This window comes from Arachis hypogaea, chromosome 5 (assembly GCF_003086295.3).
Source record: "Arachis hypogaea cultivar Tifrunner chromosome 5, arahy.Tifrunner.gnm2.J5K5, whole genome shotgun sequence".
In the NCBI taxonomy this organism is placed as follows: domain Eukaryota; kingdom Viridiplantae; phylum Streptophyta; class Magnoliopsida; order Fabales; family Fabaceae; genus Arachis; species Arachis hypogaea.
The window spans coordinates 9,334,555-9,406,643 of record NC_092040.1 but is presented as its reverse complement, the minus strand read 5'-3'; the positions used below and the strand labels follow the sequence as shown (position 1 = coordinate 9,406,643).

At 31.4% G+C, this 72,089-nt stretch overlaps 4 protein-coding genes across 8 annotated transcripts; 3 read left to right on the top strand and 1 right to left on the bottom strand.

The window, feature by feature from the left end:
* The first annotated feature begins 14,402 nt into the window (after positions 1 to 14,402).
* LOC112800639 (protein DA1-related 1) lies at positions 14,403 to 18,815 on the top strand. Of its 4 annotated transcripts, none has more exons than XM_025842986.3 (12): positions 14,403 to 14,891; positions 15,464 to 15,599; positions 15,685 to 15,775; positions 16,027 to 16,303; positions 16,395 to 16,515; positions 16,597 to 16,680; positions 16,794 to 16,913; positions 17,035 to 17,247; positions 17,366 to 17,428; positions 17,532 to 17,650; positions 17,990 to 18,048; positions 18,130 to 18,815. In XM_025842986.3, exons 2-12 carry the CDS (start codon positions 15,489 to 15,491, stop codon positions 18,474 to 18,476), a joined length of 1,605 nt encoding a protein of 534 aa, XP_025698771.1. In that variant the 5' UTR covers positions 14,403 to 14,891; positions 15,464 to 15,488; the 3' UTR covers positions 18,477 to 18,815. The 4 variants fall into 4 exon arrangements, with proteins under 4 accessions (XP_025698771.1, XP_072092768.1, XP_025698770.1 ...); XM_072236667.1 differs by having other exon boundaries at positions 14,465 to 14,891; positions 18,113 to 18,815; XM_025842985.3 differs by having other exon boundaries at positions 14,474 to 14,891; positions 16,012 to 16,303.
* Positions 18,816 to 32,712: 13,897 nt separating this feature from the next.
* LOC112800638 (V-type proton ATPase subunit H) lies at positions 32,713 to 38,268 on the top strand. Of its 2 annotated transcripts, XM_025842984.3 has the most exons (12): positions 32,713 to 32,772; positions 32,845 to 32,908; positions 33,006 to 33,131; positions 33,350 to 33,452; positions 33,530 to 33,602; positions 34,280 to 34,345; positions 34,449 to 34,563; positions 35,009 to 35,170; positions 35,463 to 35,588; positions 35,779 to 35,904; positions 36,463 to 36,642; positions 37,682 to 38,268. In XM_025842984.3, the coding sequence occupies exons 2-12, from the start codon at positions 32,879 to 32,881 to the stop codon at positions 37,928 to 37,930; spliced, it is 1,356 nt and encodes a 451-aa protein (XP_025698769.1). In that variant the 5' UTR covers positions 32,713 to 32,772; positions 32,845 to 32,878; the 3' UTR covers positions 37,931 to 38,268. The 2 variants fall into 2 exon arrangements, with proteins under 2 accessions (XP_025698769.1, XP_025698768.1); XM_025842983.3 differs by having other exon boundaries at positions 32,732 to 32,908.
* Positions 38,269 to 51,349: 13,081 nt separating this feature from the next.
* On the top strand, positions 51,350 to 54,137 carry LOC112800637 (cytochrome P450 71D8). Its single transcript, XM_025842982.3, has 2 exons — positions 51,350 to 52,378; positions 53,367 to 54,137. The coding sequence occupies exons 1-2, from the start codon at positions 51,491 to 51,493 to the stop codon at positions 53,976 to 53,978; spliced, it is 1,500 nt and encodes a 499-aa protein (XP_025698767.1). The 5' UTR covers positions 51,350 to 51,490; the 3' UTR covers positions 53,979 to 54,137.
* A 70-nt stretch (positions 54,138 to 54,207) lies between these two features.
* On the bottom strand, positions 54,208 to 57,781 carry LOC112800636 (TATA box-binding protein-associated factor RNA polymerase I subunit B). The gene is made up of 4 exons (XM_025842981.3): positions 57,037 to 57,781; positions 55,541 to 56,335; positions 55,287 to 55,420; positions 54,208 to 54,955 (listed from the first exon to the last, which is right to left on the bottom strand). Exons 1-4 carry the CDS (start codon positions 57,677 to 57,679, stop codon positions 54,302 to 54,304), a joined length of 2,226 nt encoding a protein of 741 aa, XP_025698766.1. The 5' UTR covers positions 57,680 to 57,781; the 3' UTR covers positions 54,208 to 54,301.
* Positions 57,782 to 72,089: the final 14,308 nt, after the last annotated feature.

Genomic DNA, 72,089 nt, shown 5'->3' with positions numbered 1-72,089 from the left:
ATGTCTCGTGCCAAGTGACGAGACAAAAGTAAAAAGTCTCGTGGTTAGGGACGAGACAAAAACATAAAAGTCTCGTCAAAGACCAAAAAGTGTAATCAAGAAAAAAGGGGGCTAAGATTCAACCCCCCTTCTCTTAGCCACTGAAACCATCACCGTCGAATTTTTCCGACAATAAATCATTGCGGTTTACCAAAACACAGTGTTTCACTAATTAGAATTATCATCAGAAAAATCTGACGGTAAACCCAACGATAAAGGATGTGCCAATTTAATTTACTTTTCCTCCAAATAATACCGGCAGATTACCGTCTGAATATAGAATTCGTCGGTAATTACTTAACCTTACAAATTCGACGTCGTTTCCGCCAATAAATTTGATGGTAAATCCACCACTACTCTACGACACTAAATTCAACGATAAATTTGACAGTATTCAGTATTTTTCTTTTAGTGCATGACCAGAGCAGTCAGTTCAACTAGTAATTCAATAGTTGAACCAATAATCCTGTAATTTAATAATATAATTGAGTCAATTGTTGGTTTGGTTTTGATCATTATAGAATGATTTGGTTAAACTTAATTACATAAAAAATTTGATTATCTAAAATTAATAAAAGAAAAAAAATTAGTGGTTCAAATGTAAAGCAAAATCACAGAAAAATTATTAGTCACTTATAATTTTTCTATGTAATCATACATATATAAATGATCAATGTAAAAATTATACTAAGATTACTTATTAATTAAATAGTCGTCTTACGTGCTAATTGTAATTAACAAGTAAAAAAATTTATAAGTAAAAAATTTAAAATTCAATTTTTTTGTTATCTACAAAAGAGAAAAAAAACATAAGACAAATAAAAAAAATCATTACCTATACAAAAATTCATATAAATTTAAAAAGGCTCTCTTATATAAAAATACGTGTTACAAATTTAATTATTTATATATCTCCTTCTATCAGATTAAATTTTTGGACATAGTATAAAATTTATAGGACTCGTTAATTTTGATTTTTATGTGTATTTCAACTAATAATTATAAAAATAAATTATTTTTATTCATGAATTTTGCGAACATTTACAAAAGTACCCATCAAACAAGAAAACTAATGTTATAATACCCATAAAAGATAGTTTCTGTATGACAACAGTATCAAAACCCTAATTTTTTATTGTTGACTTTTTAATAAAATTTTTAAATTACCCCGACTCTTTATCGGCTTCTCTAAATTTCAAACTTTCACAATCCTCACCACCACCAACACCTTCCTTGATTACCATTATCTCTCCTCCTCCTCTCCACTGCCACCACTCATCCTAAAAAAAGCATCCATCAATCATCAATCATAATATATCATCATATTTTTTTTGCTCTCGTTCTTCTTCTTCTACCACTGTCACCAACCACTGTAAAAACAGAAAATGGATCCCGAGTCAACTCAATTGTAGCCATCGGAACTGGTCGCCGTGTTGGGCCCTGATCCATCCCTATCCCATTCGAGACCCTAATCTCGCATCTAATGTCTTTCTCCAAATGGACAACGCTCCTACACCGAGGCGCTCTTCAACCTCTGCAAGCAAATCAATCTCAATACCCTCTACTCCTAGAAGTTCACACACATCTCCTCCTCCCTTCATCACTAGGAGACTTGAGCCATATCCGCCATCCTCCTCCGTAGGCAGCTCACTCGTGACGACTCATACCTCCGGCCATGTCTTTCTCCTCACATTTAGCCTTCTCAAATACCTCCTCATCTCTTCTATCCAGACCAAGAACGTCAAATCCATCTCCAAGAAACTCTGTGACACCGTTTTCGAGCTTTCTTCCGGAATCCTCCTCAACGTCTGACAGCTCTACGAAAGCGGCAACATGCAGCAAATGATTGAGCTGCTGTTTCAGATTCATGATTTGCGAAGAGTGTAGTTGGTAGCCACAAGATCTTTACAGAGAAGAACGACGAGTTCAGAAGCTGTTTATCTTGTAATGTCAACAGAAAAATTTTCCATAATTATTTAGAGACCCCCTTCCAAAAAAAAAAAAAAAGAGATGATAGTGGCAAGGGATGATGTGGTGGTGCTGGTGGTGGTGACGATGAGTGGTGACAATAGAGAGGAGGAGGGGAGCTAGTGATAATTAGAGAAGGTATTAGTGGTAATGAGGGTTGTGAAAGTTTGGAATTTGAAAAAAAAAAGTAAAGGGCGAGGACATTTTAAAAATTTTGTTAAAAAATTAATAAAAAATTAAAATTTAGATATTGTTACACGAAATTTATCTTTTATGAATATAATGTTAATTTTTTTGTTTGATGAATATTTTTATTGACATTTACAAAATTCATAAGTATAAATAATAGTTTATTCATAATTATAAAAAATATTTGGTTACAACTCAGTTTTCATATTGGCTCCAAATCAGTGGCCAGTCCATAGACGCTCTTCTTGGGACACACCTGTCCATAAAAGTCAAAATTAGGATTATATTCATGTAGGATCCTACGAATATCTTGTATGAGTCTATCTGAAGCTCTCTTACCATACACTATAAATAAAGAGTTCATCATACACATAAAACATGCCCTCTAACTCTAATTCTTATACTTTGTTTTAGATTTAGACTAACTTGATCGTCCGATTTCGATCCCTTGCAGGTATCTCCCCATTTCGGCTTGAAGATCGTGAATGATTGGAAGTTTTAATTTCGTCCACGTCTGATTAGAAAATCACTCTAATAAGTAGGTAAAGATATTTAAATAGTATATTAAATTTTTTTTAGTGACTGAAAATTTAAAACAACCAAGTAGAAAAAGAAAACAAAATTCTAAGAAATTAAGAAAAGGTAGGACGATTTTTTTAAATAGAGTAAATATTCTTTTCGGTCCCTAATTATTTGTCTGATAGATTTTTTATCTTTTAAAAAATTTAAAAATTCAAATTAATTCCTATCTATTTTGATATATGTATGTTTCAGTCTCTATCTACTTTAAATAAATGTATTTTTTGGTCCCTAACTAAGGACTGGAACGTACATATATCAAAGTAGATATATATGTACCAATTTAGATTTTTAAATTTTTTAAAAAGTGAAACGTCTATCGGACAAATGATTAGAAACAGAAAAAAGAATTTACTCTTTTAAATACTCATTTCAAATTCCTTCCAAAATACTGAAAACTCTACATGCTAGAATAATAATATATTAAATTTGAATAGATTTATCGTAACTTCAAAAATTAGTTCAGAAAATAAAAACGGTCATGTAAAACGTCATTTATAAACCTAGTAACCTACCTAAGAGGCTAAGATACGTTATGTTATGAGAAAATTTATTTTTGTATGGTTGTGCTGCCTTTTTTATGATAAAAGAAAAAATAAACAAACTCCAGCTTAATTAGAAAATAAAGAATTATAGTGCCACTATATATATATTTAAATATTGTCTAAGATCGATTATATTATTACCTACTTGCTTATTATATTAAATCTTACGTAGTGGTGAGATACAATTATTATCTTTTAAATAATAAAGCAAGGCTTACCTACTGATGTTTAAGGCCTAACCAACTATTTCCCTTCATATGAATTACCTCTAGATATATACACTCTATAATGTTAAGCAACCAAAACCTTGCATTATGCTTTTAATTTGCTTTAAAATAAAGCCTCGTGCCTCGCTCGCACCACCACCACCAAACCCTAGGTAGTTCAGTTCCTTCCTTGTGAGAAATTAAGAAATTTGGTTCCCTCTCCCTATTGGTGCAAAAGATTGACACCCATTTTGGTCGTGACGTACAATATGAGAAAATCATAAAATAATGTCAAATATATTTTTAAATTAGGTTAAATTCATGTCATGATCGATGAATACTTGAATTGGGTCGTCCAATATATAGAAAAATACAATTTAGGTTACTTATTTAATTTGGACTAAAAAAAAAGTAATTAAAAGAAAAATATCTCCACGGGAACAGTTGTGGGAGATAATCAATGGTCGATTTTCGTAGTCAAAGATGATAAAACTTTACCTACTTAACTTCAACTAACTAATCAATAATTAATCAAGCTAATAAGCTAGCTCTATCTGAGATTGGCAATAGTGCATACCCATAATTAAATTATTATTATTATGGCGAATATAAACATATCTGAAGGCCTCCAGAGGAAAATGCCAAAAGTTAAATTTTGAAGGTTTTGACAATAAAACCTGATACATAAAAAAAATAGGACAGAGTAGGATTGTTATGTGTCTTATTATATAGTATTTAATTATTGAATTAGAGACAGCATGCATATAGATATATGTTGCCAGTATGTTAATGTGATGAGTTGTTATTACTCTTTTGCATCTTGGGAGTGGAGAATTGAAGCAACAGCTATGTATGTCCTTCTCAAGAGGGTCACTTTCTCTTAGACGATTACATTAACTAAGGGACCAACATTCTCATGGGATATGATATATAGTCATAGAGCTCCACCCTTTTCGAGATAAATACTCTCAACTTTCAAACCCCACTACTAATTATAACCCCCTCTCCCAAAAGAAATAATACTCTTATCTTTAGTTTTACCTTTTCTTTTTATGGTGTATGTCCATTTAATTTGAAGCTTCTTCGAATGTGGTGATAATATGGACACATTAGGGTGATGAACAAAAGCAAGAAATTCAAATAATTAAAAAGAAAGAAAGAAGGAGCATTTAAAATGATGGGCGTGGTGAGTGCTGAGTTTGGAAAGGCTTTTAGGCATGGACCCATATGGAAAAGGACATGAAATTATTGAAAGCATAGCACTTGCAATAACAAAATGGGTTGTGCTAAATACTACTACTACTACTACTATATTGAAGGGGTATATCTATAAGGTGGTCCTGTGCTTGCTCGTATAAGGGGGTCCAGGTGGCGCGGCCGCCGGCAGCTGCGCCCACAGCCACGTGGGGGAGCTGTGGTCCAAAGGGGAAGACTACTTCTTCTGCCATGACACTTGTCACCTAAAGAGTGGTGACAGCCTGTTTTGCAAGGAACATGGTTGTGAGAATGGGATGATTTTTTTTCATTCATAATGTGTTAATGTTAAAAGTTTGTTATAGTTCTCTTGCGGATGTGTTTCAAGATTTGTGTCTCTTATTATTCCATGAAGTCATCATCAAGATATAAAACATGTCCTCGATTCGGGTATTTTGTATAAAATATCAAATAAATACTCTTGCTGTTGTTGTTTATGGATGGAGCTATCTATTTAGAGATATCTAGCTAGCTTCGATTTGTTGCATATATATATAAGCTTCTCTTGCATGAGATGGTACCACTCATCAAAACATGTTGTAATACTTTGATTACGAGCTAACAGGGAGAGTGTATTCAATGATTGTTTGCCTAAAAAAATGATAATTAAAAATTTTTTTAGATGACCACGTATCTCCTAACCCAATAGGATAAGATTACTCCATCACGGATTTGAGTTTCATTTAAAGATTTACTGTTAGCTAATAAATTACTGCGTGGTTAAAACTCACATAAGTTAACTTTAAATGAAGTTGTTTTTAAATTACTTGTTATTATTTAGTTTAATAAAAAATCGATTTATTTTATATAAATAGTTTTTTTTAAAGATTGGTTTGAATAGATTAAATAACTACATTTTTTAAAAAAAATTTAATTCTTTTTACGTAGTATTCTTAAATGATAAATTTAATATGTTTTTCTTCTTCACTAAATTTATCTTTTATTTTTGTTTATTTAATTTTAGTGAAATATATGTATATAGATGGTTTAAAAAAATAACATTTAGTATTCTAAAAAAAATAAAATTCACGTATTTTTGTCAATACAAGAGAAGACAAACACAAATAGAAAATAATAAAATTAGTAATTAAATAGAGATATTTAATTAGGCAAATCAAAATAATATGCACACTCAAATAAATAACAAATAATTCGGTTGATAACTTTCGTATCGATCTTTCAGTGTACATCTCCAAGAGGAATTAAGTTATGATACCATTATCTTAATGGAGAGTGTCGTCTTATCTTCTTCTGGAAATATAAACCGTATCAAAAAGAACAGAGAGTACTGTCTCACCTTATAATCTAAGAGAATGTAGAATGTGAGTGACATTAGACCACCATCCTCATATTACACCACAACCATGAACAAGTGGGATGAAACTACCGTCTCACCATCTTACTGTCTCACTGTCTAATTTGATCAATTAATACGCAAGTAAGACGAAACTACCGTCTCACTACTGTCTAATTTGTCTTTTTGTCTTTATAAAAATGACGAAGGAGAAAAAATTAGGAATCGAAAAGAAAAAAAAAGGATTCACATAAAAGGAGGAAACTGAACTTGAATCTGGAAAGTAACGACAACACAATCAATCTCTATGTTGATCTAGACAAAGATGTGGATCGTAAAACTCTCAAAATTATTATCTAACATCCAACCAATTTCGTCCTGAATATCAAATGATGTAGTAAAATGAATAATTACGTATTTATTAAATAATTTTCATTACTCATAAGAAATTGAATAAAAACAAAAATTAAGAAATATATTTAAAATAAAAAATTTAATTAAGAAATACGAATAAAAAAACATATTCAATTTAAAGTTTGAGATTAGTTCTAAAAGATTGAAAGAGAACAAATTTCAAGAATATAATAATAAAAAAAGAGAATAAAAATAATTATTTAATTCAATTTAAATTAATTTTTTGATTAAATTATTTATATACAATGATCCAATTTTTTTTAACTAAATAATAATACATGTGAATAATCTAAAAACAACTTTATATAAAGTTGACTCGAGGTGAATTTTTGCCTAATTTAATTTGATTACTATCCTTTGCTTGCTTCACTCCCTACTTTTGTGGGATTCACTTAAAACATCATAATTTAAACATTAATTTCATGTGTTATGGGGGTAGTGGTGTTTAATGAGGTACAAAAACCTCTCCCATGTCTAGTCCCCACTGTTCTCCCTTGCTCATATAAAATCTTACGCTATCTCTCTATATTATCATATGATCATTTATGCTTGTATATATATTCCTCCTATGAACTCTACATTAGAGCCATCGTGGTCATTAATTCTATTTAGGGTAATGGGACATGTTTTTTCCTTTTTTTTTTTCTACCATCAAATTAAGCAGCTTATCTTTTCATTGATATTAACATCTCTTAATAACGAACTTTTATCTTCACATGTCAAACAACTTTCATGACTCTTCTATATAAATTAAACAACTTTCATAGGTAGATGACCACAAGCAGGTACGAAGGTACCTGTAACTGTAAGTTGGTCCCCCATAATAACCATAGGATATAAATTAAACATCTGTAATTCCATTAACAGTTTCTTACTTTCAGTATGAAAATATAATATGATCCAACAAGTTATATTATGTTATATATACGATTAATTTTAATATGATTATGCTTTATAGTGGTTATATGACTATGTAAGTATTATTAAAATTAAAATTATATATATTTATGTTTTGATAATATTCTTTTAGTAATTTTTTTAAAAAGCGTTGCTAAATAATAAAATAAAAAAAGTTACGTTAATTATAATAATAATTTTTAATATAATATATTTACCGTAATCACCTTAGTATAAATATATTAGAATACATTACGTATATATATTGAGATAGGTGTATAACTTAATGGATATGAAATTAATAAAAGAGAATATCTATTATTTTAAAAATTTGATGTTAAAATTTTAATATATCAAAATATAATTTATGTCAAACTATATTGAATTCTCAATGCACTAAAAATTATAAATTGACACATATTTTGAATGAGATGAAATTGAATAGAGTAATTTCTTGTCCTCAATCAAAATAATATTATAAAAAAAATTTAAATATACTGATTCACTGATGTTTTAGTAATTTTTAATTATTAATTTTAATTATAAAAAAATATATAATTAAAATAAATTATTAAAAATCATTGAAATACGGATGTATCGATATATTTGAAAACTTTTCAATATTATATTGGATATAGAAAAGTTAAAGCTAGCTACTAGATAAATGTTATCATTAAGTTTCTTTGTTTTCCCCCATTGACCCAGCCTGGCCATTTCCATAAAATGACTTCCATTATTCCCATATATGGAGTCTGTCCCATGCCTTATGATACTCCTATCTCGTATGACATATTATTGTTGTTGAAAATAATTGATCCTTGTCCTTTACATTTTTATCAGATAGTTCCCAAATTAAATTATAAAACGTGAAATAAAAACTCTACTGTTAAAGTGTTACTTTATTAGTTCAACAATTATTTCCCTCTCTTTGAAATGTCTTGACCAATCTAGTATGTCGGCTAGTGGTTTTTAATATCAAGAACAAGTCGTTTGTACATGATTTGATCTGTTTATCCTTTGCATGACATTGATGTCATCTTAGGATTAGATTGATTGTCTAATGCACCATGTCCTTCTTGTTTGTTTTGAAAAATTTGTGTGCTAAGGAATCAATTTTTTCAACTAACGTTAGCCTAATTTTTTAAAAATATTTTGTTTATTTTAAATTTTATACTCTAAATTATAAATCCTTAGTTTTACAATTTAAATTATAATTTCTAAAGTTATTTTATGTTAGTCAACTAAAAGTTAATTTGTTGTACTTTTTTATATATAAAACTAGGCCAACACAATTAGAAAAATTATTTTTAGTGGTTATTTATTTTTTTAGCGATAATAAAAAAAGGTGCTAATATTTAATAGCAATTAGACATTAGTTGTCTCATATTTTGTGGTTAAATTTTTTTTGCAAAAATTACAGATTTGTCGGCAAATTTTTTTTTTAATGATTATAAAAAATATATAATTATCATTATAACATATAATATTAAATTATCACAAAAATATAAATTAAATATAACATATAGTGACTATTATATCATCGTCGCTGAAAATAATGTTTGTTGTGGTGCAATATGGGGAATGTTTATTTAGTTCGAAAGAATAAATAATTTATCAATATTGGGCTTTAATATTTTTGTTTTAGATTGGGCTTAAGGCCTGAGATCTAACGAAATGTGTTGGTGTTCCTTTTTATTGGGCTTCAAAATCTAGCCCATCTTATTAATGAATGCTAGCTGAGACCTTTTGAAAATGTGATGAATACATCCGAGAAGAAAAAAATTGGTAAGTATATAAAGAGTGTGTGGGTGTATGTAATTGTACTTAGGATTGGAGGTTGTCCAATTCATTTGAGGTACTTATAATTGGGAGTTGTCCAATTTACCTGACAAAAAAAAAAAAAGAAAATGTGATGAATACGAATGGTCAGTTCACTCGGTGATTTAAGTAAGTGTCAAGAATTCGAATCTTATCTTGTGTCTTATAGTCAGCGATAGACCGTTGAATAAAGTTCAAATCTGCAACAGATCAATTTTTGATCTATCGAGTTAGAAAATACTACAAACTAAAAAAAATGTAATTAATACATTACCACTATCAAATAGCTGGTGGAGTGTGATTCTCAAGGTGGTGTATCCAACTATCCATGATTAATGGCTAGCAAGATCTTAGAAACATCCTGTTGCCTAGAAACATTAATCATTGAAAAAAAAAGCTTTGGAAGTTTTTTTAAATATTTATAGAAAAGACAATAAATATAAAGATTGTCTCTTTTAAAAAAATATAAACTTAAATTCAAACTTTTATTTTTGAACTTTACCTCCTAAAGAGGTTATTAGCATTTTAGTTGATGATAAACAAGAGATTTTTATATCCCGTCTAATTTGTAATTTTTTTTTTCTTTAGACTACTTTAGCCCGTCTTAATATGAAAAAATAAACATTGTACCACCGACCAAATGTTCATACTGAAAAGTGAAAACGTTTGTGTATGTTTTTCCTTCAAATAAATTTCCATTTAAAAAGAAAAAAGAAGTCATGTGTGTACCAAGATGAAATCATGTAAACTATATATGACATGAATATACATAAATGATAAGTTGTATGATTGCAGACAAGAAAGAAAGAAAGAGAAAATTTGGATATGGAAAACACACACTAGTAACAGTATAGAGAGGGGTCCTATAGATTTGTTATGGCCCCAGTGTTTTCTTGGTTTAGAGGTTCTTCTATTCTATCCACAATCTTTCAATAGACGGCCAAACTTGGGGGACAGCATCACAACAAAACCATGAGAGAAAACATTTTCTATAATATATATATATATATATATATATATATATATATATATTGGGAAGTTCTCTGGTCACTTAAGATAATGGTGCTTAAAAGTGACTAAAAATTGACTCACAAATTAGAAATTGACCCGTAGAATAATTGAATATGAGGAGAATCATTGGAGGAGTATGTTTTTGTGAATTACGTTAAAAATAGAAAAAGCTAAATTATAGAAAAAAAAGGCGAAAGGAAAAAAGGGGATAAAATAAAAGTGGTGAAGTTAATAAAAATGAAATTTTTTATTTAAATAAATTAAATAAATATTTTATTTATTAAAATAAATAATTATAAAAATTATTACAAAAATATGTCTTCCAATCTTATATTATTTATACTGTAAATGATATAATTATAAATATATTTAAACGAAATATATGGAATTTAAAAAATTATACATATCTCATTTACAATGTAAACAAAATATATTCATAATGATCTTGTTTACCGTGTAAATAAGATACGTGTATTTGTAAATATAAAAATATAATTTTTAAAAAATAATAAAAATATTAATAATTTAAATTTGACCAAACTCTTCAAATAGAACGTTTCAAATAATAAGGAAAATAGACTGTTTCAAATAATAAAAAAAATTGACCGTTTTTAAATAACAAAAAAGATAGACGATTTTAACTAACTAATCAATGGATGATCTGACATATTACCTAATTTGAAACTGCCCATTTAAAATTAACACTTTATTTTCTTAGAAACCAATCCGCCTATCTTCTTTGTTATTTTAAAATTGTTCATCTTCCTTGTTATTTGAAATCGTCTATTTTTTCTATTATTTGAAACGTTCCATGTTAAGAGTTTGGTCTAATTTAAATTGTTAATATTTTTTATTATTCTCAAAATTATATTTTTATATTTGTAAATACATATATCTCGTTTACACCGTAAATGAGATAATTATGAACGTATCTTATTTATATAATAAACGAAATAAGTGTATTTTTTCAAATTTCATATATCTCGTTAAGTATAAACAAGATAAGATTGAAAAATATATTTTTGTAATAATTTTTATAATTATTTATTTCAATAAATAAAATATTTATTTAATTTATTTAAATAAAAAATTTCATTTTTATTAACTTTACAGTTTTTTTTATCCTTTTTTTCTCTTCCGTATATTTATATATTTCTTTTATAACTTAACTTTTCTTATTTTTAACGTAATTTACAAAAGTATACTTTTAAAATAGTTCTTATTATATTCAATCATTTCACGTGTCAATCTTTAATTTGTGAGTCAATCGTTGACTATATCTTCAATTTGTGAGTCAATTTTTAGCTATTTTTAGACATCATTGTCTTGATCACTAAAGAACTTTTTCTCTCTCTCTCTATATATATATATATATAAAGTTTAGGGATAGCAATTTTATTAAATAATGGTCAACATGTAACCAGCAAAAAATAGTGAGTCATTGGATGAAATTTCACTCCAATCTTATACCATTAAAATCATCATTGATAGCTATTTGATGGTTACAAATTCCAAAAATTGCTGGCTCCTAGCACTACTAGAGATGACAATATCACTCGAACTCGCAGGTACCCACCCCGCACCGGGACGGGTTTTTAGCGGGACGGGTTCTTGGGAGGGGCGGGGCGGGGTCGGGTTTAGGTAATACCCGTCCCTACCTGCCCCGTTATATATATAATATATATAATTTTAATATATAATATGTATAATATATGTATAATATATGTAAAATAATTAATAAATGATTAATAATATTGTATCATATTTAAATTTTTACTTTAATTTATGTTATGTATGTGATGATGGTTATATAAATTTTGAAATTTAATTTTATTTATTGGATTTTAATAATTATAGGGGCGGGATATGGTTCAATATTTTACTACCCGCGGGTAGAAGTGGGGCGGGTTCTATGCAAGTTGTTGTACGGTAGGACGGAGTCGGGTAGAGCAAAAATCCGCCCCTACCCGCCGCGTTGCTACCCCTAAGCACTACTCATATATATATGTAAAAGTTAAATTTATTATTTGTGTAAACACTATGATTATGTATGTAACACTTTTCTATACTAACACTTAATCTTGAAGATTAATAACATTAGCTAGTGTATCATTCTAAAAATAAAAAATCCAATTTTATTACATTAAAGGCTTTCACTCTGAATTAGTAGGATCAGAGATTTGTGATGTTGTCATATTGAAGCTTAGTAATTTTATCCTTCTTTTCTAGCTCCCACTCTAGTGGTTCTACTATATTATTATTGTTAGTTGTTTCTATCAAAATGGGTCTTTGCAAGGCCCCATACATGTGCTGTATGAAGTTGCCTAACTCCCAATTTCAATCATTATTGAGCATTATATGCATTATTATTATATTAACTTGTTATTGTTACTATTATTATTATGAGAGCCGTAAGCTAAGTTGTAAACTTAACGACTTATTTATAAGAGACGAAGAGTTGGTTGGTTGCTGCAGTCAACGGTTTCCGTGAAACTATTTCTTGCTTTTATTTTCATTTCTTAATTCGAGATAAAAAAGAATTACGTATGACTTATAATCAGATTGAATTGTCTATTCTTGTACACGTTCTACCTTGTTTTGAGTTAATAATTAAATTAATCATTAAAAAATAAAAAATAACATGTTCTTTAAATTTATTTTAATTCCGTTATGTTATTAACAGTATTTTTATCAATTTTTGCGAATTTTTATTTATGACTGTTTAATGAAAATTTTTTTGTGGATGTGTCTAATAAAAATATATTTTTTATGGTTTTGTCTAATAAAAGTATTTTTATATATGTATTTCCTGAATATATTTTTTTATACATATATTTAAAATATAATAATTAATTATTATTGACAATAAATTGATAAATAATATATTAGTATCCTATACTTTTTCAATTTTATTTTTAAAAATTTTTATTAATTAAATTAATTCTTAAAAATTATGAATTAATTATATTTATCTTTCGGTTACTCCACTAATAATTTCCGTCAACAACTAAAGATGTAAAATGTTAACTAAAGAATAATTATAATTAATTTATAATTTTTAAAAAATTAATTTAATTAATAAATTTTTTTTTGAGATAAATTTAAGAAAGATTTCATTTTTTGGAGACTAACTTATATATTAATCCACGTTATTTCTGAATAAATAAAAACAATATAATCTAGCATGTGGCCTGCTATGTTAATATGGGACATTATTGTGGTTGGGTTTAAAACTCATTCAATAATATGACCCCTTTATCTTCATTTCATTTCAGCCGTTCATCAATACTAGTAAATGACATCCTTCGATTGATGAATCCAAAGACAGATTTTGTGGCAAAATATTATTGGACGATGGAAAGTTTGGACATGGGAAAAAAATTGAATTTTTTGGTGTTGGCCATCTGAACCAAATTAAAAGAGAGACTAGTAAAATTCTCAGATATATGATGATTGTTTAGGAAAATTGTACATTAATACAACTAAATTAAACCAATAAAATAAGCACCATTTCTTGTTAAAAAGTTAAAAATATAGTCATCCGATAAGTATTCAAATTATATAAATATAAATCAACACTTTCTATTGTTCCATAAGAGGTATTGATGATTGTTTGATGATGAATTCAAAATAGCTAGCATCTCTTGTTTACCTCAAATTTGCACACATTCATATTCATATATTTTTATTAAATAATCAAATTTAAGGTTCTGTAAGTATAAAATAATTTTATACATGTATTTAATAATACCACATTAGTAAAAATAACTTCATATAAAAGAACAGATATAATTGTACGTACAATTATATAAAATATTTTATACTATCAGTGTATCAAAATTTAACTCTAAATAAAATAATAAAATTCACTTAGAGCTTGTTTAAAATGCTAGGAATTAGAATTCACTTGAGAGTTAAATTCTGGTTCTTGTTTTGAAACATCCAAAAATAAATGGTTTAAATTCCTTTAAAAATTTCAATTCCCATTTTTCCTTCATTTGTAAATCAGATAAAAAAGAGTCTGATTTTCAAATTAATTCTCACACTCTTTAAACTTAAATTCTATTCCATTAATATATTATAGTTATTCCAAATTATAAAATTAAATTTCAAATAGAAATGAATTCTTTTCTCACGTTAAATGTTTCCAAACAAGCTGTTATATTTTGAATATGAATGAATAGATGTGTACTCATGCATTAACCACTAAAGAGATAGATACATCATAGATGAGAGTCACACATAGAAGTAGTTCACTTGGCTTTGTCTCAAACTCAACTACCCCATAATACTCACTTCTTTTCCCCTTCTCTCTCTCTCTGTCACACACACACTTTATTGTGTTATGTATGTATGTTATTGATAGAATAGCGGACCCCACATGCTAAAGCAGACACTACACTCCACAGCAGCAAGCAATGTAGTGAAAAATGTGAAATCCACACCTATCTATCTATCTATCTATCTTTCTTCATTCTTCAATGCGGTTCTATCTTTTTGGTAGTTTTAAGGAACACCACTAATAATATTGCCTCACCTGCTCCTGTTCATGTTACCAGTTACTACTGTTTCCGTTCTATTATTTTCATTTTTTTCAGGAGGATCCATATTTCATTCTTTTGCTCTCAAAAGCTGCTCTCTCTTATCACTTAACACGTAGACACAGAAAAAAAAAGGGTATATCCTATAATTGTACTCTAATTCTCTTCCCCTGTTGATTCTTGGACTTGTGTACTTGAACCTGGATTCATCAGATTCTTCAGCTTCTCTAGATTCTGTTTAATTATATTTATTAATACAGTATATGTTTTGTTGGTAGAGGATGTTTCTTTTTCTGCATGTGTATTTCTCGTCAAGCAATTTAGTTTGAGTGAATTATATATCAAGCTATGTTGAGTGTTGCTTTCTTTGTTGTGTTTGAGCAAGTGATGGGAATTTTACCTATTTGGTATGCTTGATATTGATCTGATCATATCTTATTGTTGCCATGTTCTGCAACAGATTAGAATTTAGATATTGAAATTCTGCTTGTCACCCTTGTGTTATTACTAATTAGATTCAGAAACTGGCCTTAATTAGCATCATAATATAAATCATGCTTTCCCAGTGACATTTATTTGTGTTATTGTGGCCATCATGATATAAAATATGATTTTTCCAAAGTGCTTATTAGTTATTAATCTGTAGATGGAAATTGTTGAATATACTTGGTTACCTGCTTAGGGATTATGTTCTTTTTCTGAGTGAAGGTGAAGGTGAATAATATTGCATGATATGGGTTGGTTATCCAAGTTGCTTAAGGGCTCTAACCATAGAACTTCAAGAGGGCAATACCATGGCAAATATGGAGAGGACAGAATTTGGGATAACCATCATGCTTCAGTGGTAATCAGAGTTTTTTTTAGTATGCAATTAAACTCATTGTCACAGAGTTACAACTTATCATTAAATAGTGGCAAACTGAGTGCAGGATGATTTGAACGATGTTGAGAAAGAGGACATTGATTGTGCAATTGCACTCTCTCTGTCAGAGCAGGATCAGAAAGGAAAAAGTGTTGTTGGTAAGATTTATGCTTTTGCACATTCCTTTGCTGCTTTGTTTGGTTTCAAAATTTTGTACAGTTAGTAATTCAGCATATGAGGTTTACCTAAATTGCATATTCTAAACTATGTAAAATGCACATTGATTCATTCTAATCAGCAAACAAAAAGTTCAAACACAGTAAGGTAACAATCAGAGAGGGAAGTGAATTGTTAGTCTTTATTAAATGATTGTTAACATAGTTTTCTTATGGAGTCTATGATATCGCAGAGGACGACTCTCAATCCGAAGAAGATGAACAACTTTGTAAAGTTGATGATGAGGAAGATGAGCATACTTGTACAGTTCAACAACAAGAAGAAGAACATCTTGATAAGGTTCGGCCGGATGAAGATGATGAACATCTTTCTAAAGATCAACTTGAGGAAGATGAGCAACTTGCCAGGGCAATCCAAGAAAGTTTGAACATTGATTCTCCTCCTAGTCCTAGATATGAGAATGATTCTATTTTCCAACCTTTATCAAACCTCTTTCCACCAGGATACAGGTAATAAAATTGAAATACTTAACCCCATGGATCCTTATTAGCATACTTGAGAAACAAAGATCAAACCTTGTTCTTGAAAATCCGCTTGCAGAATCTGTGCTGGATGCAAAGCTGAAATTGGGCATGGAAGATTTTTAAGTTGCATGGGAGCTGTTTGGCATCCACAATGTTTCCGCTGCAATGCTTGCAATCTTCCAATAACAGATTATGAGGTTAGTAAAATGAAGTAAGTTGAAACCACTAAGATGTAATTGTAAATACTAATTCCTGAATCTTCATTCATTCTTTTACAGTTTTCCATGTCTAGCAATTGCCCCTACCATAAATCTTGCTACAGGGAGCAACATCACCCAAGATGTGATGTTTGCAATAACTTTGTAAGTATTTCAGCATTTATGTTATGTTATGCATATTTTTCTATGGAACAATTTCTCTAGTTCTGTCTTTATTCATAGAAATTGCACTAGAAGTATTAGTTCTTGCATTACAGATTCCAACTAATTCAGCTGGTCTCATTGAGTATAGAGCTCATCCTTTCTGGCTACAAAAATACTGTCCATCGCATGATCGAGATGGAACTCCTCGGTGTTGTAGCTGCGAAAGAATGGAGGTCAGTTATATTAGCTCCCAAAACATTCTTTTTGTTACTACTGAAAGAATCTAGGCTTCTGTCATATTCTTTTTCTTTCCTTTCTAGTAGTATCTAATGCGAAATGGTTGAATCAGTGCAGCCAAGGGATGCAAAGTATCTTTTGCTTGATGATGGTAGAAAGCTATGTTTAGAGTGTCTGGACTCATCAATCATGGATACTCATGAATGCCAACCTCTCTACCTTGAAATACAAGAGTTCTATGAAGGTTTAAACATGAAAGTTGAGCAGCAAGTTCCTATGCTTCTGGTTGAGAGACAAGCACTGAATGAGGCCATGGAGGGAGAAAAGAATGCAAGTGTTGAACTTCCAATCAGCCAATGTGCTTTTCATTTTTTCTTCTTTTCTACCACTTCAATCTCTATGCGTCCTGACTTTGAGTTGTTCTTCTGTTTTTCACTGTGGAATGAAGGGTCATCACCACTTGCCTGAAACTAGAGGACTGTGTTTGTCAGAAGAGCAAACTGTCACCTCGGTAGACATTTCTTGACAAATTGGAGCTTTCATACATTTTAGTTCTGAAATAATGGATTTTTTGTATGAAATAAAAGTGTTCCCTAAATTTCATGTAATGCCAGATTTCAAGGAGACCAAAGATAGGAGCAGGCCATCGAGTCGTGGATATGGTAACAGAGCCTTTTAGGCTGATCCGTCGATGTGAAGTGACAGCCATTCTTGTGTTGTATGGCCTTCCTAGGTATCCATTTCACAGCATAGGCTTTCTTTCTCTTTTTATTCGTCTAGTGTTGAAATTTTCTTTTGGAGGCTAACAAGCATCGAATTCTAAACTTTTTGGTCAGAAGGTTTAGAACCTCTGCCATCATGTCATAAAACTATTTTTTCCAAAAGCTTAAGTTTATAGGAGAAGACACATAAATTGTTATATCTCTAACAGTTTAAATTTTGATCATACACATTTATACATCAAAATTGACATTACTGTTATTTGCACAATGCACATTATTCACTACAAACACAGTCCACAGTGGTTGTAAATGGCATCAGTGTGTATAATTCAAGAATTCTATGTTCATAGGTTGTTGACAGGATCAATCCTGGCTCATGAGATGATGCATGCATGGCTCAGGCTTAAAGGTATTCAGCTATCCATGTTAAAAAAGTGATATTTTCATTATCTAAGTGTTAATTTGGACAAAAGTTATGTGTCTTTTACAGGTTATCCCAATCTGAGTCCAGAGGTTGAAGAAGGAATTTGCCAAGTCTTGGCTCATATGTGGTTAGATTCAGAAATATATTCTGCATCCGGTAGTGATTGTTCATCTTCGTCCTCATCATCGCCTTCCTCCTCCTCCTCCTCCTCATCCTCCTCCTCCGCGTCATCAAAGAAAGGCAAACGGTCTGATTTCGAGAAGAAGCTCGGCGAGTTTTTTAAGCACCAGATTGAGGCTGATACATCATCAGCTTATGGAAAAGGATTCAGGTTGGGAAACGAGGCAGTGCTCAAGTATGGTCTCAGAAGTACCCTTGATCATATCCAAATGACTGGAAGTTTTCCATATTGAAAATTTGAAACATGATGCAAGTTTCTCACTTCACATGAACCAGTACCTCAGTCTTCTCATATGAATTATATAGATTCACAGAATTGTATAGTTTAGAATAATGTTTTTTCCATAAAAAAACGGGGATAAAGAGTGAAAGAAACAAAAGCAGTGAGGTGCATTAGAAAAATAAGACATAAGAACTAAAAAATGCTCCTCTGAGCATGCAGTTGCTAACTTGCTCTATTGTCCTGTTAAAATTTGAAACATGTTCTTTATGTATCACAAAATTCTGTTCAGAAGTTCAGAGCAGCTGAAATAATGAAATTATGGAAGTATAGAATTAATTTTGTATCTCAATTTTTGTTCAGACAACATCAATTAAACTTAAACCTCCTCTTAACTAGAAGGGGTAGGCTATGTGAATCAAATTATGTTGGTGTACATAATTCTTATTTTCAAAGAACTCCTTTGAGATTAAGTTCTAGTTTCTAAATTGAAAAATGAAAATTATGTTCAATCCCCCCCCAAACATACTCATTGGGAAATGGCTTTATTTTTCAAAGAATCAAGTTTTTTTTTATATGAATTTTTGGATGAGTTAATTGCATTTTTTATGCAAGGGTCTTTTCTGGATATTTAACACCGAGATAGCACGAAATTAAAAAAAAAGCATAGATTTTTAAAATTATGCAAGGATCAATTAAAAGAAATATAATATTTATTGTCTTATTCTATAATAGAGGTATAATCATACAGATAATGAAAGAAACTCGAATATCTCATATTCTGTTATACATATTATAAATTTTAAATTCCGAGAATAAATTAATTTCTTTCCTACTTTTCCTTTGTATTATTATTTTTTCTTTTTGAAAATCCTTTGTTTTATTATTTATTAGTGTATGTTTTCGTATCCTACACCGGATAATACATAAAAACATGTATAGTTTTTTTATTGAAAAAATTGAAAATTATATATAATAATTATTACTATAAATATTTTATAAAATTATAACTAAATTAAAGTTTAACAATTTTTAATGTTAAAAATATTAAAAAATAACTAGTATTTGTCTTAATCAATTTCGAATAATTGAGTAGTTATCTCACTCATCTGTTTAAATAAGTATTAATAGTTCAAATTGCACATTGTGTGTGTAACAATTTATTGGTTAGCCTTAATAGCAGACTTTTAATAAATGGAGTTTTAATTTGTGGTGGATTAGTCATCAGCTTACAGAGTTGAAAAATACTGTAAAAAAATAGTATTTGTCTTTAAAATAGAACAATTTCTTATTGATAGTAATACTTATAGAGATTTATCTTTGTTAAAATTTATTAGGTAAAATATACTTTTCGTCCCTGAAGTTTAACAAAAGTTTCAAAAATATCTCTAAGTTTTATTTTGTTCTAATTTTGTCCCAGAAGTTTTCGATTTGCATCAAATATACCCCTAACGGCTAATTTTTCAAAAAATTTAAGACCAATTCAACAATAATTTCATAAGAACAACCCTCAACACAAATAAATTAATAATAATTTTCATGCATTATTGTTAGATTGGTCTTAAATTTTTTGAAAAAAATTTAGCCGTCAAGGGTATATTTGATGCAAATCGAAAACTTTTGGGACAAAATTGAAACAAAATAAAATTTAGAAGTATTTTTAAAACTTTTGCCAAACTTCAGGGACAAAAAATATACTTTACCCAAATTTATTTGAAACAGTTTTATTTATTGGTATCATATTCATTATTGAAGTCAAAATAATATGATTAACGTTGCTACCTATTAAAACTTTACATTTTATGACATATTTTTCAAGTTTTCAAATTTATAAACTTATGTCATTATAAAAGCTATTATATTGATTAATATTTCTTGGTAACATTATCAAAATACTCTTGTTGAGTATTAGTTTGTGTGAAGAAAGCCGCTCCAATCAGAATGGATCTGAGAGGTATAAGGTGTGTAGAATGAGTGACGTACATGAGGGGGACTCTGGCTCCCCTTTATATAGCTTGAGATAGTTATCTTATCTTATCTGTTAAGATAAGAGGAATATTTGATTTTGAATATTGGTTAGGAATTGCAGCGCTGGTTTAGGCCGGAATTCTCTCCTTTTTCTTTCACTCTGTTTCGTATTCTTCTCTCTACTGATTCAATTTCTTGGTTCGTTCATCCATTGCGTGCTTGTTTGTCCTGCGCCACATGCCAATTCTTCTTTATTTATTTCAGTTTACTTCAGGAAATCAGGTTGGTACTTTTTCTGCTTCCTTTTTCTTGTCTTTTTTGCATTTTTCCTGTGTTTTGTTCATTTGGGTCTGTTAAAGAGAGTGAGCACCACTGTTTTGGGGGTGTAGTTTGTGTTTGTGATAGGTAGATGGGGGTGGCATTTGTGTGATTTTCTCTCCGTCTGGTTTGGTGGGTTGATGGTTATGCTTTCTCTTTTTTAGTTATGGCTCGATGGAGGAGCGAGGGTGTTGGGGCTCCCATTGTCGCAGCCAGTGACGTTCCCCGTACGTATTACTGGGTGACTTCTGACGTATGGGAAACGCCGTCTCGGGTGATAGAGGCGGACCTCCAGCAGCTCTGTGCCAAGGGGGCGATTAGCGGGGTGGTGATGCAAAGCGTCAGTACGAGCTCGTGCTCCCAAAGGCCGATAAAAAGGTTTGCTACATAAACCCCGATTTCCCTCGAGTTGCTGACTGGATGTGGATTTACGAGTCTATGTTCACGCGGCTGGGGGTACGACACCAGTTTTTAGAATTCGTGCAAGCGCTGCTTAACCGGTGTTCCGTGGCACTGGCCCAGCTGCACCCTAACAGTTGGACTGCCATTCGAACCTTCGAGTTGGTTTGCGAGTACTTGGAGCTTCTGGTGCAGGTGGAGGTCTCCCTATTTTCCTTTTTGTGTACCCTCCCAACCAAGGAGGGAAAACATAAGAAGGGGTTGTGTCGTTTAAGGCTCAGCCTAATCGACGTATTTTTGGTTTGTTTGATGACTCTTTTCACGGGTTCAAGGGAAAATACTTTAAGGTGTGTCCTGCTCGGAGCCACCATCCTTTATAGTTGACCCTGGAACTTTGGGGCCGGGGAGTCATATTTGACGTGTGTTGCCTACAAGGCGTTGTCTCCGGAGAACAAGAACATTGCTGATGTTCTTTGGTCGATTTTCGGGGAGCATCTGTTGAATCCCCGGGATGTCATGGGTGATCCGGCGACGTGCCAAACTTACGTTGGTGTGTGTTTAGCTGCTTTCTTTTGGTACCTTTTTTCGCTTTGAGTTTGAGACTCATTCTTTCTTCTTTTCCATTTGTTCAATTCAAATGGCTGGTAGGTTGACCAACTTGGTGAGGTTGAAGGCGGCCACAGTCCAAGAGGAGGGTTCGTTTGTCGACGCCTTAGTCTCAGCCTCAAGTGGATTCCCGAACTGTCTCCCAGTACCTGGTTTTGGTTGGGGTGGTTAGTGTCGCTTCGCCTAGGCCAGTTGTCACAAGCAAACTGTTAATCTCCTTGATTAGAGAAAGTTCCAGCAAAGAAAAAATAAGTAAACATAAAAAAGGTTAGCCATTAGAAGAACTTAACACAGTGTCATTACAAAATTCAAAATATTAGATAAATGCTTAGGAGTAGGAATATGATTTCATTGAATGTCATGCATACAGAGATATCTTAGAAAGCTTGAAACCAAAGATAGACAGGTTGTGGTATGTATATAAAAAAGAACATGTAAGTAATTATTATTCCATTTACCTATTTGTATTCCAATTAACTCAGTTTTGGACCAAATTAAATTGCGTAAAGCAAAAAAAAAAGAACAAAAGCCTAATCTTATAAACAACGAGTTTGCATGAGAGCGGTGATAACAACAACAACAACTGAGATGGTGCTTGAATGACGTCGTTAAGGGATGAGAAAAGGCGGAAATAGAGACTGAGTGAGAGGGAAGGAGACCGTGTGGATGGCGGCGCTGCTTGTGACAATAGTGGCGACGATGCTTTGGAGGTCGGCGACAGCACGACGGATGGAGAGAACAGGAGACCCAATGAGGCGGTGATGCTTGGGAGGTGCAACGACGACGAAGGCATGGGGAGGAGCGAAAGGCCGAAAGCAAGTACAGAGTTAGGGTACATTTTTTGCAAGCATGTAAAATCGGACCGGACCGGCCGATTCGACCAAAATACTGGTGAACCGAACCCTACATCGGTCTGGTCCAAGGCTAGGATCGTTCAAGGTAAAGAATCGGTATGAACCAATCAAACTAAGAGCGAACCGACAAAAATCGATCAAACCCGGTGGAAATCGGTCCAACCGAACCGCTCAGGTCGTAGATGTGGGCGAACCTACAATGCTCCAGCGCTCTACAAGTCCACCGTACCCCATGTGTTCCAGCATTACCAAGGCTTGTGATTTTGGAAATTTTTCCAAAACATGGGGTTCAAAACCCTTACCTCAAGGATGCATCAAGAATGATCATACTACCAAACTACAATGCTTCTTATTAATATATATTCAAATTATGACACATATAGCAATTTTTTATTTTACTTATATTCAATTTATTTTTATTTTAAACTCACTCATTTTTAAATTAATTGTATTTTATTTAACTATAAATTTTATTAAATATATACAAATTATAAACACAAACAAATAAATTTTAGAGTAAAGTATTGTTTTTGTCCCCAATGTTTGGGGTAAGTCCTATAATTGTCCCTAACATTTCATTCGTCCTATTTATGTCCCGAACGTTCCAAAATTGATTAAATGTTATCCTGCCGTTAACTCCACTGACGGAACACTAACGGAGCTGCCTACGTGGACGCCTTTGTCCACTGTGGCAAACTATTCCACTAGTGGCCATTACTAAGAATTGAAAAAAAGAAAAAAAGAAATTTTAATTTAAAAGGGTGATGAAACCCTAATTTGAGATAGTCCCTCTTGTAGAATCATCTTCTCACCATCGCCGTCTCTGTTGCAGTCGTTGCTGACTCTATGGCTTCACAGGGCTCCCAGGCGGCGCGTAGCAGCAGTGCTTCGGGTCGAAATAGCAGCCAAGGCCATTGACGGAGAACAACTTGTTACTGTGGAGAGAGGCCAGTGCTTGCAACTTCATCAATGGCAGAAAATCCAGGACGGAGGTTCTGGGGCTATGTTAACTATGGGGTAAGTAGAAAATGTAATTGCTGGGTATGACTGTTGTTTGATTATCTGATTGGAAATTTTCTTTTTTGTTTTGGCCTAGATTGGAGAAGAGTGTGGGTATTTTATGTGGGCAGCGTCAGAGCAAGAGCCACAAGTTGCTCGATTGAAAAGAAAAATCACAGGCTTGAAGGGTAAAGTGACAACAGTTGAGAGGATGTTAACAACGACAGTAGCAGTTGCTCTGGTTGGATGGATATGTGCTATAATATTACTGTGTGAAAAAATGTCATTGACAAGAAATAGGAGGTTTTTTCTTGCAATAAGACTGCACAACATAGTCGCTAGTGTAATGTCTTGACAATATGTTGTCTGTATTTTGGGGTGTAATGTGTTGGCAATATGTTGTCTGTATTTTGGGGTGTGGCTGTAGGGATTAGCTTGGATCAAATGTAATCTGTTGATTGAATGATTTTGAATGAAAATTCATTGTTAACCAATTTTATCTGTTCAATTTTCATTCTCATGGTACATTATTAAAGTAACTATTTGCAGATATAATTAACTGAAACAGTGACCCAAGAATAGCATAAAGTATTAACCTCAACATTAGGTCTAGTATGGCAATAGTTCACAACTTAACCAACATAGATGTAATGTAGATGTCCAAGAACTGGAAATATAAATCAACCTAGATGCTAAACAGTGTTTATGAAGTAGCAGCACCACCAAATACAAAAAGTGAAATCAACAACCATAGTTTTTAACCTGATACAAAATGCAAAATACAAAAATCATCACAAGTCATAGAAATTCACAAGTCACAAAAAATTACTCCACATTGTTCCATGCTCTTGGTGGAGTCTTGACCATGAACCTGAGTTGGGACTGAATGACCCTCTTCACTGGGCTTGGCAGAACCCTTGGAGTTGTTGGGGCTGGTGTAGAAGTAGTTTGTGAATGATCCACTTTAGCCCTTTTTGAAGCAGCTTGTGATTGCTGGGAGCTGACAGCTGGCTTTCTCTTTGGGTGTGAGGATGGTTTTTTGTTGTTTCCCTTCTGCTTCCTACTGTCACTTTCAGTAGCCTTACTAGAAGCAGTCTTGGCAGAGAGTCTGGCACTTTTTCTGACCCCTCTCTGTGACCTCCCTTTTGATGTAGAATCAGCAACATTGTTAACCTGCGCACAAAACAGACGGACAAATAATTCAATGAAGCAAATGATGAAGAAAAAAGTAGGGACAACAACAAATAATTAATTACATAGTCTTGCAGCAGGGTTTGGAGTGACTTTGCGCTTCTTTGGACACTCCTTTTGTTCTGACCAGAGCACAAACAATAAGAACACTTTTGTTGTTGTCCTTCACGAGATAGTCCAGTCCTAGTTGGTTGGTCATCAGCAGCTCGTGCCCTCTTCTTCTTTGGCCCCCCAATAGGTTTTCTATAAATGGGAGACAACGTATCGTCGAATTGAGTTCTGTCCCAAAGGTTGGGTCCATTAACAGGGAAGACAACATGTTGGTAGCAGGAGATGTATGCAACCTTTTTATAGTAGTCAGCAACATAGCTATCCACGTTGAAGCACATTTTTCTTATACAAGTCATTGCATGTGCATAAGGAATTCCAGACAGTTGGAACTTCCTTCCACTTTGTATATGCTTTCCTCATTAGTATGGTTAACTTAATCTTCGGGTCTCAGCAATTTTGTTCAAAAAAACTGTACTCATCCACTTTGCATGCATGATTCCAATCTTCAACTCCCTAGAGCAGTTGTGCTTGTTGTTGTAACTCTTCAATTGCCAACTTTGCTCATGCTTCATCTTTCCACAATATGCGTAACACTCACATCCCTCCACACATTCCACTTTAACCTTCTTCAGATCCACCTTTGAGAATCTAAGACCCCTCCCATTACTGACAGCATATGCAGTGGCACAGTCTTTGAACTCTTCGCTTGACACATACAAAGTTTCCACCTCCCAATTGTGTTCACTCATGTTCTTCAATGGCCTGTGAATCGGATACCTCTTTCTCATGTCATCCTCATCATCACTAAACGGAATATCTAGGAAATTCTCAATGTTATAACCTGCATCCTCATCACCAAATCCTCCTACAATTTTTTCCTTTCCAAGATTTTGTGCAGTTGGTTGTGAAGATTGACCCCGGGACTGACTAGGTGTAGACTCATTTTCCCCCCTCTTCCGTGATGTTCACATCAACTAAATCTTCAGCTCCCTCCCTGTCATCATCACTTACCAAAATCAAGACTACCAAGAGTGTGATCTGATGCATTCCCAGAAATTGAATCAGAACTCCATGAACTTTCACTCCCCCTAGGTTCATAGTCATCATCATCAGAGGTTTCACTCCCCTCCTCTTCTTCTTCAACAACATCAGAACTCCTAACAACCTCACATGATCCCTCACTCATGGGCCCAACCTCTTCCACTTTAGTAGGCCCATCAGTAGTTGGCTTTGACCCAAGCCCAACACTAGGGCCTTCATACACAACAATTGGGCTAGGCGCATCCTCATCACCTTTTTCAGCAGGAGCAGTAATTTGCCCCGGTTGCACATCTTCTCCCACTTCACTTGTCTTGTGAACAACATAAACCTCAACCATATCATCCTTCACCCCAATTCTTGCCATATCCATTACATCTTTGTCGTTTTTAAGCATGGTCAATCCTTCCTCTAACCCAGCATTCACAACTTTATACCACACGCAGCGATATCCTTCTTCAAATATCCCTGTCTACTCACTATTTCATACACCTCAATCAAACTCCATTCATCCTCATCACAGTAGTCTACAATGGACATCTCCCCACCCAAATACCTAACGGCACCTCCTTCAAGCCGAAACCTCCCCTGGTGATAAATTTTTACACTAAAATAACTCATCTCTTCCGCTACTTTTCCTATTACAAGTTTCAAACATCATAAAACAATGGTAATCAATGTGCAGGGCAGAAAATGTAAATGAAAACATTCTACTAACATCAACAACCCCAAACCCTAACAACAACAACAACATTGCAATCACAGAAACCCTATGCATTAACATCTTTACTTGCATGAACTATTCCCTTCAAACGAAAATCAAACATAGATTGCACATATACCTTTTCACTCTGTGCCGTTTCAAAATTTTTAGTACCAAGACGGGTCAATGCTCTCCTATGTAGGGAATACCAAAACACGAACTCTCTTCAATTCGTCTTCTTCCAGTGTAATCGAGCGCGAAGAATAGAGGAGAAAAAATCGATAGAGTTCAGGGAGTGTAGAATATGAAGTGTTACGTTTTTCTTTCTCTCCTTTGAATGCAAGCGTTTCGTATGCTAAAAGAAAACATTATGCACGAAGGAAAACTCGTGTCAATACACAGTTTGGGGTTACCCACGTTAGGCGTCCACGTAGGCAGCTCCGTTAGTGTTCCGTCAGTGGAGTTAATGAGAGGGTAACATTGAATCAATTTTAGAACGTTGTAGACATAAATAGGACGAATGAAACGTTAGGGACAACTATATGACTTACCCCAAACGTTGGGACAAAAATAATACTTTACGCTAAATTTTATTAATCACAATTTTTTTTTTATGATTATATGATATCTATTAATATTATTTTTTCAATAAATACATGCAATATATAATAATACAATAAATATAAACTAATTAATAAAGTATTGAGATTTAAAAATAATAATTATTTTTACAAAAAGAAAAATAAGAGTACTTATAATAAAGAAAAAATAATTAAATTTTATATAATTGTTTTATATAATTTATTAATTATAATATAATTTTTTTATGATTATATGATATTTGTTAATATTATTTTTTAATAAATACGTATAGTATATAACGATATAATAAATATAAAAATACTTTAATATAAAAATAAAATTAAAAAATCTTTCTCATGAAAAAATACTAGAATATATACTTATTTAATAATAACTGGATTATAATTTGTCGAAACTTAATTACTTTTAAAATATTAGTTAAGATATGTATTTTAAATTTTAATTTTAGATTTTTGACTATTTTATATTTTTATTTATAGGCCTGGTTCTACCGATTCAACTAGTGACTTATCGATTGAACCAATAAACCAATAACCTGATTGGCTTTATCACTGGTTTAATTCTTACAACTACGATTAGGATTCAATTTTTAATGTTTTTAAAAATTATATAATTACCAATTTCAAAAAAAAAATTAATTACAAAATAGCTCAACTATGGTTATAATAAAAATCAATTACAAAATGACACATTATAAAGAATAACTTACATATTATTTTAGAAAAGATAGGATAAAATTTACCATTTAAAAAATACTCATCTTTCATAAATTAGACTCATCATAAACTAATTGTTGAATTATTTTTTATTTGAATTTCATGCCAAATGTTGTGAATATGTATTGTTCAAATTGAGGTTTGATGTTTTAAATTTCTTTGTTTTTTCGTTTTCAGATTATTAATGAATATAGATAAGAATATATTTAAATTATGAAAGTAATAAGGCACGTTTAAATGATGACAATGTACTATTTTTTTTCTTTGATAAAAAAACTTTTAAAATGACACTTATAAATAGTAAAAAATACATCTAAATTTCATCAAATGTTAGACATCTATGAGATAAGTTTTAAAGTGGTCCCTAAAGTTGTACTCGAGTTTCACAGTAGTCCCTGAATTTAAAAATTACCATATTCATTTCTAAAGTTGCACTTCAGGACTCAGATTCGTCCTTCCAACACATTCCGTCTACCTGATAACATTGGAAAGCTGATATGGACTCCTCCGCGACACGCTAGCCAGGTAACGGCTAGCTGTCGTGGATTAGTAAACTTTTATAGTACAATTTGGTCCCTAAATCAAAATTAAAAATTTTAATCCCCAAATTTAATCATCATTCTCTTCTGTACAGTAATCCCTCTTTTCTCTACAGGCATAGATCTTTATATCCCAAATTCACAAGATTTTTTTTTGTTTATTTTTAGTTGAAGTATCTTATAACAATAACAACAACTAGAGTCTTCTTAAAAACTATTATTTGAACAAATTTAACTGCTTTTTTCCCTTTTTTCTGTAAAAAAGATAGTGAGAGATTATAACATAAAAAAAGTTATGTGATATATATAATTAAAGAAATAATACAAGTTTAGTTTTTAAAATTGTAAACGTTCATAAAAATTTGTTGACTTTTAAAAATGATTAAATTGATTCCTAAGTTCATAAATTGTGAATCTTAACTCATCTCTATTGTTAATATAAAATGTTAAAATGTTAGCATGACATTTGCAAACAAAAAGATAATATGATTAATATTTTAATATGATCAAATTAGTGTCTTAAATTAGTTAATTATATTTATTTTGCCTAATTAGTTTTTACTAAAATAATAAATATTAAATTAGGTAAATTTTTGCTATTTTTTTCTCTAATATTACCCTTAATTAATTTAAAATACCTATTTAATTATAATAAAATCTTAGACACGTCATTTTAATAGAGATGTCGTATGATTTGAAATGCCATAATATAACACTTTATATTAATACCATATGAATGACAATTAAATTAGGATGATGCATGGTTATTTTAGAATAGGATTCGAAAGGAAATGTAATGTAGTATATAATAATAACGATGTAACTTTTTAATTCCATAAATACAAGGATAGATTTTTGTAAAATCATATAAAAATATAAAATTGAATTTTGTAAAACATTTTAATTAAACTAGAGTTAAATGAGTGCATAAAATGTTAAATACAAAGATATAGTATGTGACTTTTAATTAACAAAACATATGCGTGCTTTCAATGAAATTGTAATTTGTAGTCTCTTTCACATCTATATGGAGAAGAGAAGAGAAGAAAAGAAAAAAGAGAGGTTACTACTATAGAGAAGAGAATAATAATTAAATTTGGGGATTAAAATTTTTAATTTTGATTTAGAGACCAAATTGCACCATAAAAATTTACTAATCCACGTCAGCTAGCCGTTACCTGGCCAGCATGTCACGAAAGAGTCCAGATCGACTTTTCGGTAGTGCCAAGTGGATGGAATGTGCTGGAAGGACGAAGCCGAGTCCCGGAGTGCAACTTCAGGAACGAATATGAGTAACTATTAAGTTCAGGGACTACTATAAGACTCGAGTGCAATTTCAGAGACTACTTTAAAATTTATCTCGCAATCTATTTAAGTTTTTACATCAATACATCAATCGTAAATTTATATTGATAAAAAAGGCAATAAATTAAATATAATACATACTCTTTGTTCAAATATTAGGAACACAATTGTGGCGACTATATCGCTATTGCAGTATCACATCAGTCAAATTCTACAACCATATTTTATAACCATTAAGATTAACAGAGTGACAATTCGCAACTCACTCCTATTTCTTGTATGCTAATCTCGAAAGATTTTTTGAATATTGCACATTAAAATTAGGGTTAACAACATCAGCCAAATTCATATGTATTTACCCATTTCAAATCGATGTATTTGTCCATCTCAATTCGGTGAGAGCATCGTGACAAGTTTTGTTGCAGGGTAAGTTGAGATTAATGTGTCTACCTATTCTTTATATATATATATATATAATTAATATAGTATATGATATTACCGTTCATCGGTTATGAAGTTATAACTTGGTCATAGATATTATAAATCGGCTATTAACAACGATATTATAACGTCGAATATGCTATTATTCTCATATTATAACACCATATTCGGGGAAACAACTGTTACTTCTTATTTTCTGGTATAAAGAGAATGGTAAAAAGGTTGTTTGATTTCATTACATTTTTCCGGCTAAAGCTATATACTCACTTACTTACTTGAGTATCGGAGTACTTTTTGTAGGTACTTACTTTCCTTGTTTTCTCGCCGCCGACGTATATCTTATCTTAACATAAGAGCTTGCAAGCATTTATCTAAGGACGATGAACTATACATCGATCAAGACTCAATAAGAACAATATATATTATCAATAATTATCATCTAACATAAAAAAATAACACCTTGAAAGAAAATAAAAGAATCATCTAAAAAATGAAAGATACGAGGAGTGTTAAATAGTAATGAGAATTTAAAATTATATGTAAACAAATTAAAATTATGTATTTAATGTGCTTTGCAAGGAAAAATTCACGCTATTCATTTTTTTTCTGTAACAAAAACTAAAACAAGCAGGAACATAACCCCTCTCTTAGTCATACAATCACTTGAACATAACCATTATTTACAACAGAATCCTTCAATAAAATTTGCTTGAGATTATCACTTGGCTGAATTCATACTAATTGAGAATAAATACTCTTAGTCCCTATCTTAGCCAGACAATCAGCATCAACATTAGCTTCTTTTCTAACCCAAGTGAATGACACTTTTCAATTTTTACTTAACAACTCCATAATCTTCTCTATAATATCCATATTATCACTTGCAACATAGTTGATAATATTATTCAGCAAAATATACATCTCTATAGAATCAGTTTCACAAATAAGAGAATCACAATCAATTTCTCACGCAACCATAAAACCATTTCAGACTGCCAATAACTCATTCCTGAAAATTGAATCAAAGGGAAGACGTCCCGAACTACCTAATATCCAAGTACCATAATAATCACAGGTAACACACTCAAGCCCGCTACAAGGAGTTTGGAAGAACACTAGCATCATAGTTGACTTTAAGAATATTCTGGGGGAGTGGCTGCCACAAAAAATTCTGGATTGCATAATCCTAAAATTTTCTATCCTCCTTCACCCTTTTCAACTCATTCATTAAGGCTCTCGCAAGACAAGAGATTTTTCTCCTAGGCCAAAGTTTATTCAGATTGAAAAAATTATTATATCTATTTCACCAAATTCACTAAATTTCAGTAGTCACTATTTTTTCTTTACCATTAATAACACTAGTAATCCAAAATCGATAGTCACAAACATTAGCATATTCAACAATATAAAAATCTAAAAAATTCCATACGCTATTTATTTGAATATTAATCCTATTGCATAATTGAAAAATTAAATCAAAATGACAAATTAAGTTTAATATAGTAGTAGCAAAATTTTAAAATTAACTTGAAACATTATTATTTTAATAAAAAATTTATTAATAACTTAAATTAACGTTAGCATATTTAATGTAATTAGGTTCACTGTATATGTTATGCTATGTTATGCTAAATGAATTGGAAAAAAATTGTTATATATAACATATTATTAATTTTATCTAAAATCAAATAATTGATATAATAAATTAATAATAGATTATTTACAATTGATTATAATTGATTTAATTAGTTTAATCAATCAAACAAAATAAAATTAAAAAATATCTTCAAGAAGAACCTATGTAAGTTCATAATTAAATGATTGAAATTCAATTTGGTATTTATAAATTAACTAAATTAATTAGTGTAATATTTAAATATATAATCAAATCAATTAATTAATATAATTAATTTATCATAATAAATTATATTTAATAAATTAAAAAAATTATAAATAAATTTAATATTTGAATTTAATTTTAATTTGATTTTTAATATTTTAAATATTCTATTTTAATCCCAAAAAAATATAAATGGATTTAATATTATTCTACTCTTAAATTTGATATAAATAATTAATTGAATAAGTGAACATTGACAATATTTTTAATTAATTTGTATTTTTTTATTTTTACGTGTTAGAAAAATATAACAAAAATTTTGTTGTAATTCTTTTTTTTTCATTTTCTTCTGGTATAATACCTCAAACCCTAATAATTAATTATCAACGTTTTAAAATATAAAAAAATATTTATATTGATGATTGTTGGATGATCAATTTCATTAAAATTGAACATTATTACTTCAACATATTAATTATTCATGTCAAATTTAACAGTAAAATAATATTACATTATTTAAAATTTTTAAAACTAAAATAGGATAATATTAATAACTAAAAAAAATTAAAATTTAACTCAGATGTGAATAACTAAAACAGTATTTTTACTCTATACCAAATTTACGTAAATCTTTTAGTCAAAAAAAAAAAAAAAGAGAACTCGAGGAAAAAAAAGCGAATGCAATAAAACGGAAGGCAAGTAAGTAATGAGTAATGACAGTTAAAGCTTTCCGAGAGGGTGAGTGATCCACGTCTCTCCGGTTCCTCCGTTGTCACGATTTTCTCACTTCACTCTTCCTCTGTTTCTCAGCTAGGGTTCGTGTTCCAGTTCCAGTTCCAGCAAGATGGAGCACGCCGAATTATCCACTGAACAGGTTAGCCATTCTTCCTTTTAGATTAGATTCGTTTGTACTGATTCTGGATTGAGCTATTTCTTTTGCTGATTCCGATCAAATCACTGCGTTCTGGAAGGTTCTGAGGAGGGACATCCCATGGGAGACCTACGTGTCCACTAAGCTCATCTCTGGTACAACCCTTCAGCTCCTACGCCGTTACGACCATCGTTCTGAAACCCACCGTGCCCAATTGCTACATGAGGTTACCCATTTCCTTCTTCTCTCTTCAATTACAATATGTAAAATTCTCTAGTCCGGGACGAATCTTTCAGTAAATTCAAAAATACTAAGGCTTTGTGCTAAATTTATGTTCTTCATAAACTCCTTGCTGAAATACAAGTGGAGTAGATAGTATTTGACTATTTGTGACTGTGGAGTTTAATGTATAATTGTGTTGAGATTTTGTTTCTGTTGTGGCAGGATGGTCCGGCTTATGTTCGCATGTTTGTTCATGTATTGCGTGATATTTTCAAAGAAGAGACTGTAGAATATGTTCTAGCTTTGATAGATGAGATGCTCACAGGTAATTCGAAGGAAACTGGGTTGTTGTTTCGATCTGTATTACTTGTGGTGTGAGCTTTAAGTTGTGCTCTTTTGCAGCCAATCCTAAAAGAGCAAGACTGTTTCATGACAAGACCCTTGCAGATGAAGACACTTATGAACCTTTCTTAAGTTGAGTATTTACTTGAATATTTCCTTGCTCTGCATCTTAATCATTAACCTCTATGTCATGATTATGGAAGCCCGGTTCTCTTGCTCTGCACTCATTTAAGTATTCAACTGTTATATTTCTTGACTCTTTGTGAAGTTGTTGAAGTATTTCAGCATTTGGCAAATTGGCTTCTATCAGAGTGTATTGTATACATAAAACATCACCATTACTTTAAGCTTTTTCCCTTCTTTTTTTCTTTTGAGAAATTTCTTTTACAAGGGTTCCACATCTTCCACCAGCCATTAATGATCATACTCTGATTTTCATGATATTTATTCTTATGTATATCAACTTTTTAAGAGCCATTAATATCAGCTGAAAACTGCTGCAAAGCAGATATAGATATTTGTCTATATAGGATATGTGCATTAGTGCATGTAGGAAGACTGCTTCACAATTGGCAACTTAATAGTTTATAGTAGCTGTTCTCCTTTTCACACAAAAGATAGTCAGCCTTTTTATGTAACCATGGTTATTCTTGCATGTGTGTTTTCTATTTAAGTATTTATTTATAAAAATCAAGGATAAAGTTATATATATATATATATATATATATATATATATATATATATGCATGGATATACCTGTCATGAAGCTAATGCCACGTGATAGTTATCTATCTTTTGCCTGTATTTCAGGTTGCTTTGGAGAGGAAATTGGTTCATACAAGAGAAAAGTTGTAAGATCCTTGCTTTAATAGTTAGGTAACACAAACTGACACATTCATTCCCTCGTGTTAATTAAAAAATAAGGCCCACAAGTATATTATTTTCATATTTTCAATTTCTTACTATCATATAACTACAGTACCAGGCCCAAAAATCAGAATGGCGGTGTTGTAAATTCAGAATCAAACTCAAAGAAAGCATTTACCACGATTGAAGATGTTCTAGGAGGATTGGTAAAATGGCTTTGCGAACAGGTATGTGATATCTGGATCGATCATGACTTAATAATCATGGTGTAATAGATAATGGATAATTGGTCCATTTTAGATGTGATAGGTTATAATTTTGGACTGCAGAACTGCACTAAGTCTCCAACCAGATGGTATAACATGGGATCAAGATCCTCTAAAGTGAGGAAGTTGGTAAAGTGAGGAGTTAATCACTCTTAAATTAAGATAGTGGGGAACAAATTTCATGAAAGTTACAAAATTAATGGTGATTAACCCTTCACTTTACCACTTTACCAACTTCCTCACTAGAGGATCCAAAATTCCAAATTCATAACATGTACACTCAGATCACTAGGCAGTTGGGAAAGCTTGAATGACTTAAAAAGCACTTATATTAAAATTCATAAGATAGTCAATGGACTCATTCTACATATTCATTTTCACCTGATCATATAATTATCATTTGTAGTTGAAGAAGCCTTCTCATCCTGCACGGGGTGTTCCAACTGCCATCAATTGCCTGGCAACTCTACTTAAGGAACATGTGGTTAGGTCTTCCTTTGTTCAAGCAGATGGAATCAAGTTGCTTGTACCTTTGATTTCTCCTGCATCCACCCAACAGTCTATTCAGGTAAAGTTGAAATATATCTTTGAGAGCTGATCCACGTGATTTCTGCCAATAGTTAGCTAGGCAGGTGTGATTCATCCTTTTATAACTGAAATGCTTGCTGGAAATCCTGTAGCTTGCATTGCAGTGGCTAAATATGCTTGTTGTGTAGGATGATGTGGTGATTCCAAGATTTTTTTTTTCTTTTTTGGACTTGGGATCTCAATGAAATATTCAAGCCACAATTAGGCTAGTGTTAGAACTTAGAATTGATGGCACTCATTTAGGAATTAATTGAGAATTCTCTCTGTAACAGCTTCTTTATGAAACATGTCTCTGTGTATGGCTCTTATCCTACTATGAACCGGCAATTGAATACTTGACTACCTCAAGAACCCTTCCTTCTCTTGTTGATGTTGTTAAGAGTTCTACAAAAGAGAAGGTATTGCTGATTCCTTTAGGTTATACAATTCATCTCTTCTTCTTTTTCCCTTGCAAAAAAGTTATACCTTCTAGTGTTAGCTGAATTAATTTGAGCTTTTTGTTATATTTTAGGCTAGCAATTACATATGCTTATAACTTTTCCTAGGTGATCTGATATTTTTATTTCTTGTTTTGCTGGTTTTTGTCAGGTTGTTAGAGTTGTTGTCCTTACCTTTAAGAACTTGCTATCAAAAGGGACATTGGCTGCTCAAATGATTGACCTTCAGCTACCACAAGTTGTTCAGAGTTTGAAAGCACAAGCATGGAGTGATGAGGTGAGAGCATGAAAATTTGAAGGACTTACATTGATTTTTCCTAATGTAAATTTATTTTTATGCAAATTGAATTAACTATTAGTATGAGTTATGTGGACATCAGTCACTGGAAGTCATTTTTATTTACATTTTTCCATTAGAGCATTTTTGCGTAATTATTCTAGAATTATTTATTAGTATTGGAAAAATTAATTTTCAAAGTACACAACAACAACAAAGCCTTATCCCACTAGTTCTCTATACAATATTAAGTAAAATTGCTTTTATGTGTGATGTTATTGCAAAAATGCATTCTGTTTGTGTACATGGCTGTTATTTCAATGAGGATGAGTGGGTAAATTAGATCCTGGTTGTTTTAACCAAACATCAGTTTATTCCGAAAATGTATTTTGAGAGTCAAAATGCGTTTTTGGAAATGTGAGATATAGTTGGCATTAATCAATTCTCTCTCTCTCTCTCTCTCTCTCTCTCTCTCTCTCTCTCTCTCTCTCTCTCTCTCTCTCTCCAAAAAACAAATATCTTTATTTTGAAGCACGTACATTTCTTGCTACTTCATAGGACTTGTTGGAGGGATTGAATTACCTGGAGGATGGGCTTAAGGATAGCATTAAGAAATTAAGTTCTTTTGATGTGTATAAGCAAGAAGTTCTCCTTGGCAATCTGGATTGGTCTCCCATGCACAAAGATCCCATATTTTGGCGAGATAATATTGCCCATTTTGAAGAGAATGACTTCCAGGTATCTCTGCATTTCCTCTTCCTTTCATGCATCATTTCTTATTGCTAATGCTGGATTGAGGGAAATTAATTTCTCTCATTTATGGATTTAATATTTTATTGCTTTATTGTTTCATAATATTATATTACGTTGCATACAATGATTTAGTATTCACCTTGGTGGAAATCATTAGTACTGATCACTGAATACTACTTGGCTGGTTAGCATACGAATGTGTTCTTTTAGTTTGCTATTATTAGGATACACAACATGTAAACTACCTGATGATTTACTCAATGATATACTTTGAATTGTATGAAGGTTAGCTTCCATGTCTAAGCATTTTAGAGTAATTGATTAAGCCACGTGCTATTAGATGGAAGGTTTTCATAATTGTGTTGGATTGTTGTTGTATGATCCATATTGACCTGGTTAGCCTGGAAAAACCAATGAACTAGTCTCTTGGCCAGTTCAGCTGTAGTTTTAGACCAAATTCACACTCGTCCAGTCAAACCCAGCCACAACCTGTATGACCTGGTCAACTAAGACTTGGTGTAGTCCTGACACTTGTGTTATGGAATTTAATAGTGAATGGGACACACAATTGCCGTAATCTGTTTAATTTTAAGTTTAGTGCCAAGTATATAATTAATTCAAGTATAGACGTGGTCCAACTGAAAAAGAATGTTGCAACATGCTTTGGATTTTGGAAGGACATCTTCAGACATTGAAAATGACATGCATGCTTTTGTTGACTTGATCCGTACTCCCATCACATGCTAACAAATCATTTTGTTCAAAACTATACATATAATGACAATGGATTTATGATCTTTTTACTCCTAACTTAATTACTTTCATGGATCCTATGAGACGTGATCATTTTATTACAAACATGGATGTCTCTTTTACCACAAGAGTGACATGGACAAAGCATTTTATAGCAATTACCTTTCAGCAATGCTTTAAAAGTTAAAGAATTATGACATAATCTCATTGCATATTAATATTTTCAAAAAAGTGGAAAACACAGTGATTCATTCATCTTTGTAAATTGCAGATTATAAGGGTTCTAATAACAATTTTGGACACTGGTAGCAATCCAAGGACTTTGGCTGTTGCTTGCTTTGACCTTTCGCAGTTCATCCAGCACCATCCTTCTGGGCGTCTCATTGTGGCGGACCTCAAGGCGAAGGAACGAGTAATGAAACTAATGAATCATGAGAATGCTGAAGTTACTAAGAATGCGCTGCTCTGCATCCAAAGACTTTTCTTAGGTGCAAAGTATGCCAGCTTCTTGCAGGCTTAGCTCTATTTCATTGGAGTGGAATAGTGTATGCATTACATTCCACAACTTTTGCTATTTCGTGATTCGGAGGGTTCTATCCTGTACAAGGTTCATTCTTTGCAGCTTCATTTTATTTATTATATTCTGTTGCCGCTAAGGTTCGAGCTTAAGAGCAGTTAAAAGTTGTCATGAGAAATACATAATTACGTATCCTTGATATTCGGCTATTCAATAAAGAGTTTGTAAATTTATACTCCATGTTGTGGATATAGTGGCATATTGAATTCGATGGAAATTGACACCCCGTTGTTATTTTGACATTTAATTTGGAAAATGTAAGGAAGTTAATCCGTCGCTAAGAGTTTGTTGTGTTTTTTTAACCAAAATTGAATTGGTCTAGTGGTTAGTTTACTAGTCTGGTTTTAATTTCGCCTTGTGCATGTTTGGATTCGCCATGGATTAATCTTTAATTTGTCTAATTGGGAAAGACTATAGGAAATTAAAGATTTTTCTTTTTGAATGAGGAAATAAGATTGAGTTGTCATATGATGCTTCTTGTGGGAGAGAATGACTTAGGAGTTTGGGGCTAAGAACTTGATGAAGACATTCGATCTCAAAGTTATATATAGGAAGCTTTTGCTTGGTAATAAATGCTGTCTTTGCTTGGTAATAAATGCTGTCCTCCAACTCGGGTTTTAATTTGTAAATTTGTTCATAATTGTCTTGATTTAACGTAAGAGATTTATTTATCTTGTGTCATTAAGTTAAGATTATAAATTGAAATTTTTTTTATTAAAAATATAAAAAATTTAAAATCTAATAATAATAAACTTATCTTCGGCTAAACTTATAAAGTAAATTGCTAGCAGTTAAATATCTTGGAGAATGTTTTCATAAAAACGTGTAAAAGATTTTTTTGTAAAGACATTTATATGTCACATTATTATTTGACGTATTAACGAATCAGTGATTTTTTTATAAGAATAACAATAAACTCAATTATTATCAGATCTGGTTATACCGATCAATTTACATAACCTACTAGATTATATTTTTTTTAAAACAAAAATCAGGGATATATTTGTTTTTTTTCAAAAATTTAAACATAATTCGATTTAGATTGTGCAAATCGGTCAGATCAAATCGGATCTAATAATTATAGTACGAACAATTGGATTTATTATTGTTATAATAAACCAATTTTATTCTGGTTTATTAAAATTTTTTTTAATAGAACAGCTCAATACAATAATGTAGAGCAAAAAACTAAAGAGCAATGAACCCCTTGTTATTTTTGGCATTGCCATCAATTACCTAATAAATCAACACTACACCGCTCCTTATAGTTTAAAAATATCTACGAATAAAAACCTCCACGCATGCACGCGATGCAACTCCTTATAGAATTCTCTAATTGACACAGTCCAACAATATAGCTTAATTTCTCTCCCTCGTAACTAATTTTTCATGAACTTCTAACCCATAACATTTCAATGGTATGTCTAAAACGAGCTCAACAATTATATACTTATTGAATGAGCTACACTTATATAGGCTATTAGATCTTATTAGATGAAAATCAAAAGCTAATATAAAAGAAGAGCATTTATGGACTCTAATAAATATAAAATATCTTAGTACATAAATAAATGCTTTAAATGGTAATACTTTAATACACAATATTTTAAACGGTAACAGAATCTTTTATTTTTAAATAATTAAATATAAAATATATAAATATAAAATATATGAGTCTTTTTTATTTAATAAAATTAATTATTATGCAAACTTTTTTTATAATATTAAAAAATTATATTAAAATAATATTTTAAACTGTAACATAAAAATATAAAATCATTAAAATTTTATTTTATATTATTTGATAAATAATTAGATTATTATATTCAAAATTTATTAACTAACTACTTTTATTAAAAATATTATTATATAATATAATTTTTCATAAAAATATTTTTAAAAAATAATTTATTTAAAATATTATTTATAATACATAAAAATATTAATTTTTTATTTTTTAATTAAAAAAAGAATAAATAATATAATTTTAAATACATATCTAAATAAAAAAGTTAATATTTTCATGTATTATATATAATTTAAATAAATTTTACTTTTACAAATATTTTGATAAAAAAATATATTATATAATAATATATTTAACAAAGTAATTAGTTAATAAATTTTAAATATAATAAACTAATTATTTATCAAGTAATATAAAATAAACTTTATTTATTTTATATTTTTATGTTGTAGTATAAAAAATTATTTTAATATTATAAAAAAATTTGTATAATAATTAATCTTAATGAATAAAAAAATTTATATTTTTTGTATTTATTTATTTTATATTTTTTAGAACAAAAAATTTCTGTCTTTATATAATAAAATATGTGATAATCTTCTTTTATATATATATATATATTAGGGGTGGTAAAACGGGTCAAATCCGTTGGGCTGATCCATCGAACCGCTAGAAAGAGTGGGTCGGGTTAGAATTTGAGACTTGTCAAATTAAAAAAATTCGTCAAATTATGTATATATGTTTCAATTATGTGACTTTATTTGTTTTATTTTATAATTTCGTATATATGTTCAAATTATGTGACTTATTTTTTAAAATAAAAATGGTTCTATCGACAAATATTATTTTGAACAATTTTATTGAAGTTAAAAATTTAAAAAAAGATAGTAAAAAAATTATATTATAATTTGACTATTTTTTATTTGTATTTAATTGTTTAATTATTATTTTTTTGTTAATTTTAATTAATTTTATATTTAAAAAAAAGACAAAGTCAAACGGTTAGTATTTTGTACCCACTTTAGTTGACGGGACGAGCCGACCCGCATTGCTATCCTTAATATATACTATTAATAAAAATAATTTTAAATATAATAATCTAATTATTTGTCAAATAATATAAAATAAAATTTTAATTATTTTATATTTTTATGTTAGTTATAGTTTAAAATATTATTTTAATATAATTATTTAATATTATAAAAAAATTGCATAATAATTAATTTTAATAAATAAAAAATATTCATATATTTTATATTTAATTATCTAAAAATAAAAGATTCTGTTGTCGTTTAAAGTATTGTGAATTAAAGTATTGCTATTTAAATAATTTATTGATGTACTAAGATATTCTATATTTATTAGAGTCTATCAATACTCTTCTTTTATATTAGTTTTTAATTTTCATCTAATAAAATCTAATAATCTATATAAGTATAGCTCATTCAATAAACACATAATTGTTGAACTCGTTTTAGACATACCCACATTCCAACCACTAAATATCATTTAAGAAAATTTTTATACACCTTTTTATAGTTCTTAGGCCTGCACCTTCTTACTTTTTCTTTCTATTTCGCCAACCTTTGTTTTTATGCAATTTTTTTATTTTGAACTTATAATATTGACATAATATCGTCTTTTTCGTTGTATAATACCGCACCTGACTCCCCTGCCAAATTTCATGTTTCCTTGTTCTCCTTCATATCCCTCAATATTAGCATTCCCATTAAACTTGTTCAAAACAAATTGATCCGTTACCTTGTTTTCATAAATTGGTTTTAAATGCTCTTTTTTCAAATCATTCAAAAATATTTTTGGAATTACAACTCTGCCCTTTTCTTCAGCAGCCTCCTTTGTCCCGCCAACACCAATTCTGCCACCAGATCCTAATATTATGACACATATAAATATTTTTTTAAAAAAATATATTTTTAATATCTTTAACAATAGTGTCCAAATATCTTTTGCGACTAGTAATAAATATGAGGCAGAGAGGCAGCATGGCACAAATCATTCAAATAGTGGATAACCCTTTCTTTAAGGATATTTGAATTTATCGCTTGTGGAATGTTAAAATTGAATTTAGTCAAATCTTGAACCGAGTGTGGTCTTTTCAAAGGCACAAGTCAAGGTGTTATTGGTACAAGCCTCCAAAATTCAACCACATAATTAAACTCTCTTAGAGGAAAAGGAGGGCAAACTAAGAAAATACAATAATTTTGGGTTGGTATCGATTGTTAGTGTATATATAACATTTTTATTTTACATTTTATGATGAATCATAGTTATAAATTAATAAAAAATAATAAATAAAAGAGTAAAGTATTATTTTGATTTTAAAGAGTCACTCATATAAAGACGCTTAAAATATCTTTTTTAAAAGATATTTTTCAGTAAATAAAATTTAACACATGTAATCGATTAAATTATGTTATTTTTTTATCAAAATTTAGTCATTTTCTATAATAAGGTATTTGATATGAAAAATAAAAGGATAAACAAGACAATAATTGAAATTGAACAAAAAAGATACATTAAAATTAAAATAAAAATAAAATGATAGATTGAAATTGAATACAAAGAGAATCACTCTACTTTCTACCCAATTTCTTGATGCAACAAGAAAGGGACTCCTCAACCTAACTTGCCAACACCATAGTTTGAAAATTGAATCAAAGAGACTCCTCAACCTTCTACTCAATTCCCCGATGTAACAAGAGAGGGACTCCTCAACCTCAATTGTCGACACCATGGTTTCGTCACGAAACCAAAAAAGGTTTAAAACCTCTAAATCATTCTATACTACGACTACAATAACTAAGGAGGTATTTATAACCTCTTATTAGGTTAAAACAAAGAAAAACCCTAAAGCCCATAAACATAAGGCCCAATCTAGTAATTAAATAAACAAAATTAAAATACATTAAATAAAATATTCTAAAAATGTAAACTAAAATATCTTCTAAATAACTCTTGAACTCTTCATATCACGAACATTTGAAACACGTATCAGTATTGTAGTCATTTTCTATAAAAAATAATATTAATTTAGATCAGTTCAAGATTTGATTCATCATTTTTCAGTCAAACCAATTTATCTAGTCTAATTTTGACAAAAATAACACAATTTAATCGATTATATGTATTAAATTTTAATTATTAAAAAAATCTTTATAAAAAAATGTTTTCAGTGTCTTTATCTCAGTGTCTCCCTTGATTTTAACATATGAACAAAATTTTAATTTAGTCTTTAATGTTTTAAATGTTCTATTTCAGTTCCACGTGAGGTGTCCTTGGTATTGCTGGAAGTCTCTAGTACAATCTCTAATCGACTCACTCTCATTACGCATTTCAAGATGGTAGACAACATCTTGAAGCACAATGTCGATCTCACTCTATAAAAGATAAAAGCTGTGGGTATCATGCCTCGACTGCTCAACAAATGCGGAGATTAAAAAATTGTTAAACATAAAATCTCTCAACTTTACTACATATTTAAATCCCGCCTCCCTTATATAGGATGTCGACGGGAAGAGACCCAAAATCACACAGCATGACAATAGTAATTGAGGTCTCTGCAATGGTCACAACATTTACTCTCGCAAATTAAGCTCATCTGAATAATTAATTATATTTAATAATTATTAAATATTATAAATTTAGTAGATAAATATCGTTAATAAAATATTATATTTCATACAAACATCATTTTCATTGCTAATATTTGTGGTATGAAATAAAATAAAAAATGAAGTAAAATTTAAAAAATAAATCATTTATGTTGCACCATTCTAATCTAACCACTCTAACGTGATTAATAATATTCTAGATGACTTAATGTAACTTTAAGTTTTAGAAAAAATATCTGATCTAACAAATATTTTATTTAAATAATATATTTATTTGTCTAATATATTAATTTATGTTTAGCTTTTATATTTATTTAACTTAAGTTAAAATTAATTATAAAAATATTAAAACATATTATACCTACCTACCTAAGTTAATATAGAACTTCTAACTAACAAAATCAAAATACCTAATCCATTAACTAAATTAATAAAGTCTAAACACCTAAATTAATTATTTACTAAAGATAAAAGCAGAAAAAAAACTAACTTTAAAATCCAAAGTTCCAGCCAAGTCGTATTTAATCTGTTAATATCTCCATCACGAACATATTGTCGGATCATACTCATATATACTTTAAGAACTCAAACTTAAGTTGTTATAAAGTTACAAAATTCTTAAAAACTATTTAAATGAACGAAATTTTGACTACTGTGGCCTTATATATGCCTCAGAGCATATTTCGGATGTTGAGACCCATATTAAGTATTGAGAAAGTCTAGAGAGTTAGCAATTTTTGTGTTTTGTGGCCAGCACTTAACTATCAAAAGAAAAGTGAGTAATCTCCTATCATTAAATGTAATCTCACACCATTAAAAACACTATTGATAGCCAATTAATAGTTATAAAACACAAAAATTTATGACTCCCTAGCACTCCTCTTAAGTATTTACACATATTTCGGATATTGAGATCCGGTTCAACATTTATGCATATCTCGGATATTCAATACCCATTTTTCGTTTAACATGTATCCCAGCTACATCTTGAATACGTTAGTCGTCATTGTGTCACAACGAATATTTAATACTTGAGATTTGTTTATTTTTTTTACTTTTTCTTTCAGTATTCGAGATGATATACGTCATACATTTAACTAATTACTTTATATTTTATATATTTTCATAATTTTTATATTTATTTAATTTAAATAAAAAATTTCTGTTTACTTATCAACAGCCACAAAAGTCAATATTTTATGTTTGTTTCGCAAAACAGAATAGACCGCAGCGACAATAATCTAATTGATGAGCTTAACTATGAAGAAAAATGTATAATCCATTTGATAAAATGCGGTATATTAAATTATTAATATCTCATTGACATATAGTTCTTACATATATTTACATGTAATTAAATGTTTCATGCATTCCACCATTTCAGCATTTGTAATATTATTTACACACAAAAGATAGCTGATTCAGACAAAAAAAAGTTGTTTTTTTTTTTTATTAAAAAGAAAATACTAGTTTGAGTGATAGAATAAATTAGCACATAACTTCAGAGTATAATGCTCAAAAATAAAATAATTTTATAAAGAGAAATTCTTCACGTACAAGTGTTTTTTTATATAAGTCTTTACAAGTACACATTCTTCTTCTACTTGCGCACATTTTTCTTTTTCTTCTTCTTCCTCTTCCTCTTCCTCTTTTTTTCTTTCGTTTCTTACCTTCTCTTTCTCATTCTTCAACCATTAATGCACGTTTTCACTGCACCTTCTTCTTCTTTTTCTTACTGCACGTTCTTCTTCCTCTTCCTCTTCTTCTTTTTTTCTTTTGTTTCTTACCTTCTCTTTCTCCTTCTTCAACCGTTACTGCACGTTTTTACTGCACCTTCTTCTTCTTCTTACTGCACGTTCTTCTTCTTCCTCCTCCTCCTCCTCTTCTTCTTTTTCTCTTTCGTTTCTTGCATTCTCTTTCTTCTTCTTCATTTACGTGCTTTTATCTCTATTTTCTTTCTTCGTTATTCTTGATTTCCATTGTTTTTTGACATCAATCTCTGAAATCGTTTTTTAAGAAGAAGAAGCAGCAGAAGATAAGGAGGAGAAAGAGAAAGAGTTCTGAATTATGCATAAGGTGTACTTCAACGAATTTTGGGTGTATTTCTGTAATCGTTTGGGTGTATTTCTGAAGTTCCATTATCTTCAAATTTAGCAAAAAACTCGTTTTCATGGAGGAAGAAAAAAAAGAGTCGTTTATAATGCATGGTGAGTAGCGCGCTTTAGAAACAGGAAGTGGTTGAATAACGTGCGTTTATTTACTCTTAAATGTGGGAGTGTAATGCGTATTTTTTGTTGGACTTGTACCAACTTATAAGACTTATAAACCAAAAAGACTTGTATGTATAGCAAACATCTTTTATAAAATCCTTACAAGTCTATTTATATCTATAAGACTATCACTAATAATAATAAAAACAATTATTCTTTTCTCCTACCGTGTATTTTTAGATAAAAGAAAATCTCTGTTGTATGCTGGCTTACCATATATAATCTACACTACACTTTAAGGGTTAATTTCCCTCCAAACCCTTCTTTTCCCTCCGCTACTTCCACTTGACATCCAGATAATAGATATATAGATTTTCAAACCTAACCTATAATTGTTTGCTTTTAAAATTTTATTTATTTGTTTAGGAATAATTTTAGTTTATAAATTTATCTCATAATAATGTTTTTATGAATTATACTTTATTTAATATTATAGTTAAAAAAATAAAAAATAAAAATTAATAAAATAGTGAAATAAAAAGAATAAATATAACTAAGAAATTTTATAAAAACACACTTTGTAACTTGTAATTTAATATGAATTTAATTTTTATATTATGAAAATATAAAATAATTTTCCACAAATGCTCAATTATGTAGCACATCATTAAAAATATAATTTATTATTTTAAAAATATTTAAATTCATAAATTTAATTAATTTATTATATAATTTTGTTTTAAATAGTTGGTGTATTAAAATTAATTTCATTTAATATTTTTAATTTATATAAACATTTTAGAATTTAAAAATTATTTGAATAGTACATGTCATTTTTTAAAACATTCTTTTATCCAAAAACACTGTTCAATCGACTTTATTCAAGGGTACAAAGCTGACTTATATACTCAATTGACCCCTGTGATCATTCCACACAAAGCATTAGCTTGTCAAAATTCAAAACCAATATAAAAAATAAAATAATAATAAAAAAGTACCTATACATATGTCTGGTCTAATGTATGTCATATTCAAATTTTCATTAAGATAAGTTTGAAAGATAATAAAAAATTAATTAAAATAATCTAAATTATTTTATTTTATAATTATTATTTATTTAATCAATTTAGATTATTTTAGTGATTAATACTAATATACTTAAGTAAGAATAATTTGAATTATATTTTATATATATATATATATATTGTAATAAATTAATTTTTTATTTATAAAATTGAAATTATAGAATTGGAAATACCTGTGTTATTTAAATTATTTTTTTATTAATTTAATATTGATAGTAATTAATTATAATAAGAATACATAAAGAGTACATAAATTTTTTTAAAAACAAAAATTTATTATTTAAAATAAATTATCAAATATTTAAATAAATTAAAAACTAAGTAAATCAAATAAATATAATGAACAATAAAATAAAATACTAATAACTAATAACTAAGGATGCAGACGGTTCTCTGATATAAAATAATAAAACAGATGAACGATAGAACGAATTTGTGAAGTGTTGACGAGTACACAAAATACAACTACGTACTAAGCCCAAATCCATAAAATATGTAGTCCAAGAAGGAAAACAAAACAAAATGTATTCTAGTGATTGGTGTGAAGATGAAGCTATAGTATATGCAGTGGAATTGACGCAGCAGAAATGAAAAGGACGGATAGGGTTATCACTTCCACAAATGAGAAAAAAAAAATTGTAGCTGCAACGGTACGAGAGTTTCTTAACTTCATGATTTTATCCCTTTGACCTCTATCCCTTCTTTGCATATGAATATTGAGCTAGAAAGTATTATTGGTAATTTGGGGATTAATAGAGCTGCAAGTGTTGGAAAAGGGTTTTGATTATGTCTGTAAGAGGAAGAAGTGCATTTTCATTGCTGTCGGCTTGGCGGGTAACGGCACTTACAGGCTTTATCATGCACCCATAGTAGCGCGTAAGAGGATGAGAGTCTTCAAGCTTCTCTGGAGACTTCAAGGACGTCTTACAATCCAATTCCGATCAACTCCCCAATAGTTTGAAGTAAATTTCTAAAATAGCGTGCCCTCAGCACTTTATTGAATATCTCGCCACCGTCATGCGCGCTGTCACTGAGAGAGTTTCGCAAGACTATGGAACCGTGAACCCCTCCAACGCTCACCAAACCAGTTCAGCTGGGTCGGGTTTTTTTTGTGGTGGTTGGAAGCTTTGCTAAGAACCTCGTACTTGGTTTCTATTCAAGCGGTGCAGGGTTGAATTCGAGCAATGAAAATGGTAAGCTGATGGATCATCCTCTAATTGGGATCAAGTTTGGAATTAGGTCTATGTGATTTGTGGGAATAGGTGAGCGGAGATCATTGGGAATTGCTTTCATATTTTTGTGAGCACTGCTGTTGCTGTTAATCTTGACAAGACAATGCATACCAACACTTGCGATGAATTTTTCTCTGGATTAAACAACCCAAATCATGAGACTAAAGTGAAGAACATGTTGGTGACTGTTTGTAAGAATGCCATGGAGACTTTGATTTATGATGACAATTAATTATAGTGTGAATACATAAAGAATACATAAAAAAGAGTACATAGAAAATCTAAGTAACAACGTAACAAAATTTGTGTTTGTATTTTATTTGATAATAAATTAAAATATATTATAAAAATTTAATTTAATTTATTTTTTATTTAAAAATTTAAAAAATATATATAATAAAAAAATATAATTATAAAAAATTAATAAAAATAATTAAAAAATAAATAAATTATATTTTTTATAAATATTTTATGTCTTTTTTTTATTAATATTTTTAAATATAATATTTTTATTTATATTTTATTTATTAAATATAATTTTATATTTTTGTGTCCTACGTTAATATTCTGCGAAGAGTACAATATGATGGCAATTCAAATGTTGATGTTGCATGGGTTCTTTATTTAGAGAAAAGTTTGTACGCTACGGTTCCTTGTATATAATTATGTATTTCTTCGGAAACTTAATAATTAATACTCATAGCCCCTGCTACCTTCTGCCACCATCCATGCAAAACATTATCCCTTATATCGCATTAATGCCTTTGTTGACTTTATATGTTAAACCTTGGATTACTGTTCATAGTGGACTCAAAATTAGAAAAACAATGACTCTTATTTTCAAAAAACATAAATAGTGGTTTAGTATAAGTAATTTTAGTTCTTTCCTCTATATATATATATATATATATATATATATATATATATATATATATTCCTTCTTTTTGTTTAAGTTTAAGCTGTTTAAATAACAGCAAATTTAGTATAAGTTAAAAATCCTATTTATTATTAGATGAGAATGGATTCAAAATTTGTCGGTAAATATATTAGGAACACGATCGTTATTATTTTATTTAATTTAATATTCACAATTTTATGTATATAATATTTAAAATTATATATTTATTATATATAATGTTATTCAATTATTTCAATCACAACCAAAAAATATAAAATAAAATAACTGAGTTATTTTAGATTATTTTTCTTTTGTGTGACATTTTTACAAAAGTTGCATCCAACTAAAATCATACCATATATGTAAAAGGATAGTGTTAGAAAAACAAAAAATTAAAATTATTTTATTTAATATTTATAATTATATATAATATCTATAATTATACACTTATTACATTTAATATTACTCAATTATTATGGTATTAATTAAGAATACAAAATAAAATATAATTTTTGAATTATTTTTGACAGATTTCTATTGTCTTCAAATATTTTTCATATATAAATTAAAATCTAGATGCATTATAAAAAAATGAAATATAATATAATAATAATTAATAAATTAATTTTTATACACTGATTCATTATAAAATAATAGAATAAAAATTTAATTTTATTTAAATATTTAATCATATATTATCATATCATAAAAAATAATTAATTTTTAAAATTATCTATGAATTTCATTATTTAATCATACTTTCGATCTGTTAAAATTAAACTTTAGACTTGTATGCTAGTTAAACAACTCCAAATAAACAACTACGAGTACAATATAACTAAATACACTCCTTCAATATGTATGTAGAGAGAGAATATTGTTGGAAAACAAAAGTGAAAAAATAGTTTTTTTTTTAATAGTTGTTATTTATTTAAAGTTATATGAAATTAGCATTAGTGAATACTATATATCAAGGAAATTTTTTTGGTCTTCTTCATGTATGACGGATAATGACATAGACTCATAATCCTTAGACACATTTTTTTATTGGGTAATGAGACACAGTCAAGAAAAATATACAAGAAAAAAAAAAGTATTATAAAAATTTCTTCATTCTATTGAAAAGTCACCTCCTAGCTATTAGAGTCCGTCGCGAGTTAGATTAAGCCTGCAGAGTGGAACTGTTTTCATGTGTATGTTGAGGTATTCAACGGTTCAAAGTCGATTAATATTATGTTAATTCAGTCCATTCCGATCCATATATATGACATAATAAGCACGCATTTAAACTATAATTTCTCTTTTGTATCGATACTGATTCGTCAAATAATTATGTATTTTCAACAATTATTATATTACGCCTATTAATATATATAAAATATATATTAAAATATAAATATATATTAAAAATAAATTAAACTACATATATTTATACATAAATATATTAATAATTAATTTTAATGTATAAATAATATTTTTGTTTCAACAATATGATGAGTAATTAAAGTTGTTGCAACTGTTTGAATTTGCCACGAATTCAAAAAATATAATACTAACTTCCATCCACGACAACTAGCAAGAACTTGGTTAGTTGTATGTGCCATTCAAGTATTCAACAATCAACACTTAATTAGCTCCCTATTTGCTAGAACCTCATGACCGCAGCGATGACTGATGAGATATATAGATGTAAAAGAACAAACAAAATCTTGAAATAATCTAATTGCTGAGTGTTACTTCCGGAGACAAACGTGCAATTCATTTGAATCAAAATGCGTCACATTAATTGCTCCCGTATAATACATATATATAAAGTATCTTTTTTCTTTGACGACGAAAAATAGTTCACTTATTTATACGCAATAGAAGAGTTTAATATAAAATATTATATTTTTAGATTTTTAATAAGGTGGAGTAGAATCTATGCTAGTTAAGAATACTGTAGTTATATAATTTTAGCTGAAATATATAAAAATTTTAATTTTATATTATAACATAAAAATTATTTCCAAATGTACAAATTTTTTAATTAAATAACAAAAAAAAGAATACATAAATTTTAGCTGTAAAACTTAAAAATTTTAGCTACACAACACATAAATTTTGCTAGATAACTAATAAAAATTTAGCTAATAATAAATTAATAAATATTTTTAAATTATACTTTATATTAATTAATTATTATTAATTAATAATTATTTAAATTTTATTTTTTTAAAATATAAAATTAATAATTAATAATTATAATTATTTAAAATTAATTAGTTAAAAATTGTTTATTTACGTATACTCTTCTAAAGAGAAACCATCAATTAAGTAGAAAGCAGTTACTAAAAAGTTGAAATGACAATTATGTATTGAGTCCTACTCCCCTAATAGTATTGTAATTGGAAAATTTAATAAATAAATAGATAAATAAACACCAGCTAAATCACGTACGTTTCCTTATTTTCATACGATGGAATAGGAATTTTATAAAATGCGTTTGGAAAGAAATTTTACCTTTTAAGTTGAAACATATATATACAATATTTTATAGTTTATCTTCCAAAATAAGTTTTTTGTATAGAGCAGCTAGCTTCTATGCTTAGCTTTATCATTTACGTTTACATACATAAATTAAAGATTGTATAAATAGGACAGAATCAAAGCAAAAATCATTACAAGCACACACCGTCGCTCGTTTAATTAATAATAACATGGAACCTCAACCCTACTTTTTGGTTATTGCAATTTTGGTCTTCACAATCTTGTATTTTCTTGCAAAATATTCCAAACCAAGATCCTATAAACTCCCACCTGGTCCATGGAAATTACCCATCATTGGTAACATCCATCAACTTGCTCTAGCAGGACCATTACCACACCGTGCTTTCAGAGAACTTGCAAAGAAATATGGACCCATCATGCACCTCAAACTCGGTGAGAACTCCACAGTGGTTGTATCTTCCGCTAAGCTAGCCAAGGAAGTTCTCAAAACCCATGATGCCTGTTTTCAAAAGAGGCCTTTCATTGCCGCTGTTCCAACCCTTGTATATGGCCCTGCAGATATTGCATTCTCTCCGTCCGGCGATTACTGGAGAGATATGCGCAAGATATGTACCCTAGAGCTTTTGAGTGTGAAAAAGGTTCAGTCTCTGGCTTCTGTAAGAGAAGCCGAGGCTGAAAAGCTCATTCAGACGATCCGTGAATCTGCGGGTTCACGGATCAATCTGAGTGACATGATTTTCTCCTTGATAAGCGCTTCTGTTTACAGGGCGACTTTTGGTAGCTACAACAAGGAGCATGATGAGTTTGTGATTCTGATTAAAGAAGCAATGGAAATCCTTGGAGGGTTTCATTGGGCGGATTTGTTTCCGTCGATGAAACCTCTGTATTATTTGAGTGGGTTGAAGTCCAAGGTGGAGAAGCTGCACAAGAAACTTGATAGGATCTTGGAGGACATCGTAATGGAACATCAAAAGAAACAAAGAGAAGGTAGGATCGATGCGGAGGAGGAAGACCTTGTTGATGTTCTATTGAGAGTCCAACAAAGTAGCAGTCTCCAGACCAAGCTAATAATTGCAAACGTCAAAGCCGTCATTGAGGTTAGTATTAATGCAAATTCTTATAAGTATTAAATATTTAAAATATTTATTTTTATATTTTTAAATTAAATATTATTTTTTTAATAAATTAAACAACTATATATAAACACTATAACAAATACTTAGTATTAATGTGTTCATGAAAAAATTTAAAATTAAAAATTTTGAATATTAGAAATGTCTCAATTTTTTTTGACAATTATTATTGTAAAATATGATCTTTCAGTATATAATTCTTAAGTAGAATAAAAAAATATAAAAAATATTAATAATAAAAAAATTACATTCAATAAAATAATTAAAAAATTGAGAAGATAGTTTCTTTAATTATCATATTATGTATGAGTCACAAAAAATAACAATTAATTGGTAGAAAAAGTCAGATTAAACTGCTATAAAAAGTGAAATTATTCAATTTTATTGTTTTATTATGTCAAATTTAATTATTTTAATAATGATTTATTTTATTAAATTATATATAAAACAAGATTTATATAAATATGCTGACCGAATCAAATACATAAAAAAAAAGAAACTGCGAGTAAATTAATGTTTATTACTTTTTAAAAAGAAGTTGCCTAATTGCTTTATAGTGATCATTTTTATAAACACTATATGAAGAATTTTTTTTTCATTTTATATTAATTCATCATCATAAAATAGTTTAAAAATATATAATAAAAAAATTATTATGTGGTTGCAGAGTAACTTTGTAAGAGATGATAAAATCTATATTGATTTAGACCAAGAATTATTTAAAAATAATGCTAATAATAATGATGATTTTGGAGTTTTCAAATGAACATTATTGACTGATTCTGAAGTTCTCAAGTGAAAGTCAAATATAATTTTTTTACATCTTCAATACATTGAATTCATAAAAAATTTATAATATTTTTATTATTATACTCTTAAAATGTATCCTTGAGATTAAAACTGGCTAAATTAAAAAATAATAATAATAATAAAAAATTTCAATTGTTTACAGGACATGTTTGCTGCTGGAACAGATACTACAGCATCAACAATAGAATGGGCCATGGCAGAAATGATAAAGAACCCAAGAGTGATGGCAAAGGCACAAGCTGAATTAAGAGAAGCACTTAGAGGAAAGAAAACAATTCATGAAACTGATATTGAAGATCTATGTTACTTAAAGTTAGTGGTCAAAGAGACACTAAGATTACACTCACCAACTCCATTGTTGATCCCTAGAGAATGCACCGAAGCAACCAACATTCATGGCTATGTTATACCAATCAAAACAAGAGTGATGGTTAATGTGTGGGCCATTGCAAGAGATCCCCAATACTGGCATGACTCTGAGAGTTTTATACCTGAGAGATTTGAAGAAAGTTCTTTGGACTTCAAAGGGAATAATTTTGAGTATTTACCATTTGGGGCAGGAAGAAGAATATGCCCTGGCATGACTTTTGGTGTTGCCAGCGTTACACTTCCTTTGGCTCTCTTACTTTACCATTTCAATTGGGAACTCCCCAATAGGATGAAGCCTGAGGATGTGGACATGACTGAACTCGCTGGCTTGGCAATTGGAAGAAAACATGCCTTGTGTTTGATTCCCACTGTTTATGATCCATAACTTTATCATAATATTCTCATTTAGTTTTTTGTTCTAGTTACCAACATCTATGTGATGCCATCATAGTATTGTATGTTAGCTCTAGTATTGCACTCGTGGAATAACAAATTAGGATTCGCCGCCAAGTTAATATATAATAGTTCATAAATATTTCTTTTATGTCATTTTTTAATTATTCGGGTGTGGTTGGTCATAAAGTTTATCTACATGACTACATTGATCCTTGATATTCATAATAAACTTCCATCTTAACCTGTTATGTTGAAGCCATAAAAATGTGTACGAAGCATTGATTTTTAAACTATAACAAGGAAAAATAATTCTCAAATATCCAAATCTGACAGCCCAGGTACATCATCAGATTCATTTTCAGGGGCCGCATCACTGCAGAACTTGCAAGAAATTTTCTCTGGTTTCAACTGCAAGCATTCGTCGATCTGTTCCTCTAACCAAGCAAGTCTTCTTTCGAGCTTCAACACACCAATATGCATAATCCGAACGTCAACTTGTGCGACCCTAGCGCAAGCCCGAAGCAGGATGTAGTAATCAGCATGAGCAACATACTCCAAGGCACCTTCATCTATCTTCCTCAAATAGTGAAGATAATCGTGTCGTCTTTTCTTCTTGACAATAGGTGGTATATAGTAGAACCTATTCTCCTCCATGTCTAACTTCATCCGTGCAATGGCTTCCTTGACATGAGGTTTTTCTGAACTGTGCGCATTGGAATCTGATACATCACTGCCTCTAAAACTCTTTGAGGAATCATCGTCCTTGTCATTGTCCCCATCGTCTTTATCCACATTTTCAGGCAAATGATTTCCAAGGCTGGTGGCGTCATTAAGAGATGGCTGATTAGAATGTTCTTTACTTGTCCTCTCCCTCCCAGATGTCCTACCAACCGATGCATTATCCCTCAACCTTGTTTGATTAAAAGAACTGTTAGATTGTTCTCCATGTACTGAAGGCTTAGTATCCTGATATACAAAATATCATTGAATAAGAATTGATTTTAGAATGAATTGTTCACAATGTAGCTAGCAAGCAAGGACAAACAAATCAAAACACTTTACATTAGATGGTAGATAGACATGAGTTGACAAATGCATTCGCATTTGATGAAAAACAAGTGAGAATAAAAATCGAAGTCCACAGGCATTGCTCATGTCCCAAAGACAAGAGATCATGACCACAGGGGAAACTTCCCTCTTGATGCACCAAGGGAAAGAAGTTGAAAGTGGTTACGACATATTTTAATTCTAAAGCTTGTGTGTGCCAAAAGTACAACTCAATCAAGCCTTGAATTACCTTTTCATTCATATAAAAGTTCCATAAGTACTCTATCATCTTTTCTTCTTCGTAATTCCCATATGACGCCTCTGACCCAGCAAAGACAACATCCCTACAGTGTTTGAGATATGTTGACAGGTCTTTTGAATACTCTGTCAATAAAATATTGGGTGTTAGCTAATCTTTTAACTTTTGCTGAAATAAGAGGAAACTAGAATATAAACTCATGAAGAGTGGCTAAAAACATATTGATCTTAGTAAATAAAGAGCACCTGGGATATCTGCAAGATCATTATATATTGCTTGAAGGTGTTGGAGAAGTCCTGAAGTGTCTAATTCATTTTCCTGTTGTTTCATTTTGTCTTTATCCAAATCTTCTTCACTAGAATTACGTCTATCACGGGAGGAAAAAGCTGTACCCTTCTCGCCATTGTCTTTGGTATTACCTTTGTTGGACAAACTTTTCTCCCATTCTCCCGAACCATTTATGTTAAACAACATTCTTATTGCTACAACCAGAATTGACATCACACAAACATGAATAGGTAGCTTAAAATGTCTTTTGGATAAGGATAACCACAAATCTGGAGGCATGGCCCATTCATATATGCGGCTTACATGAGGAAGAATCTTTTCAGAAGGAAGAGATAATCTCTGAAGATATCGACGTGCTATTCCAAAGAAATTCACTGGAGGTAACTCCAAGCCTATGAACTGAGCAATTGATGCAGCAAATTTTTCTAGTTTCAGTACCGTAAGAACTCGCTGAGGCTTGAACATCACACTTGAACTAATAGGACATGCACTTGATGGCCGTCCAAGACGCTTTTCAATTTCAACAAATGCAGAAATATACGGAATCTTCGCTTCCAGTGTCCCCTTGATTAAGTCAGATGGCAGGACAGGTTCCCTTGCAACATGACATGCCAGAAAAGAAACAGCAAGAGTACAGGATGGTGGAATCCTTTTCTTTAAGGCCCTGAACCATATCATCACGGCACGCTGGCCATATAAATTGTAGGGTTCATCTCTGTATTTAGCCCGTGTCTTACGATCTTCGGGTTCTTCTGAAACCAAGTTACCAAGGGAGAAATAAACTCAGTGAATTACAAGAACAGATGACTCAAACAAAAGAAAAGAAAGAAAAGTTCCTTCTATGCAATGGAAAGGAGAAACTATCCTAAACATTAAGTGTATAACTTCATAACCAATCCTTTGGTCCTGTTGTTAAAATAGCAATAATTAAAAATCAACTTTAAGCTTAATGAATGCCAAATTGAGTTGTGACTAATCAAACACAAGATGCTAGGGTGATTAAATTTTTAGCTAACTTAATATCAAGTTTCACTGAACTTCACCAGAAATCAACAAAAAGCATTTAGCCTAGAGCCTTTCAAGACCAACACACAATGACGCACAATAAACCAAATATCGGAAATCATGTTCAATCTTGACCCTCCCTATACATAGAAATGGATTAGCACGTTCAGAACTAGACCAACAGGAAAAGACCCTGCAATGTTTGTGACTTCATGAAGATATATGAAAAATCACGAGCCATTAAATTGGCAAATAGCCAAACACCTACGGTGCACAAGTACTGCTACCTTAAACTTCTTAAATTTGTGACTAAATCATTTTATCAAATTGTAATATTCAAAATTGCATGTGCAGAAATTAAAATAAATAAATAAAGATGAATGCAATGCAATGCAACAAAAGAGGCGTAAAGATGCAAAATAGAAGCGAAGATTGATAGTGTTAGGACCTTCTTCATGCTGCATCTCAGAGTCATGGATAACTTGATCAGCCCAATCATCATTGAAGACACCAGTTCCGAACACGAACCTCAACCAAATGGGCGGCATCAACCCGCAAATCAAAGGCGTAACCTTGAACTCCTTAACCAACGCCTCACACTGAAGCTGAACCATAATCTGCAACCCTAACACGTACCTCATCCTAACTTCATTCTGGTAATCCTCAAAGCTCAGAACATTGGCGCCAGCCACGTCAGCAAAATCTTCGGGAACAGAGTGAATATCGCCGAAAAGCGGAGCGTAATTCTCCTCCTCTCTCTTCACCTCGAAGGCGTTGCTCCGGCCAGGGGTTTGGTTGTCGTCGTCGTCCAAGCCGAGGTTGCGGAGGAGAACCGATTGTGAGTCGTACTGGGAGATTGGCTCCGCTTTGATTGCGACGGTTGAAGTTCGATGGCGCTGCTGGCTGGCGAGGTATATGCCGGCGGAGGCGCCGCCGCTTTTGTAGAGATCGTTGTCGTCGACGGCGGTGTCGACAACATCCTCGGAGCGGGAACCGCAGCGGTTGCAGTAGAAAAATCCGTCATCGCCGTCGACGAGGCCGACGTTTCCGCAGGCGTGGCAGGTCAAGGTGTGGGGATCAATATCAGCCATAACATCTGGAGAAGTGAAGTGAAGACCAGCTGTGACCGTAAAGCGCAGGCGCCAAACTAGGTGAGGAGTTCATAGTTCATACAAGAATACCTGAATACCTGAAACTTAAAAGACTAAAGAAATGGAGGCCCAATAAGAAGCCGTATGATATTTTTTTATGTTCAATAGCAGGGTTCAATACCAAAAATGTTCAAAGCTGGCCTATTGGATTGGCAAAAAATAGTTTTTATTATCATTTCTATTTTTTGTCATTGATTTTTATAAAAAAAAAATAACATTGTTTTAAAATTAAATACCGGGAATAGTACGTGTCCTCTCTCTCTCGAGTTTGAGTGTTTGACATCTTTTCTTATGTACAAACAGTCAAAATTAAACATTAAACAAAATTGCAACAACCGAACCAGTTTAAATAAATATAAAATTAAATTATTAAAAATTTAATATATAATTTTAAAATGCACGTAATGTTCCATCTTTAAAATAAAAATTTTTAATCAACAAGAAGTCACAACTAAAAGATTAACTAAAAAATTTCGATAGTTATATATAGTGATACAAATACATGTATGTATTTTAAAAAACTCTCTTCATTGTTCTATTAAAAAAAGAACTTAAAGAAAATGGAGTATAGAATTGAACAACTAAAACTAAACTGAACATCTTAAAATGCAGATTTGTTGTGCTTCAAAAAAAAAAAAGAAATACAAAAAAAAAATAATCTCAACAAATCACAAGTTCAACAGAATTAAAAAGCAACAATTTCAATTGTTGTATATCACTTGAGTATTAAGAAAGATTTATTATAACCAGTTCGGCGATAAAGAAGGCGGCAGAGTGAATGTGGATAGGACAACTGAACTCGGATGATGATTCTTCAATGTATGCAACTTTGATTGAGGGTAGGTTTGGCTAATTTTTTTTATATTGAAAAATAAGGTGTAATTTATCTTAATATTATCATATTTTTGTGTAATAGGTGAATATGAGGGATAGTTACTATGGGTAGAAATTGTGAGTATCAATTTCAAAAAGAATAAAAAATGAAATAGGAATCATAGATGACGATTCTTAAATAATTCCTCTTTAAAAAAATCGTTACTAACAATTTCTATAGGAAAAAATCTCTAAAAAGTAAATTGTTAGCCACATATTTAATTTTATAGGAATCATTAGTAACAAATTTTTTAAATGGTTTAAACTTTAGTAATCGTTAATTGCATTTCCTGATTGAAGTAAATTCTAACATTATAAGAGCGTATTACACCATTCTATTATAATAGGATTTGAATCTTCTAAAATTTGAATTTTATTTTAGAGAGTAAAATATAATTTTTCACAATTTATTTCATATATAAGACTAAAAATAAATATAAAAAAAAACTATTTAAAAATAAAAAAATCATATTTTATTTTCTAAAATAAAATTCAAATATTAGAGAATTCAAATCCATTATAATACAGACATATTACACCATCCCAACTTTCATATTGAAAGTAATTTGCAAGAGGGTTTAGGTTTCTTTTTGAAATTTGCTTCTTTTCTTTTTTTAAGCAGAATCACGCCGTTTTGGAGTACTTCAACGGACCGATCACATTTCTTAAAAAACGAATCGGTACTTTCGATTTGCCGAACTGCTAATTTGGCTGATCTTTTCATTGCTTTTTGTCAATTGATTTTTGTCATAAATTAAAAAATTGATTCTTAATTAGCCAATTGAACCGATTAATCCAATTCGATTTTCAGAATCTTCACATTAAAATTATATTTATATATAGAGATTAATAATTAATAAATATTTGTCAACTTAAAATAAAAAATAAAATAAAAGTTAGACAGAAATTTAAACTTAAATGAGAATTGCAAGAAATGGACGTCTAAATAATAAACAATAGAGTACAAAATTTATTTTGGTACTTCGTAACTATTAAACCGTAAGAATAGGTACTATTATTCTGAGATTACTTGAAACAGTGATTTAGGCTTGAACGTGAGATCTAAACTCTTATTGAGGCAGCATCCAATTTGTGCTGGTGCCGAGGTGTCGTCGTCTGAGTTTCTCGTGAGGAGGTGAAAATAGTACTTATAAAAGACTTCGATAGCAAAGAATTTAGACAGTTTTTTGGTACATTGGGTTTTGAATATATTATCAATGTATTTATAGTAAAAAAGATAATCATCTTTTAGAGTAATTCTACTTTTAATGGTGAATAATTGTTAATTTTTTGTAGAAAAGTTGTTAAAACCTTCCTTCTAGATAAGTGAAAGATATATTAGGAGTTAGTTACTAAGTAGAGTTAAGTTGTTTATTATCGCGTCCGACCTCTACGAAGTCGGGTAGATGTAATAGTTGGATCTCTTGAGTGATTTTTTTTCATTTTAGGCCTGACTTTATTTTTGGGTCAGAGTATGAACAATTATGATCCAATATATTTTTATGAAAAAGTATGAGGAGCTAATGTATATTTTATACAATGTGTATAATGGGATTAAATTGAAATTTGAATTAAATTAGAGGTAATTAATTAATTTTGAGTAGTTTCTAATTTAAAATTTGAATCAAATCATGATTCCCGTCAGTTATGGCAATTAATTAATTTTGAATAGTTTCTAATTTGAAATTTGAATCAAATCATGATTCTCGTCAGTTATGGAATTAAATTAGGATTATCTCCATCTCTCAATACGGTGTGAACTTCTTCTCTCACTCTCTTCTCGAAACAAAAGCCGATACAGTGCCGCTATGATTACCAGCCGCCGTCAGATATCGCGCTGACCCTCTTCTGATTGGCGCCGTCGTCCGCACAGGCCACCCTCTTCCAACTGGCGCCGTCGTCCGCACATACGTAGGGAGGACGTGCATATTGTGTTAGTCGAGCTCGAGGCACCGCAGCAACCCGGACGTCCAGCGCCTCCGTCTCAGCTGGTTTGTGCCTTCTTCCCGTTGCCGAATGTTCACTTTCTCTGTGAACGTGGAAAGTTATTTTTGGGTGCTTAGTTGTAGACGATGATTATTGATTATGATTTATCTTATTATCAAAGTTTCAAAATGTTCACATTGGATGTTCGTTTTTGTATGATTTTGGATGTTCACTTTCTCAGTTTTCATGGTTGTTTATTCTTCGAGTAATTCAACAAGACCCAGATAGCAGGCTGGCGCTGGGATGACATGAGCGTGGGGTTTGGAGTTGCAACTCACGTCGGCGACGCTGACAGTTGCAGGTCATAGATGTTCGGTCGCGTGAGGGGTGGTGGAGATTCTTCCGGCGAGGGAGTTGGCGCGAGGAGGCGGAGCGCGACAGTTTCGGTTGGCAGGAACGGAAGCTACACGTCACAAAACTGAACAAGCAACTAGAAATTAGGGATAATGATGTTTAATTTACATTATTAATACATATTGGGTCAAATAAACAGCCAATTGTACATATTGTATAGATATCTCATTGTCTCCCTAGTGGGACTCTATTTTTGTTTTTCAGTTGATAGAGGTTAATAGTCAAATTCGTCCCTGAAAAATTACTCATTCTTCAAATTAGTTCTCAAATGATGTTTTTAGTCATATTAGTCCTTGAAATATAAAACGTAAGTCAAATTGGTCCTTGCGTTAGTTAGATGATGACGTGTCACGTTAAGTGCCACATGGCATGATGACATGGTAGGTTAATGTCACATGTCACAAGATAATTGGTTGACGTGTCAGATGAGTGACACTTTGCACGGCACGTGTCGCTTGACATGTAAAAAAAATTATTTATGATCAAAATAGTCCATGAAAGTTCAGATATAAGTCATTTTATCCCTAAAATGTTAAAAATTAATCAAATTAGTTCTTATATAATTTTTTTTATTTTTTCATATTAAATTTAAAATATTTTTTGATAGTACTAATTTTAATATTATTTTTTAATCCTTAATAAACAAAATTCTCTTTACATAAAATAATAAAAATAATTAAATTATTATAAAGTTATTTTGTTATTTATATTTTAAATTTTTATATTTTTAAATTGTAATTTTTTTTATAATAAAATTTTTTATTTAAATGAATTTATTAAATTATTGTTAATTATATATTTAATACTTTAATATTTTAAATCTCACTAAATAATATAGTAATTATTTTAAAATTTAAATTTTTTAAAATTATAATTATTGTTTTATTTATATGATAGAATTCAATAATTAAAAAACAGATTTGTAGATCACTTTTTAAATTTTAATATTTTAATATAATTTTTTTAAAATAACTGCTATATTTATTTAATGAGATCTAAAATATTAAAATATTTAAAATAATTATTATATTTATTTAGTAAAAATTTAAAATATTAAAACTAGTTATGTATTTGTAGTACATTTTTAGATACCAAATAATAAAAATATTTTAACATAAAACATTTGTCAGATTTAACATTATTACAGTATAAATCTTTTAAATTTTCAATTTAAATGTCTTATTCATATATTTTAAAAGATTTTATATGTGTAATAATTTTAAATCACACAGATTTTTTATGTTAAAATATTTATTATTATTTGGTATCTAATAATGTACTATAAGTATATAACTAGTATCAGTCCATTCTAGTTATATATCTAAGTTTTTTTGACAATTAAGTCCAATTAAGTTGACTCAAATTTAACAAAAATCACTTTTATTACACAAGCGTGCACACATGCGCTTCACTAACGCAAACATATCCTTTTTTGTCTTCGCGTTCCTTCTTCTTTTTTGCGTTATTCCTCCTTCTTCGTCTTTGCATTCCTCCTCCTCCTTTTTCTTCTTCTTCGCGTTCTTCCTTCTTATTCACACTCCTCCTTCTTCTTCGTCGTGTTCCTTCTTCTTGTTTGCGTATTTTTCACAATCATTGTTCTTTTATTGTTGTTGTTGTTGCTGTATTTTTTCTTTTCTTTCTTAGTTTAATTGAGGTTCATATAGATTTAGAAATAAATTCGATGTATTTTTGTTGATAATTGAGTCTTTTTAATTGCTTGTTAAAAATTGAACTAATTTCAATTTATTTGTACGTTAATTGAGGTTCACCTGATGCTGATGATAAGTATTGATCAAATTTTTTATTCCTTAAATAATTTCGATTCTGTCATGGCCCAAAATGAGCCATAACCGATGCTCACGGAGATAGTCCCCTAGCAAACCTAACATATTCGAATATAATATAAATAAAAAGGTTACAAATATTTTAATAAATGTACAGTTTCTAGAATAAATAATTACATATTTTTAACAAAAGATAATATAAACAAATATAAATGGATCCTGCCTGTGACATATGGAGCATATAACATCTAGGAACTCAACAAAGAATAAGTACTCATCGCAGATCGTTACTCTTGAATAGAAAGCCTCACATAGTCAAATATTTGTTCTTGAAAAATATTTTTAGAAAAAGGAGTTAGTTTTACAACTTAGTGACTAGACAATACATTTATAATTGACATGAGACCATATAAAAATTATTATCAAAGTAATTTTAATTAGAAAATAGTAATTGATAATAATAAGTGAATCAATAAGGGAGTTCTCATACAGAAATCAAATCAAAAGTTCACACTTGGACGGTTCCACCTTTATGGGTAGCCATTTCCTCTTGTGTGTCCTAACAGAATAACAGATCTAACGTGTGGTCTACACGTTAGGGTAGCAACACCCCTGCTAGCTGGAATCTGAGTTAGATGCATCCAAGTTAACGTCATAACTGCCGTTAACTATGGTTTTCTGATACGAGAGCCTACCAAACCAATTCAAAACATGTAGTTTTAAATACAATAAATTTTTAATCTTTCAAATATATAAGGTATCGAATCAAATCAAATCAGATAATACTTTCTCATCAGAAATCTTTTCCAATCATACTTTTTCAATCATAAGGACATATTTCACAATTTTAAAGTAAGTGAGTGCCAATAAATACTTCAAAAGTATATATTTGAGTAAAATCAAATATTCTAAAATAATATAAAGCTTTATGAAACATATATATAGTCTCATGTAAAATTTTTAAAGTATGAATTTCATAAAAATAATTATTCAACTATAATAAATCAATTATTTTAATAAAATCAAAGTTCTTCATCAATAGTTTTATAAATATAATTGAAAATTCAAAATAGCATAAACCAAAAGGTTAACGATTATAAATATAAAGCCTACTCACAGCGTGGTCCTAAGGGACCGAAGAGACCAAATCCAGAGTGCCGAATTAAAAGGTAAAAAATGTTGGAATAGAATGGAACAAAAGAATGCGGAATTTTGACCAAGCCAGTGACAACAATTTCAATTCAAACAGCAGCAACGACTACGTCACGGATGTAATCTCGACAACAATAACACCATCACTACCACTTCTAGCCCGTAACAAACAACAACAAAAACAAATTAATCAAGAAAGACAGCACGAAAATGGAGCGAGATAGTAAGGTAGATAAAAGTGGAACAGGACTAGAAGAGATGTCAAGTATAAGAAAAATGAGGTTTGTTTTACTAAAGTAAAGGTATAGCAGTGGTGGCTCTTGGCGGCAACAATTCCGACGACTCCGGCGGCAACATTCATGGTCCTAAAGACTCCGGCAACCAACAAAAAACTAAAAACAGAAGCAAAACAGAACAATCCTTTCTCTGGTGACCTCCTCCACCTGCAACGGAGGTAACCACAATGGCAGTGGAAGAATAGAAGGCTGGCTTTATCTCGCAGTGGTGGAAGGCAGCAGAGTCTCAGTGATGAGCTCCAGCAGAGCTCCCCTTTCTCTCTCCCGTTCACGCCCCCCTTCTCTGCCCTGTTTGGCGACGACGATGGCCTCAACCGGGATGACGACGGTCTCGATCAACGGCAGCAGCGGCGATGGGCACAGCGACGATGACAGGACTCCCTCCTTCCTCTTTTCCGTCACACGCTTTCCTCTTTCTCCATGAAAGGTCTGCGATCTCACTCTCATCTCTCTTGTGCGTCTCTTTTTTTCTCTGCGACGGCAACAGCGGCACCCAGCCTGCTAGCGTTGTCTCTTCCCTCCTTTTCCTTTCTTCTTCCTTTCTTCTTCAATCGCTCCTCCCTTTGATTTCTATTCTTTTCCCTTTCTCTCTTTCTTTCTCCTATTTGTGAGTGTATGTGTTATAATGAAATTAGGGCAAAATTAGAGATTTTTGGATTAGGGTTAAGGTTGGAAAAAAGATGGGTAAGGGTAGTTTATGGATTTTGATAAAATTTGAGAGTATGGTAGTAACAAAAAAAAGTTTGGAACGTTACTGATTCATTTTTTAGTTTAATTGAGGTTCGTTTGGATCCAGAAATAGATTGGATGTGTTTTTGTTGATGATTGAGTCTTTTTTACTACTTGTTCAAAACTGAACTAATTTCGGTTCATGTATGTGTTAATTGAGGTTCACCTGATGCTACTGTTAAGTATTGACCAAGTTTTTTATTTCTTAAGAAATTTTGGTTCATTTATTAGTTTGATTGAGGTTCATTTGGATCCAGAATTAGATTGGATGTGTTTTTGTTAATGATTGAGTCTTTTTGACTACTTGTTCAAAACTGAACTAATTTCGATTTATTTGTGTGTTAATTGAGATTCACCTGATGCTGCTGTTAAGTATTGACCAAGATTTTTTTCTTAAGAAGTTTCAGTTTATTTCTTAGTTTAATTGAGGTTCATTTGAATCCAAAAATAGATTATTGGATGTGTTTTTATTGATGATTGAGTCTTTTTTACTACTTGTTCAAAACTGAACTAATTTCGATTCATTTGTGTGTTAATTGAGGTTCCCTTGATGCTACTGGTGCATGAAATTGCAATTACACTTTTTGCAATCCGCACAACTAACCAGCAAGTGCACTGGGTCGTCCAAGTAATACCTTACGTGAGTAAGGGTCGAATCCCACGGAGATTGTTGGATTGAAGCAAGCTATGTTTATTTTATTAATCTTAGTCAGGATACCAATAGGGTTCTTTAGCCTCGTATAAAGTAAAAAGGGCATAAAATAAATAGTTGTTACTTTAATAATGGAGAATATGTTGGAGTTTTGGAGATGCTTTGTCCTCTGAATTTCAACTTTTCCTTGAAATCCTTTTCCCACACACAAGGTTCCTTCCATGGCAAGCTCTATGTAGGGTGTCACCGTTGTCAATGGCTACTTCCCATCCTCTCAGTGAAAATGGTCCAAATGCTCTGTCACAGCACGGCTAATCATCTGTCGGTTCTCAATCAGGTTGGAATAGAATCCATTGATTCTTTTGCGTCTATCACTAACGCCCAGCCTTCAGGAGTTTGAAGCTCGTCACAGTCATTCAATCCCAGAATCCTACTCGGAATACCACAGACAAGATTTAGACTTTCCGGATTCTCATGAATGCCGCCATCAATCTGGCTTGTACCATGAAGATTCTGATTAAGGAATCTAAGAGATACTCATTCAATCTGATGTAGAACGGAGGTGGTTGTCAGGCACACGTTCATGGATTGAGGAAAGTGATGAGTGTCACGGATCATCACCTTCTCCATAATTAAGCGCGAATGAACATCTTAGATAAGAACACGCGTGTTTGAATGGAAAACAAAAGTAATTGCATTAATTCATCGAGACGCTGCAGAGCTCCTCACCTCCAACAATGGAGTTTAGAGACTCATGCTGCCAAAGAGTGTATAATTCAGATCTGAAAATGTCATGAGGTGTAAAGTAAATCTCTAAAAGTTGTTTAAATAGTAAACTAGTAACCTACGTTTACAGAATATGAGTAAACTAAGATAATTGGTGCAGAAATCCACTTCTAGGGCCCACTTGGTGTGTGCTGGGGCTGAGACTAAAGCTTCTCACGTGCTTGGGCTGTTTCTGGAGTTGAACGCCAGGTTGTGACGTGTTTTGGGCGCTGAACTCCAACTTGTAACCTGTTTCTGGCGTTGGACGCCAGACAGCAGCATGAAACTGGCGTTGAACGCCAGTTTACGTTGTCTATATTCGCGCAAAGTATGGATTATAATATATTTCTGGAAAGCCCTGGATGTCTACTTTCCAACCCAATTGAGAGCGCGTCAATTGGACTTCTGTAGCTCCAGAAAATCCATTCCGACTGCAGGGAGGTCAGGATCCAACAGCATCAGCAGTCCTTTTTCAGCCTAACTCAGATTTTTGCTCAACTCCCTCAATTTCAGCCAGAAAATACCTGAAATCACAGAAAAACACACAAACTCATAGTAAAGTCCAGAAATATGATTTTTGCCTAAAAACTAATAATATTTTATTAAAAACCAATTAAAACATACCAAAATCTACATGAAATTACCCCCAAAAAGCGTATAAAATATCCGCTCATCACAACACCAAACTTAAACTGTTGCTTGTCCTCAAGCAACAAGATAAATAAAATAGGATGAAAAGAAATTAAGAAGTAATAATATCTTAGAGTTTTAAATGGAGCTCAGATTCTTATTAGATGAGTGGGGCTTGTAGCTTTTTGTTTCTGAATAGTTTTGGCATCTCCTCTATTCTTTGAAATTCAGAATGATTGGCATCCATAGGAACTCAGAATTCAGATAGTATTATTGATTCTCCTAGTGTAGTATGTTGATTCTTGAACACAGTTACTTTATGAGTCTTGGCCGTGACCCTAAGCACTTTGTTTTCCAGTATTACCACCGGATACATAAATGCCACAGACACATGACTGGGTGAACCTTTTCAGATTGTGACTCAGCTTTGCTAGAGTCCCCAGTTAGAGGTGTCCAGAGCTCTTAAGCACACTCTTTTTGCTTTGGATCACGACTTTAACCACTCAGTCTCAAGCTTTTCACTTGGACCTTCATGACACAAGCACATGGTTAGGGACATCTTGATTTAGCCGCTTAGGCCTGGATTTAATTCCTTGGGCCCTCCTATCCATTGATGCTCAAAGCCTTGGATCCTTTTTACCCTTGCCTTTTGGTTTTAAGGGCTGTTGGCTTTTATTCCTTTTCTTGATCCAATGATTTCTTGTAATTTTTTTTTTCATTGCTTTTTCTTGCTTCAAGAATCAAATTCATGATTTTTCAGATCATCAATAATATTTTTCGTGTTCCTCATTCTTTCAGGAGCCAATATTCATAAAATTCAAGATAAAAATTATGCACTGTTCAAGCATTCATTCAGAGAACAAAAAGTGTTGCCACCTCCTATAGTTAATTATAATTTTTATTATTAAGAACTCGAAAAAATAAATTACTTCTTTATTCTAATTATCTACTATTTTATTCATGCCTGATGATGATGAGAAAAATAAATTATAACTTAATCGGAAGTAAAACCAGAATAGATATACTAATTACTACTACTACTACTATATATATCTCCTAAGGTAAATTTCTATAATAACACTATCACAGAGTTAAAGCTAAAATTAGAACTCAACAACCTGTGTTTTGAGAAGTAGATGTTCCTCTGATCTGTGGGGTGCTTGGTCCTTCAAGGATTAATTTCTGGCGCTTCAGCTCCCTTAAATCACGCCCTTGCTCTTCCTGTTCCTTAACCCGTTTGCAAAGCATGCTACTTTGATTGTTCTGTTCTTCCTTTATTTAGTTCATAGCTTCTTGCAATTTGGAAATAGATGCTTCAAGATGTTCCCAATATTCGAATTGAGGAAGTTCTGGGAGGACTTTCTGTGCTCTCCTCTTGATTGGATCATCCTGCAGCTGTTGTCTTTCCATTGATATTTTAGTGATTGGTCTCTCAATTGAAATATATTCTGTTATTCCCATCTTCACTCCGGCATCTCTGCAGAGCATAGAAATTAAGCTTGGATAGGCCAATCTGGCGTCCTTGGAATTCTTGTTTGCTATTTTGTATAGTTCACACGAGATCAGTTGATGGACTTCTACTTCTTTTCCCAACATGATGCAGTGAATCATCACTGCTCTTTTAACAGTAACTTCAGAACGGTTGCTGGTGGGTAGTATGGAACGCCCAATGAAATCCAGCCAGCCTCTGGCTACTGGTTTGAGATCTTCTCTTTTGAGTTGATTTGGGATGCCAGTCATGCTGGTGGTCCACCTGGCTTCAGTGATGCATATATCCTCTAGAATCTTGTCCAAACCTTTGTTTAGCCTCATCATTCTTCTATTAAAGGAGTCTGGGTCATCCTTTAGTTGAGGAAGCTTAAAGATCTCCCTGATTTTATCAGGATGGGTATGAACAATCTTTCCTCTGACTAAGGTCCGATGGTCATAGAGGGCAGCTCCAATTATTCTTTGCCTGTCTGTCTGCCATAGATTAGCATAGAACTCTTGAACCATGTTCCTTCCCACTTTCGTTTCAGGATTGGCTAGGATTTCCCAGTTCCTATTTCGAATTTGTTCTTGGATCTCCGGATATTCATCTTCTTTCAGATCGAACTTGACTTCCGGGATCACTGATCTTAGACTCATTATTTTGTAGTAATGGTCCGAATGTTCTTTAGTTAAGAACTTCCCTTGATTCCAAAGTGGCTTTGGAATATTCTCTTTCTTGCCTCTTGGGTTGGGCTATTTTCCTTTAGGGGCCATGATCAAAGTGAGAATGTTTTTGTGATCACGGATAAGCACACCAAACTTAGAGGTTTGCTTGTCCTCAAGCAAAAGAAGAGAGAGAAGAGGGATAGGAGGAGAGCAAGTGTGGAATGGAGGATGAGGAGAGGGACGCCGAAAGGGAATATAAAGGGAGGGGGTGGGTATTCGAAAATAAGAAAAAGATATAAGATAAGAGATATAATTTATAAAAGATAAATATGATAAGAAAAGGATATAATTTAAAAAGATATGAATGATATTTAAAAATAAATTTGAAATATATAATTTGAAAAAGATTTTAAAAGATAATTAAGTTGGGAAAGAGATTGGAAAAAGAGTTGGATTGGATTGAAAATCAACTGTCTTTATGGATTAAGATGCATGTAAAATCTTTGAAATAGGGATTTCAGAAATTAGAGATTTAGAAATTAGGATTAAAATTTTTGAAATTAAAGGATGATATTTGGAAATATGTTTATGCAAGAAATCATGAATTGAAATACAAAAATTAGAAAATTTTTGAAGAAAAACGAATTTTACCTCCCCCCCACCATCCTGGCGTTAAACGCCCAACTGCTGCATGTTTTGGGCGTTTAACGCCCAATTGTTGCTTCTCCTGGGCGTTCAACGCCCAGCTGTTGCTTCTTTCTGGCGTTGAACGCCAGGAAGTCCTTTGTCACTGGGCGTTTTTCTGAACGCCCAGGATGCTATCAATCTGGCGCTAAACGCCCAGAAGGTGCTTCTTTCTGGCGTTCAACGCTCAGAAGATGCTCCTTTCTGGCGTTTAACGCCCAAATGGCTACCCTTACTGGCGTTGAACGCCCAGTGGGCGCTTCTTTTGGGCGTTCAACGCCCAAAATGTTTCTTATTGGCTTTTTGATGCTAGTGAGCTTTCCAAATTTCCCTGTAACTTTGTGAATTCAATCAATTGCTATTTTACCTTTTGAAGATACTCTGACATATACCTATAAAAAAATTAATTAATTAGCAAAAACAAATAAAATTAAATTTTGTGAATGGCTGGGTTGCCTCCCAGCAAGCGCTTCTTTAATGTCATTAGCTGGACTATTACTGAGCTTTTTAATCAAGCCTCAGTTTTGAGCTTTCTTGCTCAAAATTGCTTTCAAGACAATGTTTAACTCTTTGTCCATTAACAATGAACTTTTTGTTAGATTCATTATCCTAAAGCTCTACGTATCCATATGGTGATACACTTGTAATTACATATGGACCTCTCCACCGGGATTTTAGTTTCCCAGGGAATAATTTGAGCTTAGAATTAAATAGCAGAACTTTCTGCCCCGACTCAAAGACTCTGGATGACAATTTCTTATCATGCCATCTTTTCGCTTTCTCTTTGTATATTTTTGCATTCTCGAAAGCATTGAGTCTAAATTCCTCTAGCTCATTTAACTGAAGCAATCGTTTTTCTCCAGCTAACTTGGCATCAAGGTTCAGGAATCTGGTTGCCCAGTAGGCCTTATGTTCCAGTTCCACTGGTAAGTGACATGCCTTTCCATACACAAGCTAGTATGGAGAGGTCCCTATAGGGGTCTTGAATGCTGTTCTGTATGCCCACAGAGCATCATCCAAGCTTCTTGCCCAATCCCTTCTACGGTTAATTACAGTCCGTTCCAGGATTCTTTTGAGTTCTCTATTTGAGACTTCAGCTTGCCCATTATTCTGTGGGTGATATGGAGTAGCTACCCTGTGGCTAACTCCATAACGAACCAAAGCAGAGTAAAGCTGTTTATTGCAGAAATGACTGCCCCCATCGCTGATTAATACTCTAGGGGTACCAAACCTGCTGAAGATGTGTTTCTGGAGGAATTTTAACACTGTTTTAGTGTCATTAGTGAGTGTTGCAATAGCCTCCACCCATTTGGATACATAATCCACTGCCACCAGAATATAAGTATTTGAGTATGATGGTGGGAAAGGTCCCATGAAGTCAATACTCCATACATCAAACAACTCAATCTCCAAGATCCCTTGTTGAGGCATTGCATAACTGTGAGGCAGATTGCCAAATCTTTGGCAGCTGTCACAATTAAGTACAAACACTCGGGAATCTTTATAGAGAGTAGGCCAGTAGAAACCACATTGGAGGACTCTTGTGGCTGTTCGCTCACTTCCAAAATGTTCTCCATACTGTGATCCATGGCAGTGCCAAAGGATCTTCTGCGCTTCTTCTTTAGGCACACATCTACGGATTACTCCGTCTGCACATCTCTTGAAGAGATATGGTTCATCCCAAAGATAGTACTTTGCATCTGTGATCAATTTCTTTGATTGTTGCCTACTGTATTCTTTGGGTATGAACCTCACTGCCTTATAGTTTGCAATATCTGCAAACCATGGCACTTCCTGGATGGCAAAGAGTTGCTCATCCGGAAAGGTTTCAGCGATCTCAGTAAGAGGGAAGGACGTCCCTTCTACTGGTTCTATTCGGGACAGGTGATCTGCTACTTGATTCTCTTTCCCTTTTCTGTCTCTTATTTCTATATCAAACTCTTGCAGAAGCAACACCCATCTTATAAGTCTGGGTTTTGAATCCTGCTTTGTGAGTAGATATTTAAGAGCAGCATGATCAGTGTACACAATCACTTTTAATCCTACTAAATAGGATCTGAATTTGTCAATGGCGTAAACCACTGCAAGTAGTTCTTTTTCTGTGGTTGTGTAATTCTTCTGTGCATCATTTAGAACACGGCTGGCATAGTAAATGACGTGTAGAAGCTTGTCATGCCTTTGTCCCAACACTGCACCAATGCCATGGTCACTGGCATCACACATTAGTTCAAATGGCAATGTCCAGTTTGGTGCAGAAATGATTGGTGCTGTGACCAATTTAGCTTTCAGGGTCTCAAACGCCTGCAGAC

What these genes read in the sequence shown, in the direction of transcription:
- LOC112800639 (XM_025842985.3), top strand. Translation starts at nt 15,489, where the DNA reads ATGGGTTGGTTATCCAAGTTGCTTAAGGGCTCTAACCATAGAACTTCA. An exon ending in ATAACCATCATGCTTCAGTG is followed by an intron (nt 15,600 to 15,684) that starts GTAATCAGAGTT and finishes AACTGAGTGCAG; the next exon opens with GATGATTTGAACGATGTTGA. An exon ending in GTGTTGTATGGCCTTCCTAG is followed by an intron (nt 17,651 to 17,989) that starts GTATCCATTTCA and finishes CTATGTTCATAG; the next exon opens with GTTGTTGACAGGATCAATCC.
- LOC112800638 (XM_025842984.3), top strand. Translation starts at nt 32,879, where the DNA reads ATGGAGCACGCCGAATTATCCACTGAACAG. An exon ending in GATAGATGAGATGCTCACAG is followed by an intron (nt 33,453 to 33,529) that starts GTAATTCGAAGG and finishes GCTCTTTTGCAG; the next exon opens with CCAATCCTAAAAGAGCAAGA. An exon ending in CACAAGCATGGAGTGATGAG is followed by an intron (nt 35,905 to 36,462) that starts GTGAGAGCATGA and finishes GCTACTTCATAG; the next exon opens with GACTTGTTGGAGGGATTGAA.
- LOC112800637 (XM_025842982.3), top strand. Translation starts at nt 51,491, where the DNA reads ATGGAACCTCAACCCTACTTTTTGGTTATTGCAATTTTGGTCTTCACA. An exon ending in ACGTCAAAGCCGTCATTGAG is followed by an intron (nt 52,379 to 53,366) that starts GTTAGTATTAAT and finishes AATTGTTTACAG; the next exon opens with GACATGTTTGCTGCTGGAAC.
- LOC112800636 (XM_025842981.3), bottom strand. Translation starts at nt 57,679, where the DNA reads ATGGCTGATATTGATCCCCACACCTTGACCTGCCACGCCTGCGGAAAC. An exon ending in TGAGATGCAGCATGAAGAAG is followed by an intron (nt 56,336 to 57,036) that starts GTCCTAACACTA and finishes ACTTGGTTTCAG; the next exon opens with AAGAACCCGAAGATCGTAAG. An exon ending in ACTTTTATATGAATGAAAAG is followed by an intron (nt 54,956 to 55,286) that starts GTAATTCAAGGC and finishes TTTGTATATCAG; the next exon opens with GATACTAAGCCTTCAGTACA.